This window comes from Electrophorus electricus, chromosome 16 (assembly GCF_013358815.1).
Source record: "Electrophorus electricus isolate fEleEle1 chromosome 16, fEleEle1.pri, whole genome shotgun sequence".
Classification (NCBI taxonomy): domain Eukaryota; kingdom Metazoa; phylum Chordata; class Actinopteri; order Gymnotiformes; family Gymnotidae; genus Electrophorus; species Electrophorus electricus.
Window position 1 is genome coordinate 17,415,566 of NC_049550.1, and position 71,101 is coordinate 17,486,666.

Consider the following 71,101-nt stretch of genomic DNA (forward strand, 5'->3'; position numbering starts at 1 on the left):
TACCCTATCTACTGGGGGTGGGTTTTGTAACTGTATTTCTATACTTTGGGAATTAGGGAAGCAGTCTTGGAAGTAGTCCTGGAAGCTTCAAGGTTGAGAAGAATGGTAGCTTATTGCACTTATCTAATGATTGCTGTTGGTTTTTGACAAGTCCCAACAAAAGGAAATTCCATCCTTTAATAAGAGAGCCAAACACTTTCCTAAAGACATAGCCAGCCATATATATATATATATATATATATATATATATATATATATATATATATATATATATATATAATCAGACAAGTGCCGGTTACACCAATATTATTAAACATCATACATGCCATGGTGAGCATCGCTTAGTGTTTACAGCCTTTCACAAACCATATGGAAGTGTACTTGGCATTTTCCTCCACCTTACTGTACTCTTTTGTGGTGTGACCACATCAGTTGTCATGGCTACCTCAGTCATAGCTACCTCAGTCATAGCTGGTAAGAAGGATGGTAGATGCAAATTTTTGCAGTCAATATCAGGGACAGATGCTAAATAAAATTATTACCTATTAATAAATTAATAGGTAAAGACAATTTTAAAGAAAGAAATTCAATGGTAATTAAGCTTTAAGAGATTAGAAAAGAGCTTTGTTTTGCACATTCCCTTGGTGTGACGTTTCTTCAATGGATTCCTTAGTTTTATTTTTTTGAATAAACCATTACCTGTTGCAAGCTAGAGAGAAGTTGAACAATAAAAACAGCACCACCAGCTGATGCACCACAACTCTGCATTCCCTGGTCTCCTTCTTTCAATCCATCAACGCAGAGCCTCGCCAGGGGGCGGCAGACAGAGAGAAGGGGTTACATAATATTTATGGGGACAAGGATGTTTCACGCGTTACAGTGAGCAGAGGAACGATGCAGCATTTTGTTGCTGCTGTTCCTTATATGTATGCAAGTTGCACCGTGAAGAAGCTGTGCAGGGCTAGTTGCATTACGATGGATTTAACAGAAGCCACACCAAATCCAGTTGCAGGAAGTATGCACAATGCAAAGCTCTCCTCATCACCCGCGCCGTTGAACGTCGGTGCATCAGATTTGTGCACTGAATTCATGCTGTAGATGGAATCACAGGTTTTTCAAAATAGCCAGTGGAACAGTACATGCTCGGGATGTAGGACAAAGAGCTACAGTATTGCACTGTATTGTCGCACCTGTTGAGGATTTTTTTCGAACCTACCGGGAGAGAAAGGTACTTATGCGTAAACAGTGTCCGTACTAAAGGCATATTTTACACCTCCAAAGAACGTGGTGTTGGAAAGAGAAATTCACAGAGAATGCAACCGCCAGACGATGCTTATGTAAACGCGCTAAGTTAGCTAAATCATGTGTTGGAACGCTTGAATTGGACGTGTTGAGGGACCAGCTTGTGGAAAAGTGTATGCACAAAAGACTATGTGACAGATTTTTTCAAGAAGAGGGACTAACATTAGACAGGGCTTTCAATTGCTAAAATCTTCCAGTCAGCTCAGATGAAATCAAAATTGCTGCCCGATAATTGTAAGACCAAAGATATATGTGAATTACATGAGAAGTGCAAGAAACTGAAATCCAACTTGCAAGACAAAGTGCGAACCGGAGTCTACGACTCTGTAAAGGAAGAGTGTAATGGCGACACCAAGTCATAGGTGTGGACTTGCCACAAATACAGCAATTTAATGTGGAGCAAAAACAGCTAAATGTCTTTTTTGTAAGAAAAAGTGGACATTATGCGTGTGTATGCCCACCCACCCAAAAAAAAAAAAAAAAACAACCAACCACGCCCCACAATGCACAAGGGAAGATGTACAAAGGCAGTCGACTGAAAGTAAAAAAGTAAAAAAAGAGAAACCAGTAAGGGCATTGAACGAGTCATCATCAGACTCAGAGGAATTTGTCTATTCTATAGATCCAGAGGGCAAAGAAACGATTAAAGTGAATGGGCAGAAACTGAAAATGGTCCTACATACTGGAAGTGAATGAAAATTCATGGGAGAAAAAAAAAAAAAGCATCACAATGTTCCTAGACCAACAAACTGAAACCAACCAAAAGGAAATTCTATGCATATGCCCAAGACAAACCCCTTCAGTGCATAGGTTACTTTGAGGCACATTTGTGGCAAAAGTGAGTCAAAAGATGAAATCTATGTGATCAAAGGAAATGTTGAATCAGAAGGTTGCCAGTTCAAGGCCCACCATGATCAGGTTACCACTGGTGCATTCCCAAGCAAGGCCCTTAACCCTGAATTGCTCAAGTTGTGTTCAGTCATAACTGTAAGTCACCATAGATAAAAGCATCAGTTAAAAGGTCATGAATGTAAAATGGAACTATAACAATTATTAAAGTTAATTCTAAATATTTATGGATGTTTTTCAGGCACCATGTAGTGAATATTAAAAAAATAATTAAAAGCATTGGCAAGAAAGAGTGAAATGAGCAAAAAGGAAAAAAGGGGGAGAAAAACAAACACTTACTTGACAAAATAATTCTTGTGACTACCATCATGTCTACCACTCCTGCAGTCCACCGATCTCACTCAACAAGTCTTCACAAGAGACAGATCGGGTACCTTCTGCAGCTCGTTTTATGTATTGGTGCCCAGTGTTACAGTCAGTATCTTGTGACTCTACAGGGTTGGTTCAGTTTTACACAAAGGAGACTGACTGGGTACTTGCTCACACTTTAAGGGGTGACATTTTTGGATCAGCATACGAGGAACCTTCCTTGGGCTTTCTTCTTGTTGCCTCCTCCTCACTGCTCAATTTTTTACGGAGAAAACCACGAGAAAACCGAGAGAGAGAGAGAGACACACACACACACACACACACACACACACACACACACAACACACACACACACAACACATCAAAGGTAGAACTGCTGCTAATATTTGAGTTCTATATTGTCTTTACTTGTTTCCTCTTCTTACACTCATCTGGAAAAAGATGCAGCGTGGATTTTCTTTTCTGCTTCCTTTTTCCTGACTGTTCAGCCACTGATTCTTCCTCTGGCACCCCCTCTACAAGACTTTCAAATAAGTCTCTGTGTTCTGCCTCTTGACTATTCAAATTTAGCCCAAAGACTTTGTTGGTGGTGGCGATGTCATGGCACACTGAATGTGCATAAGATGCAGACTGAAGGACAAATAAGGAAACATAACATTAGACACAGGATGGGAATAGTCAAATGACTGACATTCTGTGCCATCTCTGAAATGTTAAGGGTTCAAAGCTAAATGTCATGCCATCTTACATCAGGCTCATCCTCCTTGTCCAGACGAATCCTTGGGACATCATAGATGTTAATTAATTTCTTTTTTTGAAGCTGCCGTCGCAGAAGTCCGTTTTGTCGCCTGAGGAGGTGGACTGGTGTTGAGAGGCTGTCGAGCTCCACGGACATGTCCTTACATTTCTTTTCTAATTTTTTCATTGTTATTACTTTTCTTTGGCATGCAGCATTTTCGCATGGCTCAGGGCATGGGGCATCTTCAGCTGCAGGGCCTATTTCAACATCTTTTAATTTTTCCCACCACAATTCCTCCACGATGTCCAAAATGGAGACCATTGCAACAGCCGGCTGTGATGCCCGAAGCTCAGCCAACTTTGCAATAATGCATTTTCTTTTGAGCTCATCCAGGACTTCCTTCTGCTTATCTTTAGAAAGCTCCGTGTGTGATTTTAGGTGCCGGTCCATCCGGGTTGTATGCTGATTGCAGCTTGGCATGGGGCAGATGCCCACTCTGACATCCACCCTCCCTGACACCAGCTTTAAAAGAAGGGCCTTTTCTTCTTTATTTGCCACACCGTGGCTAATCCTAAGGTGCTGTCTTACTGATGAAATGTTTTTTCTGCATATAGGGCACCCGTCCATTGCCATTGTTGAATCTGGATGAGAAATGAAACAAGAATTAATTGGAGATGCAGTTCCATACGATATAAATCTGGGCACCCATTTAAGGTCTGCTAGCCCTGGAACCACCTTGCCTGCATGCTGCTGTAGTGGACCCAGGGAGGCTGAATACTTACCCACTGCCCAAATGACTTTGTTAACGCTAGGTTACCGAGGTCGTCCGAGCATATCCTGAAGAGAGGTCGTGTGTCTCTTAGTGCTTAGCACTAAAGGTGGGGGCCTACCCTGGTAGAAACCAGAGCCAGTCCCCAGAGCCCAGGGCCAGCTGTGAACAGATCACTGCCTCCCAGAGGTCCCAGGACTGGGGTCTGTACCCTAAACATGCCTTCTAATATCACCACAAGGTTTCCTGGCAGCTTATTTCACTATGTGTGGAGCCTACTCCAGTATATGCTGGAGCCAGATCATAAAAGCCCAAAGTGGGCCTACAGAGCCTGCGCTCCTCCCACCTAACTTTTGGTGGCTTGGGGACACTGGGTCTATTCTGTCAATACATTTTCTATTCATGGTGAGGCATATAATAGAGGAGATTGAACTTTATATGATGCAAAAAAGCCTCTTTCTAGGTGCTTGCATTTGAGATATTGTCCTTCAAAATCTTTTAGCTAGATTTCCCACGATGCACTGGGCTCCTCAAAATTAATTTTAGTAATCTCCTAGTGTTTTCAGTGGAAAGGGTTAGAGCTTGGTTTTAAAGATAGTGTGCATGTGTGTGCGTGTCCGTGTGTATGTGAGCAAGTGTATATATGCACATGAGTGTGCCTGAATTTGGAGGTCATCCCAATTGTAATATTTGACAACTAGAATATACTGGGAGTTGTGATCCCACTTGTAGTATATTTGACATAAAAGTACGCCAAATGGGACACATGTGAGACTCTGACCTTTTGACCTATTGTCTTCAAGTATATGACTTATGAATGGAAATATACTTCAAGGGGGATGTTTACAAACTGTTTGCAGAAGTGCCCAGACTTCGCAGCTTTGACTCTTGGCTCATCTGGGTGCCCTGAACATACCAGAAAGCAGGGTTTCTACCCCCTTCCCCTTACATCTAAGGGTCTGGCACTCCAATATGTTGTCTGTGTAGCCTCCCATATGCCACCAGTGCAATTTTGTGAAAATGCAAGTTGGGTAAAGCCTACTTTCTGTTCCTTAACCCCCGTTTTCTCTGGGTGCTCCCTCACTGAGCGACTGGATGTGATTGGTCAGGGAAAACCTGACTGAGCCCCAAAACAACCATTTGTAGTATTTGAAGTGCAATTCAAATATACTGAGTGGCATCCAAGAACCACCCCCTTGACATGGGATGGGCTTGAGTGAACCAACGAACAACCATCCAACCACATGTATATATGCCACACAATGTATAAGAAAAAGATGCTACATTAGTGCTACGGCTAGCAATGAACCATCAGGCTGCAGCACAATGGCCAACCTTGACATCAGCAATATATCGAGATCACACATCAGTACTGCTATTCAAACTTGCATGCATGACCCAGCACCCAACGTGAACAGAACAGGATACAGAAATGGCTTCTGTAAAAGTCAGGGGAAGATCCATCTACTTGGTATTTTTGTAAGTTTGTGAGCTCATCCATTTAGCAAACCTTACCAAAAAAATAAATAAAAAATTTAGTTTATACGTAATGATTTCTCTACTGCTGCAAAGCAATTCTTCTCTGTAACAGATATCGGCAGGTTCAGTGCTTTTAAGCTGTGTGACAGTTTTGCCATCAGAGCACATGATTTTAACCCAAAGTAATCCAGAGGCTTCTCTTCAGAGATTTACTGACATTTCCCTTGTCAGATATAAATGAGCAAAATACAAAATCAGCTACCACATTATGTTTGTTACCTCTTTTTTTTAGCTATAAACTGTACCTACAAGAGCTACACTACTGCCAAAGGTATTTGCTCACCAATCCAAATCAGTGAATTCAGGTGTTCCAATCGCTTCCATGACTACAGGTGTATAAAATAATGCACCTAGGCATACAGACTGCTACAAACATTTGTAAAAGAATGAGTTGTTCTCAGGAGCTCAGTGAATTCCAGTGTGGTACCGTGATTGGACTTGTTGCACAGCTGGCATCGTGTCAGTTTCCTCACTACTAAATATTCCACAGTCAACTGTCAATTTTAACAAATTGGAAGCGATTGGGAATGACAGCAATTCTGCCACAAAGCAGTAGGTCACGTAAAATGACAACGCGGGGTCAGCGGCTGCTGGGGTGCATAGTGCGCAGTGGTCACCAACTTTCCACAGAGTCAATTGCTAGAGACCTCCAAACTTCATGTGGCCTTCAGATTAGCTCAAGAATAGTGTGTCGAGAGCTTCATGGAATGGGTTTCCATGGCCGAGCAGCTGCATCCAAGGCTTACATAATCAAGTGCAATGCAAAGCGTCAGATGCAGTGGTGTAAGACACGCCCCCACTGGACTCTAGAGCAGTGGAGACGTGTTCTCGGGAGTGACAAATCAGGTTTCTCTGATCTTTCAATCCGATGGATGAGTCTGGGTTTAATGGTTGCAAGGAGAATGCTACTTGTCTGACTGCATTGTGCCAAGTGTAAAGTTTGGTGAAGGATTATGGTATGGGGTTGTTTTTCAAGAGTTGGAGCTCAGCACCTTAGCTCCAGTGAAAGGAACTCTTAATGCTTCAGCATACCAAAAGATTTTGGACAATTTCATGCTCCTAACTTTGTGGGGATGGCCCCTTCCTGTTCCAGCATGACTGCACACCAGTGCACAAAGCAAGGTCCATAAAGACATGGATGAGCAAATTTGGTGTGGAAGAACTTGACTGACCAGCAGAGTCCTGACCACAACCTAAAAGAACACCTTTGGGATGAATTAGAGCGGAGACCGTGAGCAACGCCTTCTTATCCAACATCAGTGTCTGACCTCACAAATGCGCTTCTGGAAGAACAATCAAATTCCCATAGCCACACTCCTAAATATTGTGGAAAGCCCTGCCAGAAGAACTGAAGCTATTATAGCTGCAGTGTGAGCCATCATCATATTAAACCCTATGGATTAAGATTGGGATGTCTCAAGTTCATATGCATGGAAAGGTAGCTGAGCGAATACTTTTGGCAATGTAGTGTATTTGCCTAATTAAGTAACCAGTGAAAGAAGGAACAAAGGAACTGTGAAAGGAGAAATTGTCACGGTGTGCCAGGAACCCAATACAAGGGACACACCCACCCCACCTCCCTAGTTCCCAAAGTCCTGATTATTGATTGCAATCACCTGTCCCTTGCATGCCCATTTGTTTTCCGTTCTATGTAAGCCCACAGAACCACTTTTCCAGTGCTGCACACTGTTCCTCACTACTCCTGCCCACCAACAATACTTTGAGTTTATTTGCCAGTGCTGGTTCCTTTGTTTCTGGCCAGTTCTCTACTGTGCTCGTTTCCCCTTTCTGCTATGGAGAATGAAGAAACACCAAATGTGCCCCCCCCCCTCCTCACAGGAGCAAGGTGATGGTCATTAGAAAAAAATGTCAACTTACTCAGCATCACAAACTGGTCAGTGGTGCAATATGTTAATGACACTATTTGGTCCTGTATTTTGTATTTAGTTTTGCATGTGTTAAACATGGTCCTGGAGAAATTTAGTTTCAATGTATACTTGAGTACAGCCGCAACTTTGTCTAGAGCCTCTTAATTTAAGCTGTGTTAGTGAGAGTAAAATAGTGTTCAACTTCAAAATGGCTGACAACACCAAGGTTGTGCCAGTGGTGATAGAGGCACTTGGGGCTGTGATCCCTAAGCTGGACGAGCGGCTCAAACAGATCCTAGGAATGACACAGTTTAGAAGAACGTAAACCTAGGAACAGCAAAAATAGTGGACCCTCAAACTACCAGACCTCTGGTAGAAGGCCAAAGTGTGTGGAAAAATATATGACCATCCTCAGGAAGGGTGAGAGGCATGATTTACTGGAAATAAACACTCAGTACTGTGCTGAGCATGGTCTACCAGTTCAGTATAATCTACTTCTGGTGAGCAGTGGTCTTGTGATCAAAAACTAACCAGTGATTGGTATAGCAGATGGTTGCCAATGTGTGTATTGTATCAGCTTGGCTACAGTCTGTAAATGTAGCCAAGCAGATACAATGCACACACTGGCAGCCATCTGCACCAACAAGATCAGTGAAGTAACCTAATGAAGTAACCAGTGAGAGATGGAACAAGGTGGGTGTTTGTCAAAGTTTGAGTATATACTTTTAAAATATTTGAAAATTGTAAGTCACCATGGATAAAAGGCAGTTAAAAGGTCGTGAATGTAAGGCCGTATGATGTTTATTTTCAGGCACTATGTAATAAATGTTTAAATAAATGAATTAAAAATGCATTGGCAAGAAAGACAATGAAATTAGCAAAAAGGACACAGATCAAATGTAGAAGGGAAAAAAAACAAAACACTTACTTGAGCGAATAAAACAATTCTTCTGACTACCATGTCCACCACTCCTGCTGTCCACCAGTCTCACTGAACATGTATTTAATGGAGTCTGCAGTGTGTGCTGGTCTCCACCATCAAAGACAGAGCCCAGGGACTCTGTGGGGTTTGGGTCAATTTTATCCACAAGAGACAGACTGGGTACCTCCTGCAGCTCCTGCTTTAAACATTGGTGCCCAGTGTTACAGTCAGTATCTCGTGTCTCTAGAGGGTTTGGCTCAGTTTTACACACTGGAGACTGACTGAGTACCTCCTGCTGCTCTTGCTTTATGTATTGGTACCCAGTATTACAGTCTGGTTCCAGAGTCTCTGTGGGGTTTGGTTCAGATTTACACACTGGAGACAGACTGGCTACATTCTCCATGTCCTGCGGTGTGTGCTGCTCTCCACCATGGTGACCAGTGTCTTGTGTTTCTGTGTGGTTTAGTTCTGCTTTACAGACAGAACACAAAGTGGAAACATCTTTCTGTGAAAAAGATCACAAGAAATCAAACATAAAAAATACAAATATGGTACAAGTACTGTCATTTTAAGTAGTATTCACACCGTCATTTAAGTATTGTAATTCTATAGTCAGTTAAATAACCGAATCAGTACACATAAAACAGCTAGCATACACGAGAATATAAAATGATTACCAGCCACTTAAATGCATTTGATCACAGTAATTTACAGTATTTTACATATACATACATGTAAATAAATAAAAACAAATAGCAAAACAACTTTCTTGTGTGCATTTCATTTCTTCAATCCAAATGCCACAAACCTGTTTAGAAAGATTTTCTGTTTGCTGGTTCAACTTTCTCTCCAGCAGTGCAATCATTTTTCTCAGTTCACAGACTTCTGTTTGTATGTTTCCAATATCTTCCATGGAGAGGTCAGTCTCTACTGCCTTTGTGCAGGATGTTTCGGAGTCACATGGTTGTTGTAACTCCAGTAGAACCTCCTCACTGCATTCCTCAGACATCTCCAGTGGTGGAATAAGAGACATTAACTGAAAGAAAAAGTTTTAAAAATGTTTTACATTTAAAAGTGTGTTTCTGGACTAATTCTTAATACAGTTCTACCATCAACACAAACGACGCAGCTCAGCAAATGTTCATATTTACGAAGAAAAAACAGCTTGAAATCAGATCGCACGGAGGTGAACGAACGACTGCACTGCACGCGCAGGGAATTGCCTACAAGCACGAGCGTTTGAATGAGCCATGACAGACGATCAATAACCCACCGCGTGTAAAACGTTCTCAAGCCACTCCGCCAAACAGCACGACTGAGAAAACAAGCTAATAACGTCATAAACTACCCAGCTGGTGCAGGACCTTACCTTGATGCGCTACAGACTTCACGGTGCTTTTTTAAAATAGCACTTTTAGTTTATTCAACCCCAAAGGGTGGCTTCCTTAGCCAAACCCTTGACAGTAGGAAAGTGCGTAAAACACGAAAACTACATACAAAACAATTTATATCTGAGGCACACCTACAATTGATTCCCTTTTAGTTTTTGTTAAAGTTCGCTCTGGTCAGTGTGCGTCCAAGGATTGGAAGAGAGGAGAATTTCTGCTAATGTCTTCCGGGTTTGGGGGTGGAGCTTTGAGGCGCCCGCAAGAGTCCAAAAAGAATGGGAGCCAACGTAGCTAAACTACTAAAACGAAAAAGTAAAGTATATTACATTAAAATATAAAACAAAACCCTTCCGTACATTTCCTTTTTTTCTAGGGAAACTGTCGCTGGAATAGCAGAAATTCTATCGTTTTACTGCCCGACACCCCTTTTGTGTGGTACGTTTGTTTTTCCCGTCTTATGCCAGAGAATTTCCGGGTAGTGACCATAGATTGTTTATACAGGTGACCTAGACAACGGCGGGCGAAAAGCCACAATGTGTCTACTTCCCTCTAGTGGCTGACTGCAATACAACTTTTAACCCCGCGATGCAAGTGAACGGGTTAGACGACAGTTACTCTTAATGGCTGATAAAACTCCAACTCCTTCCAGTTCGGTTCCTCCATTAGATAGGAGCATGACCGGTTTAAAAAGCATGTAGGAAATAGCCATCAAAATAATATAATAATGGACCTTGATTCAAGAAAGACCAAAAAACAAAAATTGTTAATTTTTTGTCTACCAGATATATGCATATTTCCATAACATGGAAGGTATATAGCTACCCCATCCTTCTTACCAACTATAGCCATGACAATTAATGTGGTCAAACCATGAAAGAGCAGAGTCAGCTGGAGGAAAGATGCCAAGTTTACATTTAGTTGATGCTTTTTTCAAAAGAGACTTAGTTATGACTGGACACATGAGCAACTGAGGGTTAAGGGTCTTCAGGGACGCAACAGTGGCAACCTAGTAGTGGTGGGGCTTGAACTGGCAACCTGCTGATTATTAGACCACCACCACCTTAAACACTGAGCCACTACTGCCTCATTTATATATATATATATATATATATATATATATATATATATATATATATATATATATATATATATATATATATATATTAAAAAAAAAAAAAACCGGCATAGGTCAGAGGCAGGAATCTTAAGTCAGACACGTGAGGGTCAAAAAGACAAGGATAAAAGAACAGCTTGGTATTCGAACAGAAACTGAAGGCAATACTTCATGATGGCTTCATAGTCCTGGAAGCTTTATATAGCACTATACAGCCACTTATACAGCCACTTTATTCAGTACACCTTGCTAGTACTGGGTTTGGCCCTGTTTGCCTTCAGAGCTGCTTTAATTCTTCTTGGCATAAATGTAACAAGGTGCTGGAAACTTTCCTCAGAGATTTGCCAGCTGCAAATCGATGATGCGAGTCTCCTGTTCCACCCCATCCCAAAAGTACTACTCTATTAGCTTGAGATCTAATCTGTGGAGGCCATTTGAGTACAGTGAGCTATGAGTTGAGCTTTGTGGCATGGCATGTTATCCTTCTGGAAGTAGCCAGAAGATGGGTACACTGGTCATAAAGGGATGCTACATGGTCCACAGCAATAATCAGGTAGGCTGTGGCATTTAAATAATGCTCAATTGGTATTAAGGGGCCCAAAGTGTGCCAAATTATCCCTTACACCATTACAAAACCAATAGCCTGAACCATTAACACAAAGCAGGATGGATGCATGCCTTCATTTTGTTTGTCAATTTCTGACCCCAACATCTGAATGTCGCAGCCAATTTCAGGACTAAGCAATGTTTTTCCAAATTTTTTTGCCCAATTTTGGTAAGTCTGTGTGAATCGTAGCCTCAATTGCCTGTCCTTAGCTGACAGTTGTGGTCTGCCGCAGCTGTAGCCCATCTGCTTCAACATTTGACACCTTGTGCATTCAGAAATGCTCTTCATACCTTGGTTGTAATGATTGATCTGAAAAAAGAGAACATATCCAGTAAGTGGCAGTTCTCTGGGCTAAAATCCCTTGCTGATGTCAGAGGTAAGAGAAGAATAGCCAGACTGGTTATTTGAGAGAGAAAGGCAAGAGTATCAGCTAAAACCATTCTCTGTAAACCCTAGAGATGGTTGTGTGTGAAAATCTGAGTAGATGAGTAGTTTTTGAAATAATGATCAGAACAATTAACAGCCATGCAACATTCAGTCACTTCAATCATATTTCTTCCCCATTCTGATGCTTGGCTTGAAATTCAGGAGGTCATCTTGACCATGTTTATATGCACTGGGTTGGTGCCATCTCATTAGCTGATATTTTCATTAATGAGGGCAGTGATAGTTCAGTGATTAAGGTACTTGCCTTGTAATTGTAAGGTTGCCACTGTTGGGTCCCTGAGCAAGGCCTTACCACTTGAGTTGTGTTCAGATTTGAAAGTTGCTTTGGATAAAAGGATCAGCTAAATGCTAAATTTAAGTGAGCATTAACAGATACCTGATAAAGTGGCTTATGAGTATGTTTGTAAGAAATGTGTCCTCCTTTGGATGCAAGAGCACAAAGCTTTTATTTACATATACCAGGAACATGCATGAAAAATGCACACTAGGGACAATCAATATACAGCTATTATGTTCATAAAAGCTAAACACAGCTAAGAACTTAAGAACCGGATCGTTCGAGTGTAACATCCGCCACAAGAGTTACCTGACTACACACACGACGGAAATTAAACCGAAATTTGATAACTAGCTAGCGAGGTTTTCTCCTGTTCCATGTTTTCACCATTTGTGGATAATGGCTCTCCCTGTGGTTTGCTGGAGTCCCGAAGCTTTAGAAATGGCTATATAACCTTTTACAGACTGAGATCTTAATTACTTTGTATGTCATTCGTTCCTGAATTTCTTTGGATTACAGCATAATGTCTATCTTTTGAGGATCTTTTGGCCTACTTAACGTTGTCAGGCAGGCCCTGTTTAAGTGATTTTGATTGAGAACAGGTGTGGCAGTAATTAAGACTGGGTGTTGCTAGAGAAATTAAACTCAGCTTTCCATAGATGTGATAAACCAGTTAATTTGTTTTAACAGGGAGAGGGGCAATCACTTTTCCACACAGGGCCATGTAGGTTTTGTTTTTCCCCTTAATAAAAACCTTCATTTAAAAACTGCATTTTGTATTTACTTGTGTTATCTTTGCCTAATAATTAAATTTGTTTGTTTGAGTGCTTCACTAGCACTGATGGCCAACAAGCTACCAAGACAGTTTCTTCCTGATATTACCTAAGACGCTGGCTAGCTAACCTTACTTGCTGGACAGTCTCATCTGGAGTATGGGTTATGTTGGTTCATTCATTTGCAGGTTTTTTTTCTAAAATGCTGGTTTGTTATCAGTGTCTTAGAGTGATATTTATCCAAATTAGAATTGTCTGGAATTTTGGATTCAATACGGTTCGCTATGACATTCAACTTCCTCTGGAACAAAAATGTTCTGCAAAAGGTTAGGTTCAGACACTGTATTTTGGTGCTTATTTTAATTTAAAAACTAACTTTAGTTTTGAAACTAAAATGTATATAATTTTACGGCAAGTGTCGTACTCACACCTAATTTGGCCTAATTCGTTATCATTCTAATAAGAGGCTCAAGATGTGAGTTTAGGTGTTTGACACAGGAATGCAGTGTAGTTCCTTAAATTCCCCAGATAAACAGGATTGAAAATCTACTGATCTAAGACATTTAAAAGCCAAATTTAGTTTTTTGTTTATTTCTTTTTCAACATATTTGATGTTAAACAGTAAGAATGTTGTTTATATCTTATATTTTATACATGGTTCCTAACAGTTCTGTGTCATTTTGTTGCATTCCACTTTGAACTTGAATTGTCTTTTTTCCCCCAGAAGTGATTGAGAATCTGGCACCCAAAAAACATTGGTAATACACAAACATTCTCTGTTACAATCCACACTAAAACTTCACAGGCGATCACAGAAGGACTTGGAAAAGGAGAGAACTTATTCTGTTCCTGTTCCTCATTAATTCGCACTATTCATCCTGATCAAATATGTATGTTGCTTGTCACATCGACCAAACTCCAAGCTCACTACAATGCCCAACATGCCGTTCGTCGCAAGTCCAAGAACTCATTCAATCATACACATTCATTCAGATCCTCATCATCACAATATTGACAGCACCTGTGTTCCACTCCACACCTGTATTTAAACCTGTTGAGACCTCACTTACATTGTGAAGTATTGCCACTAGTTTTGACTGTGCAGACTGAGTGTTCTCATTAATTGCTTTCCTGTATTTTGACTGTGTGTTTTGCTCTCTGGACTTCTAATTTTTGCCTACCTCTTTTGTATTGTTTGCCTGGTTTGTTATTGCTCTTTGCATTTTGGACTCAGACTGTTTACCCTCATGATTTGGATTATCCCTGTCTTGGCTTGCTTGGTTTTGACCCTATCTTATTCACCTATCACGAAGCTAGAACAAAATAAACCTATCTACATCCGCAAACGTCTGGCCTTACTTGTCCTGTCACAGAGCTTACTTAAAGCTTATTGTGAACAAATTGTTAAACACTCCTAGATTTGTTTACTGAAATTCTTATAGGAATTAATCAAAACAAAATATATTAAAGTCTGTAGTTTGTAACTTGAAAGGAATCAAGTTGATTATCCAGTTGCTCCACCCATCCTAAGGTTTGTTTTACAAACTTCATTCCATGACCAAGAAGTAGAAATTGATAGTAAATGTATAGATTTCTTTGTTTAAGTGATTCATGGTGGATTATATGTATTCCTGTATGTCCTACAGGAATTCTTTTCCCCATCGTAAAAACAAAGGCTATTGAATATGCATGAACCAGGCATGCCCTGTCCCCCAACATATACCTGGAAAGTTCGACCCCTTCTCAGTCTGGTACAAGATGTGAACAGAAACAGACCTATGGAAGGGGGTCTGAACCCCCCAGAACTTCTGTAAGGGGAAATGAAGACTCAAATATTTATTTTGAACTAAATCAATAGCCTTTTGCTAAGCAGTTAGAAAGGCTTGACTCTCATGTTATGGTTTTTTTTTCTTTTTTTGCTTGCTGGTTTGCTAATTTCTTATTGTTAACTCGTGTTCATCTGAATTTGCTCATCAGAACTTGTATCAAGCAAACCTGTATCAAGCAAGGTTGTTTTAATACTGGAGTTCCATTGTGTGGCTGATACACATCCAGCACTCCTGCCCATGAAGGCCTATTTCCTCTCATCTGTGATACAGCTTCATCAGTCCCATAATTAGTTTTCCCTCTGACTGTTTTGCAATGCTTTATCATCTCTCTAAGTCTTCCTGTTATGCTTAGTCATGCTCAGACTAATACCATCCTCTTTGTTGCTTGTAGTTTGGTTTGATAAGTAGACGGCCAAGTTGATCATTCTTGCAGATTAATTAAAGTTTTCAGAGATTTTGTTTGTTACATTTGGTATTTTATAGCAACTGTTAGAAGACTCAGTAACTCTGGTGATTTAGTATAATTTTAATGATATTTATGCATGTTCTCCTATCTCTCTTTACTCAATAAACATACCTGTGAGTCAAGAGTGATTTTAATTTTTCGTAGATGCAAACTAATCCCGTTATTGAACTGGTGCCTGTCATGAGACTATTATTAGTCATGAATAAATTTGTTAAAATGAATAATTTCCCTGTTAATCAGAGTGGTGCCCCAATTAACCTCACCAACTGTAATTGACAATGTATTAAATTGTTAGTGTAAACTTGCATATTCAGGCATACTATGTTTTACATATGATATCTTGTGTTTCTGAAGCACCACAGATTTACATCTGTGAAACAGATAACTACATATCTCATGTCTGTGAAGCACCACAGATTAACAACTGTTTGAATAGCTCTAGGCTTCTTGGCTTGGTCTGAGTTAGGATCAGTGCAGACACGCAAATGCAGGTGAATTATTTTTCTTCCTGCTATCCTGTTTAGGTTAAGAGAAGAGAACTGAAGAGAACAGATAAAGAGAACTGCAGACAACACTGAAGTGAATGACGGCACACCTGCACCAAGCGTAAATGCAAAAGACAGTTTGGGGGACGATAGCCATTGCACATCCTTGTGTAAGTGAATCTGCCACATATTTTACATTCAGTGAGACAGCAGGGGCTACAGAGTATGCTAAGCTACCATTAATTGCTTTTTGTGAGTTTTTCCCAGTGTTTAGAAAAAAAAATTATTTTGACTGATATGCTTTGTTTTTACTTCTCTTCATACAGTATAGAATCTCAAGCATATATATATATATATATATATATATATATATATATATATATATATATATATATATATATATATATATATATGTATGTATGCATGTATGTATGTATAAGTGTGTGTGCAACCATTTAGATATTGCAACCATTTAGATATTCAAACACCTGGAGACCTGTATCAAGATAGTATCTTTCAGATACCTTCAGGATATATGAGGAGTTTGAGAAGGCTGAACCCAAATGGTTTGACAGATATCTTATGCTAGGTGGCAGGACTACTCAAATCATATTGGCTATCCAAGTTGGTTGGCTAATTATTGTATTATAATACTCCATCCACTGTGAATGGGAACAAGAATCAGGACTACAGATTCAGGAATTACTTTGTGATGATTCAGGAGTCACTTTGGGATGATGCCCTGAGCTCTGCTAACTCAATGCACCACCTTAAACAATTCAGTACTTTGCTACTTGTGAAAAGAAGTGTAATACAACAAACTCTGAGATAAAGACAACCACAAACATGCCTCATATTAAATACATAACAATGTCAAAGATCTGAGTTATATTTTCCTGTTCTGCCCATTTAAGCCATTTCTGTGTAATTGAACATCCTTTTACTACTGCACTCTGAAGTGTATGTACTTCTCTGTATATACTTCCCTTAGTTCGTACCCAGAGCAAAGGGGAGCACTGCCTTAAGAAAAATCATACAATACAAATTTAGAAAATGTTTAAAATACAATCTTAATTTCCTTTGAAAAAAGGCTTGGTTGGATAATTAAGGAATATAGAATCAAATCAAATAAAATGTATTTATACAGTGCTTTTTACAACAGATGTTTTCACAAAGCAGCTTTACAAATGTACAAGTCCAAGGCCCCAGTGTGCAAGCCAAGGGTGACTGTGGCAAGGAAAAACTCCCTAGAGCATGAGGAAGAAACAAGACTCAAAGACTCCTATGGCCGACAACGGTCACCACAATAGTAAAAATTTAAAGAGAAAAATAAATAAATAATAAAATGAAAAACTAAGCAATTAATGTCTAGTCCGATTTTCTAGAAGTCCTAGTCATATCCTGATTGTGTGCATGTGTCTGAAACCCATCCCAAGAGAACATCCAGTAAAGGCACTGGAGAAGTAGTTGGCTGGGGTGGAGGTGTGGTGGGCTACAACAGGGGACATCAGGGGGTGGTGGGAGGAACCATGAGACGGGTTGAGGCTAAGAAATATCATGACATCAGGGATAGGTGAACTTCAGCAGAAAGAGAAAACAGATTAAGTTAATAAAATGCCTGACTGTACAATTAGGTTTTCAGCCTAGCCCCCTGTGGTAGATTCTTATTCTTGCTCCTAATAGAGCCTGCACCTTTTGATCTAAGCAGACGTGGTAGATCATATTACACTAAGAGTCCTCTAAGGTACTGTAGGGCAAGACCATTCAGTGCTTTGTAGGTCATTAGAAGTATTTTTAGTCAATACAAAATTTTTTCTGGGAGCCAGCATAAAGTAGCTAAGTTAGGAGTTATGTGATCAAATTTTTTTAATTATAGTAAGAACTTTGGCTGCTGCATTTTGAACTATCTTAAGTTTGTACTATCTGGTGCAGCCAGATAGTAAGGCATTACAGTAGTCCAATCTTGAAGTAATAAATGCATGGACTAGGTTTTCTAGATCATGTGAGGAGAGTATGTGGGGTGGGGCAGTGGTAGCTCCGTTGATAAGGTACTTGACTTGTAATTGAATGGTTGCTGGTTTAAGTTGCCACTGTTGTGCCCCTGAGCAAGGCCCTTAACCCTCACTTACTCATATTGTACTCAGTCATAATTGTAAGTTGCTTTGGATAAAAGCATCAGCTAAATGCCATAAATGTATGTTTCTAATTGCTGAAATGGTGGACAAAGGCAATCCTAGAAATATTATTTACATGAGCTTCGAAGAAGAGACTGGAATCCATAATCCATAATAATTCCAGATCTTTAAATGTTAGAGATGATGTGATTTGGAGACCGTTGAGGTTCATTGAGTAATTAGTGAGTGAGGACCTAGCTGTCTGTGGGCCTAATAGAATCACCCCTGTTTTGTCAGGATTATGTGAGAAAAAGTTACTCAACATGCAGTGTCTGATGTCCTTTATACATCAGTCACTAATACTAAGATGATATGTCCTCTGGTTTGGCTGAAAATGATCAGTGTAGCACTGGAAACTAGCAGACTGTTTAAGTATAATGTCACAGAGGTAGCATATATAAAGAAAAAAAGCAAAGGCCCTAGAACAAATACTTGTGGAACACCCTAGCTAACTACTTTAATGAGTGCCATTTCCTTACTGTGATTGGGCCTAAACCCTGACTGAGACTTCAAGTATCTGGTTTCGATTCAGATATGATCTTAGCTGCTGAGCTACAGCTTTTTCTAGGATCTTGAAAATAAATGGAAGGTTTGAGATTGGCCTGTAGTTTAACAGTTGACATGGGTCAAGGTTAGATTTTTTTGATAAGTGGTCTGACTACTGCCATTTTGAATGATTAAGGAACATCACCAATATTCAAGGAGGAGTTTATTAAATTTAGTAAAGGTTCAATTACTTCAGGTAGGATTTCCTTAAGAAAGTGTGTGGGCAGTGAATCTAGTAAGCAAGTGGAGGATTTTGAGTGCAAGATCAGATATGTAAATTCTTGCTCTTGGATAGGTGTAAAGGATTTTAGAGTCCTTTTTGGCTTGGTTTTTCCTGATCTCTAAGTAGTTGCCCATTGTCACATTAATAATCTTAATGTTATCTCCAATGTGCTTAATTTTCTCATTAAAGAAATGTATGAACTCATTACTACTATGATTTTACAGTTTGAGCATTGGTGTCAGTTTTATTCCTAGTTAGATGTGCAACTGGACTAAACAGAAATCTAGGATTATTTTTGTTATTTTCTATTAGGGATGAGAGAAGCTGTTCACGTGGTAAAAAGTGCTTTTCTATACTTGAGAAGGCTCTTCTTCATGCAAGCTGGAAGACTACAAGCTTAGGGTGGTGCCATTTACATTCTATTTTTTGAGTGTTTTGTTTTAAATTGCAAATGGGATCATTATACCAAGGTACTAATTTTTTGTCCCCAATTTTTGTCCCTACTTTTAATTGGAGCAACATCATTGAGTGTGCAGCGAAATACTGGTTCTATGCATTCAATTATTTGGTAAAGTTCCATGGGGTTTGAGGGTATCCTAGTCACAAATGATAAATCTGGGAGATTCGCAATGAGTTTAGGTGCAGTGGCTGACGTGACCTTGGTTGACGTCACATAGTGACCAGCAGATGGTTTGTTTAGCCTGTTTGTCTGCTGACTGGCCTCTGGTATTTTTATAGATTAACTAGGTCTGTTTTAAGACTATGGCTTATGTTACAGGACGTTGAGCGGTAAGGAGGCAGATGCAAGTGCGGAGAAGAGCAAACTGACTGGCAAATCCAGTCAGTACAATGATCCAGGGTCATTGAGCCAATACTTAAGAGTACAGGGATACATGATAAACAAAAAACACATGAAGGCAAACAAGGGAAGAAGGCTATAACAGAGACTAGGAAACATGAAGGCTAGGATAAACAAAGAGTACAAACTTACGGATACGGGAACAGGATCAAGCTGGGTGGCGTCTCTCACTCTGGGATCAGGAACTGGATCAGGATGGGTATAAATACATGAACTTAACAAGACTAGATATGATGAACAGGTGTGGAAAACCAAACGAGGGTCAGAGAAAATGAAACTATGGAATGGAACCAAAACACACAAGACATAGAAACCATGGAACATGGAAGCTAGGAAGGACTAACCATGACAGCCCTCCCTGGTAAAATGGGTAGAATCCTGCCCTAAAAATCCAGGCTTGCCCTCAAATGTGTTCCTTCACTAATTGACAGACCTCTTCAATATTATTTTCAGCAATCTCTGACTGGCAAAGGTATATATCGTTAGCTCCAGATCTTGTACTTCTAGGTCCTTAATAGGTCTAACACTTTGTAAGGTCTGGATATGCACCTCTAACGCTAAAATCTTCTCCATCAAACTAGCAATTAATCTGCACTTCTCACAGATAAAATTATCACTAACCACGGATAATACTTGAATTGGGATCCCATCCCACTTGCAGTATATTTGACACAATATAAATATATACAATATATGCAAGTGGGCATGATAAATATATAATATACACTTCTGTATATATTCTCCAATTTACTCATTTTACAGGCATTTAGCTGATGTGTTTATCCAAAGCATCTTACTATTATGACTGCATATAACTTGAGCAATTGAGGGTAAAGGGCCTTGCTCAGGGGTCTGACAGTGGTGGGGCTTGAACCAGCAACCTTCCAATTACAAGATTACCCGCAAAGCACTGGGCTGCATGTGTTTGTCAGCATGTATATGTATAAGTGCATATGTTAGGGCTCGGCACACATACCTTTTAACCTAGAGGCTTCATCTCACTTAGGTCTAGAATCTAGCTACCAAGTTTGGGGCTTCTACATTGTACGGCTTGTATTTAGCACCCTGAAATGTTAGTTTGACCTCTCCTATTCAAATGCATTGCCTTTAAGTGTATATATTAGGGGTTGGTGTATGCCGACCTTTTAACCTAGAGACTTCAAACCTGGGACATTTCTTCTGAATTAGGTCTAGTATCTAGCGATTGAGCATGGGGATCCTACATTGTACGGCTTGTGTTTAGGGCTCTAAAATGGACACATCTTGGGTTAGGGTTAAATTTAGGGTTATCATTTCAGGAACAGGACCACATAGGGTCATGAAATTTAATGTGTGTGATGTAGGAGGTCTCATGAATGACATATTGGAGCAGTGGCCCCCTAGGTGATCAGAAACAACAAAAATCAACTGTTCTAAAGGGTGCCCAAAACTAGTATATGACTTATGAATGGAATTATACTTGGAGTGGGATCTTTGGGGAGGTACCCAGACTTCACAGCTTCGACTGGTGGCTCATCTGGGTGCCCTGAATAACATATCAGAATGCAGGTTGCTATGCCCTTCCCCAACATAGAAAAAAATAAACAAATTTATTCTAGAAAAATGTTCTCTAACTGCTCCTAAGTGTCTGTGTGCTTTCAAGTCTATACGCAATGCAAAGAGAAATCTTCAGGGCTTTAAAATTTATTTATTTTTTTACAGAAAGCAACACACTAGGGTGTCCTCATTTCACACACTGTCTCATGGGTTGTCCATAACAAACATAATGGAATGGAAGATTGCCTCTATCATGTTGGGTCGGCTGTTTTTGTCAGTAAACTTGACCGCTTGATAGGTTACTGGCAGGTGCCACTTACCCCCATGCATCAGAATATAATTTTTTGAACTAATTTCTCTGTAAGTTATAAAATCACAAAAAATACTCGCAAAGATACACATTGTTTTTCTGCATTTTTTGTTCTGAAATAGGTCTTCTGAACATTCATATCACACTCTTCTAACACAGCTGGCTCTGATACAGTGAAAAGTTACGGATGTCTTTGATTAACTGCATCATGTGTGTTAGATTAGAGTGGGAACTAAAATCTGCAGGGTTGTAGATCTCCAGGACTGCAACTGGACACTCCTGGTTTAGAACATACACAGTGTTTAAGAACTATACAGATGGTGCAGCTGTTTTCATTAGACAGGAAATGAGACTAATTGCAGGGGCTTATTAGAGCACCATGCAGAAAACTAACATTTGTAGTAGTTGCTCTGCAAACCTTTCTGAAAGAGTTGAAAAGACCAGAATCAAACATCTACAGACCACACAGGTGATCACACATATTAGCAGTAAACGGTCAAACCACTTGATGGTTTAGGATTATCAGGAGCTTCTTCATGAGACACAGATTATGGTGTCATTATTTGCACTTTATTTGCATTTTAAGTGATTCATAAGATTGTAGGTGAAATGATAGAATGTCCATTGTCTCTAGACGATGATAAGGGCAGATTATAACAAAAAAGTTCTATAGTAACTTTTTTACTCAAAATGACTCAAAATGCACAGAAGTCAATGAAGACATTTTCTTAAACTGGCCTATTGTGTCTGAGAAGTCCCTCCATGTGTCAAAGTCAAAACCAGGGAATGTGTCTTAGATTTATAGCAGAGGTTTAAAGATGCTCTGGTTTATCCTGATTTATTCCCTTGAGGTCCCTTGATGTCGTATGCTGTTTTCCTTCATATATATTCCCTGCACAGTGGCCAAAAACAATAACTATTCTTTATTTTCATTATCTGATTCTCTGTTAAGAATAGTTGTTACTATCATGTGAAATGTAAAGTGATAGTTTCCTATTGCACACATTCCACTTGCACTAAACATTTACCACCATCATCATGCACAAGGAACAATAGCCATGTTTTTCTGTTACACATTGCACACATACAATAGTAATAAATCTATTCTTATGTTTTTATTATATTGAATTACATATCTGTATATGATGAAACCTTTTTATTCTTATTTCATTTTATCTTTCTTACTTTTATTCTATTGCTGTGTTTTATCTGTCTTGCTGCTCTAGCATCCAAATTTCTTTCGTTATGAATAAATTATTTCTTATTCTTACCAGGGGGCACCGTTAACATGCCATATCAGTTCTTCACATGACTGTGAACTGTCCAACACAGATATGCTGAAGCAGGCCTTATGGCCAGGGCTTCAGCACCATGGACAATGACTCTGATTTACCTGTTGTCATAAGAGAGTGCACTATACTGTTTGACTAGCTCTGAACCAACCAATTATCTCCAGCAATCCAAGCAAGGGAATCCTTTTCAATGCAATGTGTAGGAATGAATAGCAGTGAAAGGAAAGTTCACAATCATGTAGCATGTTGTGGACCATATCTATGGTCACAATTCCAGACCAAATTCTACCTGGAGGCTGAAGCTAAAACTATGACTGCAAGGAACTGAAGGGATGTTTGATACTGTGTTTTCTTACCCCTCCCTCACCTACAATCAATGACAGAAATAGAAGATTAATGCAAAGGTATCTTAAGACCTGTCTAACAACACAGGAGAGAGAAGGAGAATGTTGTTCTTAAGCAATGTTCCATGTGCTTCTTTGTTTTGGTTCTCTTTGGTTCTGCCCTCTATCCTGTGTTTTCCCATTGTTTGTTGGGTCCAGCTGTATCTTGTTTTGGTTTATGTCCCTGCGTATATATACCCCATTCTTTGAGTTCTTGGTTAGTTTTGTGCATATACTGTTGTGTTGGAGACTTGCCTTTATGTGTGCTTATGTTTCTCGCCTTGCCTGTTTGTTTCCCTGTGGTTTTGCTGTTCCTGTGTTTGTTGTTTCTGTTTTTTCCCCCCTTTGTGCTTGCCTTTCTGGTTTTCACCCAGGTTTGGTTTCCTTATGTTCTTCATGTTTCCCAATAGCCTGCTGTGGATTACATCTCTTCCACAGGCCATAATAAAAACATTTGACTATACTCTTGCATCCTGTCATTTCTGCTGCTTCATTACAGAGGGTGGGGGGATGATGATAATGGAATGGGTGAATTAGACCTAGAGCTCAGGGAACGTTTTCACTTCTTAACCTTGGTGTGTTCAGCTGGTGTATTCAGAGTTTTTTGTCTACTACATATGCACTTGTCCACAACAAGAACAAAAAAAAAATAATTGAAGATAACATCCTTAACTGTGACTGAGGTAGCCATGACATCACACCATGAAAGAGCATAGATAGCTGGAGAAAAATGCAACGTTCAAGTGCATATGGTTTGTGAAAGACTGTAAACACTACGATATGCTCTACATGGCATGCATGATTAATATTGTTAGTGTCACTGTCACTTGTGTTCAATTATGATAGGCCTGGCTACAATAGCAGTGTTTAACACTTTGCGTGGTTTGTCATGTGGGTCTGGTTTATTCACCTTTATTCTCGATTTTATGACTGCTGAGTTCTACCAAATTATTTTCTTGTTTATTCACCTTAGCTTCAAGTTTCCTACTAGTGGATTCTACTGAGTGGTTCTATTTACAGCAGTGCAAGTGTTGGAGCAGGTAATATTGTCAGTGAAGGTAATGTGGCGGAGCAGCTAATATTGTCAGTGAAGGTAATGTGGCGGAGCAGCTAATATTGTCAGTGAAGGTAATGTTGCGGAGCAGCTAATATTGTCAGTGAAGGTAATGTGGTGGAGCAGGTAATATTGTCAGTGAAGGTAATGTGGTGGAGCAGGTAATATTGTCAGTGAAGGTAAGGTGGTGGAGCAGCTAATATTGTCAGTGAAGGTAATGGTGGCGGTGCAGGTATCGGTGGTGATGAAGGTAACAGTGTAAGTGATGGTGGTGGCAGTGAGGTTGCGATCAGTTGTTGGTGCTATTGTTCTATCTTGTAAACCAAACAATAAACTATTTTTTTGTGTATTTAGTTTTTTGTCCAGATTGCTAATGCTGATTGCATATACTCATCCCACTCAGGATTTCCCTGTCCATCCAGAATACACACTATGGCCAACCGTAGGTGTGTGTCCTGGAATAAACCCTCATGCAGATGTGTGTGGCCAAAATAAAAGATGCTGGAATTATTCACCCATGGAGAAATTTATGTCCCCTAACCACTTCTATCCATCCATCCCAGAGCAGGGTGTGTCACCCAGTTGAGTATTTACACCCATTTGAGAGAGAAAAGGGGACAGTGGGGTTGTGCACAAAATTATGGAAGAAACTTCTGATCTAACACTTTTTGGCAATATTTCTTCCTACCCAATTATATTCTCCCACCCATTGGTGCAAAGAAACGGCCACCACAGAGAAGCAGTGTTAAATCAGATTAGAGGAAACATGGACAGTCCATGTCTAAAGTACATGATCTTTTTCAAACTAGACCAACATACATAATTTTATTCTAAGGACAAGAATTTGATCCTTAACCCGTCTTTAGGAAAAGGTTCCTTTATTCGGACTTGAAGGTAATGATAATTAGACAAGCATGATAAGCTACCTTTTATTTGTCAACTTTGGAGCTTGCAAGGCTACTAAAAACAATAATAGTAGTGCTAGTAATGAAATGACAATATTTTGAAACTGCATGGATTTATTAGTCACTAACCATCACTTTTTCTTATATGTTTGAAAGGAATTTGTCCTTCACTGTACAGTCGTGGCCAAACGTTTTGAGGCTGACACAAATTTTGGTTTTCACAAAGGGCACTGCTTCAGTGTTTTTGTCAGATTTTTATATGGTATAGTGGAAGTAGGTTTTGCCCAGAAACTGATATCCACCATGCTAAGGCGAATTGCAGAAGCCTTAAAAAAGAAGGGTCAACCCTGTATATATTGGATGTATTTGTCAATAAAAAGTAAAAAAAAAAAAACTTATGAAATGCTTATAATTGTACTTCACTATACCATATAAACATTTGACAAAAGGACCTAAAATACTTATGCAGTAAACATGCATAACAACAAAGTTAAACAAAAGTCAATATACATAAAAGCTAAGGAACATCAAAACACAGTCAAAACAGAACCAAGAAATTGAAAAACCCCAAAACATACCAAGTTGTGTGAGCTTAAATAACTACAGGTATTGTCTGACCAGACGGTGACTCTGAGAGCTGATAGGCTGACGTGACTGGAAGCGGGACTTTTCTCCATCAGTGTGCCTACTCCTCATGTTGTAATCGACAGACTGTGCACACATTTCTGGTGTGCTTTTAGATTTCCTGAACATGTAAAGCATTTTCCACATTCAGTGCAGCTGAAAGGCTTTTCTCCTGTGTGAATCCTCATGTGAATTTTAAGGTAACTTGATGTTGTGAATCTCTTTCCACACTGAGAACAGCTAAAAGGCTTTTCCCCAGTGTGATTCCACATGTGCTGTGCAAGACGCTCAGATCTCAAAAACATTTTTCCACACTGAGGGCAATTAAAAGGATTAACCCCTCCATGAACTCCTTGATGTGCTTTTAAATCTGAGATGCTTCTGAAACTCTTGTCACACTCAGAGCACTGATGAGGTTTCTTTCCTGTGTGTATGTACCTGTGGTTTCTTAGAGTACTTCTATCACCAAAACTCATTCCACACTGTGAGCATGTAAAAGGCTTTTTACCAGTGTGTGTCATCATGTGGATCTTAAGGGTGCCTGACCGTGAAAAACTCTTTCCACACTCAGAACAAGTAAATGGCTTTTCCCCATTATGAACCTTTATGTGCCGTTTATAGTGGGCTTTTCTCATAAAACCCTTTCCACACTGGGAGCAGGTAAAAGGCTTTTCTCCAGTGTGAACTCTTTGATGTACTTTTAATTGTGACTTATATTTAAAACTCTTCTCACAATGACAGCACTGATGAAGTTTCTCTTCTGCATGTGTGAGCATGTGGGATTTTAGATGGCTGACAAAAAGGAAACCGTTTCCACACTGGGAGCAGGAAAACAGCTTTTCCCCAGTGTGGGTTCTTTGGTGTAGTTTCAATTCCGAGGGCCATGTGAATCTCTTCTCACACAGAGAGCAGTGATGATGTTTCCTTTCTGAAAGCATCAAAAACAAAACAATAAAGCAATATGTTATATTCATAAATGCAAGATGTTATATTCTACATAATTGCATCAGTTAAAAAAAGGTAATGTTGCAGCTGATTTCTGTAAGTGTTCAATAAGCTCGAGTTCATTCAAAACTCAGCAGCGAGTCCTCATTGTTACCAAGCACTTAGCACACGTCACCCTCTTCCTTCTTTCTCTATTTACTGTACACTTTTCCTCTGCCTCAGTCCAACTGTTTTTTCCTTCTCATTCTTGTTTTCCTCATAATGCATTCTATGATCTGACATGTCGATCAATGCTTCCATGGTGAGCAAATTCAAATCCACACAGCTGCTATTCAGGAATTCTTTGAGTAATTTTCATGAAGCTTGACAGGACCATTCAAGTAAGAAGTTTGAGGTAGCCTGCAAATTTGGTGTATTTTTGTCCACGGGGCACTATAACAAAAATGTATTAGAAAACCAAGAAATCAGACAACCCCACTGTGCTTGAACTGGGTCATCTATATTAGATTTGTGTCAATAAACAACATGAAGCACTTCCTTTTTCTAAATATTAAAAATATGTTGACCCTAAAATGTGCAATGGCTGGCACATATCGGTGAGTTTCCTAGAGCAGGCCGCAAGTCATCAATTGTCTAAACTGCATAAATGAGAACGGTATGTACAAAAACACTTCCTTTGAGTCAGTGTTTGGGCAGTGCTATAGACCTCTTGTCTGAAATATGAATGGTGAACTTGTATCGATGTTGCATCAGCCGAAGTGTTATGTACTACCACCACTACTACTACTAATACTACTATTACTACTTAAATAGCAGCAGTTCAAAAATACAGCAATATATAAACAAATATAAGCTAATTTAAATCTTTTTTATGATCTATATTAAGAGTGAATCATTTTTCTGTAGTGAAGTTTTATTAAATAAACAGTCCAGCCCTTGGAATTCTACACTCCCTTAAAAAGTGCAGTCTGCAAAGAAATGCTGCTTGTTTTGTGTACTTGGTTAGTTTTTATTTATTTGTTTATTCTACCTTCCCTTTCTGTGGTGATTGGTTTATTTGCTTGGTTTTTTATTTTTGGACCTGGGCTCAATTTTAGCAAAAGATTCCCCCTTCCCACACTGGCACCCAGCCTGAGGGACACACAAACACACGCAACCTTGCATCTTCCACACACCCAGTCTCCCGATTAATGACCACCTTGACCTTGTTTTGCCTTTTTTCTCCCTTTTATTTGAGCCCACAGGAACACTGCCAGCTACAATGGTGCTTGAAAGTTTGTGAACCCTTAAAAAGTTTCTATATTTCTGCATAAATTTGACCTAAAGCTTTGGATTGTCATACAAATCTTAAAAGTAGACAAAGAAAACCAAATCAAACAAATTAGACAAAAAAAATTGATCATTTTCCTCATTAAATAAATGACAATGTTGCATATCTGTGAGGGGCAAAAATATGTGAACCTTGAGGATTATCAGATGAAATTTGAGTCAGTTGTCAATCAATGGATTGTCAATCAGGTGTGAGTGAGCAACCTGTTTTATTTAAGGCACAGGGACCTAGCAAAGTCTGATCTTCACAACACTTTTGTGGAAGTGTACCATGGCATGAAAAAAGGAGATTTCTAATGACCACTGAGTTGTTGATGCTCATAAGGCTGAAAAAGGTTAATAAAAACATCTCTAAAGAGTTTCTAAAGACTCCACCAATCCACAGTCAGACAGATTGTGTACAAATGGGTGAATGTTTAAGAATTTCAATTCATTACCTTCCTCGAGTGGTCGACCAATGAAGATCATGCCAAAAGCAAGGCTTTTAATAGTCCACGATGTCATAAAGGAACCCAAGGTAACTTTTTAACCACTAAATGAACTTCCAGTTTTAAGGTCACTTTTGGTTTTTGGGCACTTTGGAGATGTCTAGAACACCTAGTGAATAATACTGTGTAGCTCCTCAACAATTTCATGTATATGCTCAAAACTGGTCACTTTATATGCCAAGACTCTAGTGAATGAGGAAATGTAGAGAATGACTGAAAATTAATCTCCAGCATCCAAATACTTTATTTATTCTAAAAAAAAAACTTTTCTTCTGTAGTAAATGAGCTCAAATGGAACATAAATGATGGAAAAATAAGCTTGAATATGAATAGATGTCTTTGCCTAAGTGTCTCTTTCAATATGAATCCTGAATGATCATTGTGCTATGTGTACAATTTCAGATAACTAGTGTTAAAGTACAAAGCATTCAAAAATAAGCTTAAAACTAGAAGTTCACTTAGGGGTTAAATGGAAAGATAAGTCCTTACCTATGTTTAATCACTGGGTTAAATATCTGATGTACTATTTCACTTTGGAAACAATCCTTTACACTATAAGAGGTGATATTGCAGGATGTCATTACTTATGTAGAAAAAGTGAACTCTATGTATTTCGATTATAAGATCCACTAGAACTATAACCATTATAACTACTGACATTACTATCACTATTCTTATTGCCACAGAGCTCAGCTAATTTTTTTCATGAATTTGATTATATATTATTGATCTGTATCAGTGGGGTTTGTGGCTCTGTTTTGTTCCTTTTATTTATTTTTCTTCTTTTATGTTCTTTTTTCACTTCCCTATGCATCAAACTGATGAAAAATAATGAAAAGATGTTTGAACAAAAAAGAAAAAAAGAAAAGGTAATCCCAAGCCTATTTAAATGTATACATTTAACTAGGTTAAACAAACTGTCTAGTGATGTATTTGACTGTTTAAAATTGAGAAAGCACATTAACAAATTCACTGATCTAAGGTCAGTTAAATCAGCAGTTAAAACAGATGAAGTGCAGTGGTCCATGAACTGGATTGTCAGTTCTCTCATGTATTGTATTCTCTGGTCTGCTATTCATATCAGTCACCAACTAAATCTGAGATTTAGTTTCCTCCTACAGTTTAACATTATGGACAATAAAGTTATTAAAAGACAACAATTTTTTTTCCTATTCAGGTATGGCGTGAATATTTAAATAAATGCAACAGCAAGAAAAGAAGAAAGAATCAGCAAAAAAAGACGCGGATCAAATGTAGAAAGAAAAAAATTACTTACCGGATGGGATCAAATCATTCTTGTTACTGCCATCATCACCATCATGTCCACCACGCCGGCAGTCCACCAGTCTCACTGAACACGTCTTTAATGGAGTCTGCAGTGTGTGCTGGTTTGCACCATCACAGTCAGAGCCCAGGGACTCTGTGGGGTTTGGGTCACTATAACAGTGTATAGAGAGGCTGGGTACACCCTCCTCCAACTCCGGAAGTGTGGACTGATTCTCACGGTCACATACAGAATCCAGTGTGGCTGTAGAGGTCTGTTCAGGTCCACAAATAGGAGACAGACTGGGTCCATCCTGCATTTCCTGCTTTATGTATTGGTCCCCGGTGTTACAGTAAGTATCTCGTGTCTTCACAAAGTTTGATTCAGTCTTACAGAGCCTTACCAGAGATAGACATGGTACCTCCTGCAGCTCCTGCTTTATTTGTTGGTATCCAGTGTTACAGTCAGTTCCCAGTGTTTCTGTGGGTTTCATTTCTGTTTCACACACTTGAGACATACTGGGTACATCCTCCATGTCCTGGAGTGTGTGCTGGTCCCCAGCACTGTGATCAGAGTCTTGTGTTTCTGTGTGTTTTAGATGAAGTTTATAGACAGAATTCAAAGTGGAAACATCCTCCTGAGAAAACAATCACAAAAATAATAAACATAACAGAATCAGCGCACATAAAACAGCAAGCATGCATTTCAGAATTAAAAACATCATGATCAAACATGATTCCTAGCCACTTGAAGGCATCTGATTATCACCACAATTTACTTTACTTATTTACACACACACACACAAACAGAAATTACCTTGATTGCATTTTTTTGAGCTGCATTCAATTTCCTTAATTACAAAACTAACAGCCACAAACCTGTTTAGACAGAGTTTCTGTTTGCTGGTTCAACTTTCTCTCCAGCAGTGCGACCACTTTTCTCAGTTCACAAACTTCTGTTTGTAAGTTTCCAATATCCTCCATGGAGAGGTCAGTCGCTACTGACTTTGTGCAGGATGTTTCAGAGTCACATGACATGTGTAACTCCAGTAGAACCTCTCCTCTCTCCTCACTGCAGTTTTCCATGCTGAAGTGCCCAGATATCTCCAGGGCTAGAGTAAGAGAATCTGTAGCTTTGCTTGATTAACTGAAAAGGAAACCATGTTCACAGGAGTTTTGAATAAACTGTTTTTGTCTATTTTACTGGTTCTTTATTTCTCGTGTTAAACAATAAGCACACACTATGTGGTCATCACCAGGAACAAGTCTGCAAATACCAACAGAAGTGTATTCCACAAAGTTGGTTAGCCACTAACCTGGATCTGCTAACCTGTAGTTCCTGGAGATTTAGGGTTTTCCATTCCAAAAAGAATATTTGTAGGCTATTTGCTATGACAACATATCTTATGAAGCAATCCTGTTATCAAGAGATAAACCAGAGTTTATCAGAACATCGGACGAACGTACAATGCGGAAGTTCCTAAAACGGGGGCTAGAGTATTTAATTAATGTTGCGATTCAAATTATTATTAAAATGTGTAATTATATGAAATGATGAAGAGTGATTAGACATCATTTAAACATTTTATTACTTTTATTCACTAACGTACTGTTTCAGCCCAATCAATCTTTTGAACATTCATCACCATCGGATTTTACATGAGAGACTACATGATCATGGATTGGCCCTCAGTTTAACTACAAACTGTATTCATAATTGTTTTTGTTTTTTTTTTACAACTTTAAACTTTCTTTTAACAGAATGCAATGAACACTGTAGGGCATGTCCTTTTACCATTGGTTGTTGGTCTATTACAAAAAGCAGGCCCTGATATTTTCCTGGGCATACATTTATGAAAGTCAACAAGATCTCCATATAATTTTAATTACATTAACTAGAATTAATAAATATATGAGGCTTGGCCAGTTTAACACTATGCATCTTACCATGAATCCTTTATTGCTTATAGCCTGCATAGACTTATATCCTAGTGCTACTTCAGTATGCAAACAAATTTTTCCAACCAATTAATATGCAAGCAATTACATGTTTTCTTGCAATTCAAGGTTTTATTTTACAATATATTTGCTTTCTCCACCATCAGTAACAATTAATAATAACCATAACTTATAAATAATAACAGCTGTCAGTAGCCTAATAATTATTGGCTAAGTGATGTAGGCTGCAACAAATTTGCATAAGGCAAATGTCATGTCATTGTCTTATAATCACATGTTCATTCCCCATGTGATTAAGACAGATGGTACATCTGCCTGCTGCCTCTTATAACACAACAGAACTACACGGTTGGAGAGCCGTGTAGTTCTGAATGCAGGGGGGAAAAAACCGTCATCGGGGAAGATACTGCAATTTATGAGGTAGGCCGTCATCTCTGCAAAGGTCAAAGGACCCACATGATGACATAAGATCACATAACAGCCTATCACAGGTGTCCAGTCCGATCCACCCGCTCCACTACAAATTACGATTAGTCAACATAACGTTGCCTTAATTTGAACAAACTCATAGCGTACCCACGCGGGGCCCTCCAAAACACTAGGCCTAACTTACCTTAATGTGCACGTAGTTTTCGAGGTGCTTTTAAACTTCATTGCACTATTATTTGGGATTTTATTTTTGCGAAATGGTACAAGTGTTTTAAAAATGTTTCATGAGGTTAGAACCATGAAAATATTCAAATAAAATCATAATGATATAAATAAAATCATAATGATACACGACTCCTCTTTCGTCTCCTCTTCGCGTTAACTGAACCACGGTCGGAGCGAAACTCTAGTCACTAGGACCCACGGTAGATGTCTTTGGTCTGCCTGCTTTAAATATCGCTGTTCGTTAATTCATGCACTAACAATATATTTTTCCAATTTTTTAATTTAAAAGACGGATAAATACAACTATTCAGATAGAACGCATGTGTCTGTTAAAATATTTTTGCTTAGTAGATGGTTGTTGAAATGAATAGATGGATAGACCTTACATGAAGATTATTGAAAAAGTAATGATGGGCCAAGCAACTAATACTGATCATAATACGATAAAGAAAATAACATATCAGGGTGCACGATGGACACTATCAAAAATTAAAACTGTGAAAGCAACTAACATGCACATAGTACTAGGTTTGCATAATATTGACCCTAATATATTAATATAGCACTAATATTATCACAATTATAACTAATTTAATATTATAAAAATGTTGAATATTTGTTCATCCGATGAAAGGCTGTTTGGCCAGGGGTCTGAGTAATAATGCTCAAATCATAATGAACCAATCATAAAGCAGTACTCGGTTCTATTTTTCCACAAGATATTGAAGTTGTGGTAGTGCAACTTTTGTATGTCGTTCATATTTTATTTTACTCCTGCATTACACCTTTTTATTTGTGTTCATAATTCTTGTTTTTCTGTGTTAAGTATTGTGGAAAGTCCATGCTCTGGACTTTGCAAGAGAGCACATCCTGGTATACTAGGCCTGACCTTTACCACACTGAATCAGAGATAATGTAAGGTCCTGAAGATAGCAGCAACAGCCTGTTTGTAACTGGGCAGAAAGGTAAATGAAGCAGAAATGTAATGAAGTGACTAACAATTATGACTGAGTACAACTTGGAAGGTTAAGGGCCTTGATCAGGGGCCCAACAGTGGCAACTTGGCAGTGGTGGGGCTTGCATACTCCAGACGAGACTGTCCAGCAAGTAAGACGAGCAAGCAAGGTTAGCTAGCCAACGTCTTAGGTAATATCAGGAAGAAAGTGTCTTGGTAACTAGTTGGTGATAGCTTAGTTATATTTGTCAGTTGGCCATCAGTGCCAATGAAGGATCATGCAGACGCACAGCTCATACACTTCTATATGTAACCCTCTGTGTGGACTGATTGGTGTTACTCTGCCTCTCTCTGAAGTTGGCAGCACTGAGTATAACCATGCTTATTTGTATTTTTTTTATTTTTTTTTTGCAATATATGTATGATTTATTTTGCTATTTCAACTTCATCTTATTTTTTTTTACAGATACCCAAGAGCAGTGAGTGTGATGAGGTGAAAAATACGGTACTTTTACTCTGCAGCTCATTACCTGTTGGCCATCTGTTATGAATAATGAATTTTATTGTTTTTTGTTTGTTTAAAAAATATCGCTGTTCGCTCACCCAGGGTCATCCGCTCCCTCTTCTTATGTACTTTACCCCTCCCTTTCTCCTTCTCTCTCTCTCTACGCACAGGAGCAGTCCATGGCTCAGTCATGCAGAGAACATCCTTTACTAACCTTGCTTCTCTCTTTTCTTCGAAGACTCTTGGATTAGACAGTAGAACATGCCTCACTTTTCCCCATCATCCTGTACATTTAGATAGTATATATAGGACACATATATACTCTGTGCTGTCTTCAGGTAAGTGGAACTCTCTTGATTCACTACCCTGGTGTCAGTGTCTCTTGACTTCCCCGGATTGATCTGGTTACAGAGGAGATCGAACCTGAAGTTCTGGTCACTTTGGACCAGTTTCTAACAAGTATTAGTCATTCAGTTAAACCATCCATCAACACTTTCCATTATGGTTGACAGTTAACAAAACTTTTTTTTTAGTCTGATTACAAGATAGTGTTAGCAGGGTTTTTTTTTCCATTTGCAGAGTGAAAGACCAGATGGACTTCCCGGTAATATTACAGAGGTTAGAGACCGGAGTGCCAAAGTTTGTTGTTTTTTTTTATATAAATATACTCTGTTTTTCAGTTCCCAATTTTCTTCCCCAATTTAGTCATATCCAACTCCCACCTGTTAGGTGAGTCTCCCATGTCACACAACAGCTGCCAACTCAAACCATAGACCCTACTGCTGAGAGGCAAACATGCTAATCACTAAGCCACCATGCTGTCTGTACATGTCCAGTGTTTATCAGCTGCATGACTGTGATCAGGCTTTTTTGACTTAATGCACTGCTGCACAGACCAATCACAGGCTGGCTCAGGCTTTTCCTTTAAATTTAGAAGGTAGAAGCATGTGTTGCACTAAAATTAGCAATGAAAACCAACCTGTATAATTCCTTTGTTTTACAGTAAACCAGTTTTTGGCACTTCCTTCTCTGAGTGCTGATGTCTGCTGATCATGCCTGGCTTCTACTCAGGACCCTATAAATATCCTACTTCATTTCATCTTCCTATCTGTCTTTTTTCATCTTCGTCCCTCCTTCCTGGTGTCACAGTTCCCATGGTGCCCACTTTGTGGGTTTGACCCACCCCTAGTTACCCTCCTGTGTCTGATTATCCCTCATTAGCCTGAATATTTTAACCCTGCCCCTTGTTATCCTCACTTGTGTCTCATTATTCCTCATTAACCTGAGTATCGTCACCCCGCCCTTACTTAATCTCACTTGTCTGACTATCCCTCATTAGCCTGCCCATTTTAATTTATTTATTCTTGTCTGTGTCTGATTATGCTGCATTAGCCTTAATATTTTAATCCTGTCCCCAGTTATTCTCACATGTTTCTGTTTATCCCTTATTAACCTGAGTATTTTAATCCTGCTCAACTACCTGGTGTAGTTTAGATAGTATGTTATGGCGTCTCGTTTTGTCTTGCATGGTTTCATCATGTGTTTGCCACTTGTTTGACCACTGGTTATCTGACTTTGGACCATTCATATGACTGATGTTTGAATGACCCTGATGTTTGAATCACTCAGCATTACAGAAGACTGGCCCAACTAAGAGCACAGAGCCCATCTGCCCCCATTCATAATTATACACTTATACAATTTTAAATGATCTTACAATGCTGACCTAGTGTAAAAGAAAACAGAAATGTGTGCAGGAGAGATTAGTAAATTATTAGTAATGAGTAATATTAAAAGTAAATCTAATAATAGGGAAATATTTAAAAATAATTATAATATGGATATCAGTACAATATCATTAAGCACTTTAAAAAACAAGGAATGGGAGCCAGTGCAATTTTTTCAAAATAAGTTTTTTTTTGTTTGTTTTGTTTTTTATATTGTAAAATATTTTTGTTAAGGTCCATGCTGCTGAATTTGATAAAAGTTTTAAGAGGTGTAATGATTTCCTGGGCAGTCCACTTAATGAAGCATTACAGTAATTAAATCTCCTTATAGCAAACGCATGGCCAAGTTTTTCTGTCACACTGAGGTATACATAAAACCTTTTGTAACATTATCCTGAGATTATTTTGTATACACTGCCTTTTCAAAGTAGCCAGTAGAACGTAACTGTGATCAGCATGAATTTCTCCAGCACACCAGCGACACCCGGAAGAAGTATTCCTTCAGCCTGTTTCAGTACTAGAGGCGTCTTTGTCCTGTATCGGGAAGGGTCCAAAATACATGCAATACACTTTGGTAAACTACTCGAACGGCAAACACATTCTGTTCAGGTTATTGGCAGTTCCACTTTCCGTCACTAGGTGGCGGTTGCTCATGAGTGAGCCCGGTCCCTCACCCTCACTTTGGTAATCTCCTGTAGGCTAGCTAGCTAAGGTAACTACTGCAATGTTGATAATACACTGTATAGCTAGTTACGTGGCTGTTTATTTCGGTTTGCAGGTGAGTTGCACATATAAACAGCATTTCTTTATCATTTTATCGGTTGTGTTGGTGAACCTCTCGTGTTATATGCTAGCTACCTAGTTCATTTGAGATAACCCAGCACTGGTAGCGTGAGCTTCTATTACCGAGCAGAGCATATGCGTATCGGGTTTGATTTATATTAATGGGGAACGTTTGTGCTAATATGCAAGTGAAATTTGTGTTAATATGCAGACGTAATTACACTGTTACCTCTGTTTAATGTCGGTTTGCAGCCTTTCAGTAATAAAAGGAAAATTGTGTTTGCATATGTTAAGACCTCTTTTCCATGTTTGCGTTAGACAGACTAGCATCTGTTAGATACCTTGGCCTTAGCTCGCTACAGTTATCAGCGTCAACTGAAAAGAGGTCAGCGCTGTCTATGGACCAATTCACTGATTAAGATTAGACTAGATTAGGCAACAGTGTCCCAGTACAAGCACCAAAGTTTCATGCAACGCAAAAGTGTGTCGCTTCTCTTCGGGAAATCGCTGTTTCTCCAAGGTACAGGATTCTTATAACGAGTATACTGAGTTCGGAGTGACTTCCATCTGTTCTTGAGCTCCAGGTACTTCCATAAAATTGCATACAGTAACATCAGGGTAATAAGAGATGATCTACTTGTTCTCCAGACACTGCGCATAAAAAATATTTTCCGTGTAGTAAAATATGCCTAGCTAGATGAAGACACAATACCCTATTCAGATTAGTATATAGTATCTCGTTTCGAGTCAAATTTAGACTAAGCAGGCTATCAGAAATCTCCCTCACATTTACCTGACACCTTTTCATTATGACTGAATGCAATTTGAACAATTGAAGGTTAAAGGCCTTGCTCAGGGACCCAACAGTGGCAACCTGGTTGTGGTGGGATTTGACCTGGCAGCCTTCTGTTTACAAGTTGAGTACCTTAATCACTGAGCTACCACTGCCTGCTGTCAACACCGTCACCAATTCAATATGCACAATCGACCAAAACAGCGCTGATGAGGACCAACTAAAGCCAGTGTTGTGGAAAAGTCGCCTGTACTAGTTGGCTCTAGTTGGTCCTTGTCAGCGCTGTGGAACAGCTGTCATTACCTTGACATTACTGATTGCAGTTTTGTGAAGAAGACGCTCAAGAAGAAGGGGTAGCCCTCAGAACTCAGTAATACGAACTATTCTTTATATTCCTTACTCCTCCTTAGAGATTAGGGGTTAAGAATTGTGCTAAAAATCTGTTCATATCATTATGTGAAATGTAATATGATAACAGTGTTTCCTATTGTACACATAAGAATTGCACTTGCGCTAAACAGTTACCATAATTGTCATGTTCAGTAAGGAACAATAACCATGTTGTTCTATTGCACATTGCATACAACAACTTTTATGTTACTGTATGCAGTTTCATGGATGGAAGGTGCTGAAGATGATGGAGTCACTCAGATCTCAGTGTAGTCATTATAAGAGGTCTGTACCTTAAGCAGTGGGTTTGAGTTGTTTTCTTCCGTGTAGGTGCAAAACATAGGCCTGTGTCGTTCGTCAGCAGTAGTCTGTTTGAGGTGTTTGAATGTAAATGCACACAGACAATGAGGGGTGACAGTGAGCTGATGGAAGGCTATCATCAGTCGTTTATTTATTGATTTAGCTGTTAAAGAAATTGTTTCACCACTCTGGATGTCTTCCATTACCATAGTGTGCGTCTTTCTGGTGATGTTGCTCATGAAACCATTTGTATACATCTGGAGAAAAACTGAAAACCTTTGTGAATAACACGCATGCTTCAAAGGCAACAAAATATCTAATTCATAATATATGATTCATGCTACTTTTTAATTGCATTTTACTGTCTTACAGGTTATTCTGTGATAAACATAAGCTTAGTGTCAAATAACCCAGCACTGTATGAGTTCAAGTAGAACATATTGAACAGTAATGTCACCAAAACACTCAGTATGGAATTAGCTTCAGTGCTTTACTAAACCAAATTACCAAAATGAATATATTTAAGATGGCATGTTGGGTCACAGATGAATATAAATATCGAATACTGAATAGTTTTGCGCCATGAGATGTGCCACAGTTCAAACATAGCGAACATTTTTAAACCCTTCTGTACAGTTCATTAAAAAATAACAAAGGTAAATGAATAAACAGCCAAATCTAAGGCTTTATGTCAGGATGACAGGATGTATGAAAGCACCATGAAGTTTGATATCAACTGGAAAGAAATTGCACACTTAGGTGTTACACAGGTGTTACACAGGGCTTTTCTCCCAGTAATGATCAAACACATCATTTATGTGACAGGAAATAAAACCCACCAAAATAAAACAAAAAACAAGGTTATTTAAAGTGGATCACATTGTATACATGTTTGTTTCCTTTTCAGTTAATCAAGCAAAGCTGCAGTTTCTCTTGCTACACCCCCTGAGATGTCTGGACACTTCAGCATGGAGGACTGCAGTGAGGATGGGGCAGAGGTTCTACTGGAGTTACACTTGTTATGTGACTCTGAAACTTCCTGCACAAAGTCAGTTGGAACTGACCTCTCTATGGAGCATATTGGAAAATTACAAACAGAAGTCTGTGAACTAAGAAAAGTGATTGCACTGTTGGAGAGAAAATTGAACCAGCAAACAGAAAAACAATCTAAAGAGGTTTTTATTGTTTTTATTATTATTATTATTAGTTTCATGTGCTGATGTAGCTATTTAGTTTGCTGCAAGCAGTAAAATTAATATGCATTTAGGTAAACTTAGTGAATATTTTTGTGATCTTTTTTCTCCTTATTCCTCAGGAGTTAAATGTTGTCACTTCGTGTTCCATATGTGAAAATGAACCAAACATCACAGAAACACAGGACTGTTATGACAGTTACGAGTATGACACACTACAGGACCTGAGGGAGGAACCCAGTGTACCTGTGTTGTGTAAAACTGAACCAAACCCCACAGAGACACGAAAACATTACTACAACACTGGGGACCAACACATAAAGCAGGAATTGGAGGATGAACCCCATCTGTCTTCAGTGTGTAAAAGTCAACCAAACCCTGCAGACAGACTGGAATCTGACTGTAACACTGAGGACCAGCACACACTCCAGGACGTGGAGGATGAACCCAGTCTGTCTCAAGTGTGTAAAACAAAACCCACAGAAACACTAGAACCTGACTGTAACACTAGATACCAACACATAAAGCAGGAGCTGCAGGAGGTACCTTGTCTGTCTCTGGTAAGGCTCTGTAAGACTGAATCAAACTTTTTGAAGACACGGGACACTGACTGTAACACTGGGGACCAATACATAAAGCAGGAATTGGAGGATGAACCAATTCTGTCTCCTTTTTTTGCACCTGAACAGACCTCTATAGCCACACTGGATTCTGTATGTGACCGTGAGAATCAGTCCACACTTCCGAAGTTGGAAGAGGATGTACCCAGTCTCTCTCTACACTGTTATAGTGACCCAAACCCAGCAGAGTCCCTGGCCTCAGACTGTGATGGAGGAGACCAGCACACGCTGCAGACTCCATTAAAGATGTGTTCAGTTAGACTGGTGGACTGCAGGAAAATGCTGGAGCTGAATGAAAACATCACAGCACAGGGAGACCAGAGTGGTGATGACATTGATCATGAAGATGATGATTTCCATCCCCCAAGTAATCCTCACTTACTTTCTATTTATGCAAATATTCCTGTAGTCATAATATAAGAATATGACCATAGTCATTATGTAAATATGTCCCAAATTCACTCACATTGATTTTTCCACATGGTGTGGCAACATGCCTTTAATTAATGATATCTTAGAACGAATGAAAATGCATGCCCAAGCATATTTTTTTACTTCAGATACTTTGCGTAAGCCATTTGATTTTAGCATGTAGGTGGAAATGAAAAAAAGATTTTTCAAGAATAACAAAACTTACATTCAATAATTACTTACAGAAAGTACATAATCACTAGAAAACTAATTCCAAGTTTGTGTAATTCATTTAATCTATGATTAAATTATTATTCTTTGTTTAAAATACTGAATTAAAAGAAATTAAAATGCCTAGTTGAATGATGCTTTGTTTAGCTGAAGGTTTTAAACATTTTTATTTGATTTGTAAGTCTAATTTAAAAGAAACCACAAATGTGTGACTGTTGTAAAAAAAATGTTTTATTAATCTATCGATTTACTTTGTTCTTACTATATAAAATTAGAAGAGGTTGAAGGTGAAGGACGGGAAGTGAAGAAGCTTCATGGAGAAACTCTGAGATGTCACCAAAACACTCAACTTGGAAAAAGCTTCATTGATGCCTCACACCTGAAAGATCCCCTAAGAACTCACACTGAAGAACAGCCTTTCACCTGCTCTGATTGTGGAAAGAGTTTTCTGAAATTAGCCAACTTGAAGACACATACATTTATTCATACCAGGAAAAAGCTATTTTTGTGCTCTGAGTGTGGAAAACGTTTTTTAAAACCATGCCACCTTAAAAGTCACATGAGGATTCACACTGGGGAAAAGCCTTTTATCTGCCCTCAGTGTGGAAAGAGATTTTCACAAGTGTGCAACCTTAGACGCCATATGAGGAGTCACACCGGGGAAAAGCCTTTTACTTGCCCTCAGTGTGGAAGGGGATTTTCACATGTAAGCAGTGTTATAACCCACACAAGGATTCACACTGGGGAAAAGCCATTTATCTGCACTGAGTGTGGAAAGAGGTTTTCAAGAGGAAACAACCTTAGAACACACATAAGAATTCACACTGGTATAAAACCATTTGCATGTCCTGAGTGTGGAAAGGGTTTAAGTTCTTCTCAAAGTCTTGTAAAACACATGCGCAAACATGCAGGAGAAAAAACCTAGTCAGTTCACTCAACCTCTATCATAGCTGAGCCCAGAAGTACTGGTGAATGTAATAATGAAGATTGCAACATGCATTGGGCCTGAAAGCCCATGAGAGGGCAGTAGAGACAAATGTGACAAGAAGTGCAGCAATTTGGACACAAGACAATTAAGAGGAGGGGCTGTACTGGTGAAAAGCAACAACCCACTTACAGGTTAGGAGTGGGTGGGGCCTTCTTCAGTCACCAAACTCTGTTGAAAACAGAAGGCACATAAAACACATTTTACTTAGCAACTGTTATGTATATTACCAAAATACAGGAGTTGTCTGCCTGCTCTGTTGTATCCATCCCCACCAGCATTGTCACTAGCCCCCAACTCTGTTCTTTCGCTGAGTGCTGTCGTCTGCCGATCATTCCCTGCTCCTGGTCAGGACTCTTAAATACCCCTCATTCCATGTCTGTTTGTGGAACTTTGCATGGTTGACGTGCAGTCTTTCTGGTCCCTTGCTATTGGTGTTTTTTTTAATTTTGTTTCTTTGTCCGCCCCGGTCCCTCTACCTGTGGCATCAGAGTTTCCATGATGCCCACTTTGTGGCTTGGACTTAGTACCTGTCTTGTGTTCTGTGCTCACCACCCTTAGTTATCCTCACCTGCATCTGATTATCCCTCATTATCTTGAGTATTTTAACCCTGTTCTAAGTTATTCTCACCTGAGACTAATTATCTCTCATTAGCCTGAGTTTTTAATGCCGCCCCAGTTATCCTTTTAAGCCCGCCTTTAGCTCAATAAATATAAGGTTATTAATCAGATGTGGAATTAGTTACATTCCGTAAATTAAAAATTAATCAGCATTTTTTTTCATATAAATTTCAGGAGTGAGTTGGTGAGGCAATCGTACTGACAGACAGATTGAGTGAGTGTGTGTGTGTGCGTGCATGTGCTGAGGGACAGTATTGTATTAATTTATTATTTTATTTATATATCTGTCATATCCATATGTTTGTAAAATAACATGTATAATGCATCCCTCACCAAATCAATTTCCCAAAAGTACTGAACCATAGCTCTATAGTGGTTTTTGTTTTAAAAAATGTTGGCTCGGTATTGATATCAGATGACATTGAAATGTAAGATATCGGTATCAGATCTGTACAGAAAAACTGGTATTGTGCTATCTCTAGGAGGAAGTAGGCTTTTACATAGCGTTTAGATAGGTCAGGGAAACTGTAGGTTTAGTCTGTCATTAATTTTAAAGCCATGAATCTGTTTAATTAAGGTGTCTTTCTGTTATATTATACTTTTATGTTCTGTTTGTATTTTAGAGGATAAAATCCTGTATTCCCTGACACCTGTATCCAATGTAATTCATAACAGACACAAAACCTTTTAACATATTAGATCATTTTTTACAGCACAATAAAAATAATTTTCATAATTCTTCATTATATTGATCAGTGCTGTGCAGTTACATGCTCAAGGACCATTAACACAACATACCAACATTAATACATTATTAGTATATAAACTGTTACTTGGAGGTGATTTAAGTTTTCCAGTAAAGAGAGTCAGGTGTCTTAGTTCTATAAATAAAACAGAAAAACAGTTATCAGACAGCATAATGTTCTCCTGTAACAAAGTCTGTTATATCATTTTCCATCTCATTATAGCACCAAGAATTACACATCTTTTCCAAATATGACCATGAAAATTAGCAAAGATGCTCTAACAATGGACCTAGAGTTGAACCATTCCAGTGTATGTTTAGTGGTAACTGAGTTGAAGCTGTTTTGTATGGCGGAATGGGCTAAAATTCCTCCAAGCCGATGTGCAGGACTAAACAATTATGAGAAACAATTATGAGAAACATTGCTGCACAAGGGTGTCACACCAGATACTGAAAGCCAAGGTTCACATACGCTTGATACATATACGTAATATTGGATTGTTTTCCTCAATAAATAAATGACAGAAGCTAATATTTTTGTGTCATTTGTTTGATTTGGTTCTCATTATGAATGTTTAGGTCTTGTGTGATGACCTATTGAAGTTTTAGATTGAATTTATGCAGAAATACAGAAACTTCTAAAGGGTCCACAAACTTTCAAGCACCACTGTATGTATGAATAAGGAGCAGGAAAAAAAAAAAAAAAAAAAAAAAAAAAAATATATATATATATATATATATATATATATATATATACACACACACACACACACACACACACACACACACACACACACACACACACACACACACTAACATTTCGAACATAAAAGCAGAAACGTGGTTGGAATGTCTCTTTGCCCTATCTGCCTGCCTGTAAAACTAATGTGTGTTTACCTTCCATTTCACAACTGTGCAGAACTACACAGAAAAACTTTCTAATTTCCATCACCCTTTAATTTTAATCAAACATCCCAAGGACAAAAGACACTTCCACACTACCTTATTTGCTTTGCAGGAGCTATTAATATTTATAATAAATATCTATATGTATACAGCTCCAGAAAAAAATGAGACCACTCCAATTTTTTCTTAAATCAGCATCTCAACATGTACAGCAGCCATTCCATTCAAGTGTTTGTTGAATTCCTTCACAGACACACCTCATTCTACTTAATGAGATGCTGAACAGGTGATCACCTTAAAAAAATCCTATTCGAACGAGCAACTGTATAAAAACCACTGCTGCTGTCATCACTATTCTCTTGTTATAGAATCAGTTGGATGGGAAAAGCAGTGCTAGGACTACCCAAAAAGTAAGTGTAGTCAAAATACAACTACAGACCGTGCCAAGAGTTGAAAAGAAAGGTTCTTAATGAGGAAAAGAAGGGTTCAATTGTAGCTTTATTGGCAGAGGGATACAGTGAGTGTCAGGTTGCTTCTGTCTTGAAAATTTCAAAAACTACAGCTCATAAGAACAAGGTCAAGCAGCAAACACATGTGACAACAACAGCTACAGACTGGCAGAGGTCAAAAATGACTCTACCGAGCATGATGCACAGCGAGGATGATTCAAAACACGCTTCTGGAGGCAGGGCTGAAGTCGTGCAAAGATAGAAAAAAGCCCGTCATCAATGAGAAGCAAAGAAGAGCCAGACTGAAGTTTGCAAAAGACCATAAGGATTCGACCGTAGAGGACTGGAGTAAGGTCATCTCTGATGAGTGCAATTTTCAGCTTTGCCCAACACCTGGTAATGGTTAGATGTCGACCTGGAGAGGCCTGCAAGCCAGAGTGTCTCGCACCCACTGTGAAATTTGGTGCAGGATCGGTGAAGCTCTGGGGGTGTTTCAGCAAGGCTGGAATCGGGCAGCTTTGTCTTTGTGAAGGACACATGAATCAAGCCACTTACAAATCTGTGCTGGAAGAAAACTTGCTTCTTTCTGCTCTGACGATGTTCCCCAATGCTGATGACTGGTTTTTTCAACAGGACAATGCTCCATGTCACACAGCCAGGTCAAACAAATTGTGGATGAGGGACCACTAGATCAAGACCCTATCATAGCCAGCCTAATCTCCAGATCTGAACCGCAGTGAAAACCTCTGGAATGTGATCAAGAGGAAGATGGATGGTCACAAGCCATCAAACAAAGCTGAGTTCCTGGAATTTCTGTGCCAGGAGTGGCATAAAGTTACCCAACAGCAATGTGAAAGACTGGTGGAAAGCATGCCAAGACGCATGAAAGCTGTGATTAAAAATCAGGGTTATTTCACCAAATATTGATTTCTTGACTCAGCCCAAGTTGAAATATTAGTAGTGTTGTTTATAAATGAATATGTGCTTGTTTTCTTTGCATTATTTCTGTAACTGTTTGTTATTTTGACCATTAGTCATTTTCATTTAAAACATGCTCTAAAATACAAAATTTTTATCTGGAATTTGGAAGAAATGTTGCCAGTAGTTTATAGAATAAAACAAAGCTGCTCAGCCTGGTCAAACACATACCCATCAATTGTAAAACTAGAGAAATTTTGTAAAACTGATAATTTTGTAGTGGTCTTTCATTTTTTTCCAGATCTGTATATCCATATCTATATATTTATATATATAATAAATCTATTCTTGTCATAGTGCCATATAGCCCGGAGAAATTATGAATCTATGGTCTACCAGAATATTATTTCCCCCAAAATATTTCAAAATACTTACTTTGCTGCCAAGGCAGGTCATACTAAATACTGACTTTTGCCTGTAGAAGCCATTTTATTCAGAATTTCTTTAAAATTGTGTGTATATTTCCTGTACTTTCTGTTTGTATCTTAATAAAGTGACAGCTAAACAATTATACCATTGCTAAAAAAAGAAGTCTAATGATGACCTAAGACTTTTATACAGTACTGTATACTTATTTTCCCAAAGATATAAGCTCTACAAAGTAATGACCATTTAACATGGTGTTCACTATGACCTTAAATAGTGTAATAAGATCATGTAATGACTGGTTGTCTTAGTGTAATCTTCAAAATGTGTTTGCTTCTGTTATTTTGATCATTATTTATCATAATTATCTTTATTACATGTTGCTTACCTTATGCACATCAAACACAATTGATAACTATTTACTGGTAATCTTGCAATAATCTTGTAATAATAATAATAGTAATAGTAATAATAATAATAATAATAATAATAATACATTGTATTGTGATTTTGAAGGTCCCAAAGATGCTTACAATAGTCAGTACAAAAGAAGAGACACTGATAGGACAACATATCCAGTATCCATTACATTTACAGATGGCACTTACAGGACATGGACAAGAGCTGATGAAAGAGGTTAGGATTGAGAAATATTATAGGCAAGGGAAGAGAGATTTTTAAGGTTAGACTTGAATAGAGAGAGTGGCAGCCTGCTGGACCAGAAGGGGAAGAGAGTTCCAGAGTGGATGAGCACATCTGCAAATGGCACAATCACCATCGCCGTGTAGGCTGGAGGAAGGAACAGTCTGCAGCCTGGATGAGGAAGATCTGAGTGTGAATGGGTTTGTAAGGAAGGAGAAGATCAGACTGCTATGAACAGGTTATTTCGAGCTTTTTAGGTGAATAGGAGTATTCTGAATTGAATACGTTATTTTACAGGAAGCCAGTGAAGATGCTGGAAAATGGGTGTGATGTGATGGTGAGAGCCAGTATGGGTGAGAAGGCAGGGAGAAGATTTCTGAACCATCTGAAGCCTGTGAACAGAGGAAAAGCTAATGTTGAATAGAACAGCTGCAGTAGTCCAAGAGGCTAGAGATGGAAGCATGAATGAATTTCTACAGCAGATTGAGAGAGGGATGACCTAATTTTAGCAATGTTACACAGATGGAAAAAAGACATTTTAACTACAGAGTTGGTGTGGGCACTGAATGAAAGATTGGAATCAAGGATGACACCCAGATTTCAAACTAGAGGGCAGGAGATACAACTGTATTGTCAATAGAGAGTGAGAGAGAGAGAATCAGCTTTTTTGAGAATTGATTTAGAACCGATTCGCATGAGTTCAGTCTTATCACTATTTAGCATGAGAAAATTGCTCTTCATCCATTTCCTGATTTCTGACAGACAGGTTTGTAATTGAGGTGGATTTTTAATTGAGTTAGTGCACCGCATAGCGGTGGAAGTCGAGGTTAAAGTGTCCTAAAGGAAGCATGTACACAATGAATAGGTCACCTTTTTAAATTTTGAAAGGGGCTAGTGAATTGAGGGACTCAGTGGCATGTTCCTCAGAGGAAAGCAGATTCAACTGGCAAGGCAGCATAAATAGAATGGTTAAATATAAGAAGATCAATAGAACGAGTCTTACAGAAGAAGATTCATCTTTTGATTAGAGTGATGAGGAATAGCCAGAGGAGCTGTGAACATAGTAATCCTGTGATCAGAGTGGAAATAGTAGAGGACAGAGATCCAAAACAGGCAAAGAGGAAGAACAGGCTAAGTCAAGAGTGTGATCTTTGAGTGGGAAAATCTACATGTTGTATGAGCTGGAAACTCATTTATATGAATATTAAATTCAACTTCAAACAACCTTGAGAACATAAGGAATGATGCATTAGGTTCTGTAGATGATAGAGTAGCAGAGTAGTTATAGAACTAGGTCATTTTGGATTAAAAGATGTAATGGATATAGGCCTGACTTCTGTAATATTGATCTAATGATTGAAAATTACAGCCACACCACCTCCACCCTCAGTCGAGTGAGGATTGCAGATGAACTTGAAGTTGGTTGGGGTTGCCTGATAAAGGGCATAAAAAATCACCCACTTGTTGCCATATTTTAGCAAAGAAACACATATCAATATTATTTACCAGTATAAATTCTTGAAGTGCAGATGATTTGCTAGAAAGAGAGTGAACATTCAACAATGCAAAAGAGGTGCCAGGAAACGAGGGAGCAAGAGAATGCAAATTATACAGATTAGCAGTACGACATACAGAATGTGAGGTATGTAGAGCTGGAAGAGTTCTGGTCCAGAACGAAAACGTTCTATTGCCTTGAGCCCCAACACGGCATCGGCACTGTATGCCAGCTCTACTGGCAGCTGCAGCAGCAGCAGCAGCTTCAGGGAGGTGGTATAAATTAAATTTCCTTAGTTCAGCAGCAGTGTAGGTCAAGTAGTGTGGATTAAACAAGAGGCTTTGGACAGTACTGAGAATGGACGGGGTCCGGAAAAGACAGCTAATGGCAAGGCCAAAGAGATTAAGAGCTGCGTCATTCAAAAAGTAGAAGAGAGAGGTCAGAGTCAGTCAAAACACAGAGCAGCAGTGGTGATACAGCGATCCAGTCACGATTAGTGTGCAGGGTAAAGTAGCAGTGGCGAGAGCAACTGCACCTGCAAGGGCAGTGGAACGGCAGTAACAACAGGCAGGTCCAACCAGAAATTGTTCCAAGAAATGTATGATTATTTTGTTTTAATTAACTTATGGTCACCCTCCTTAGAATGCCTTTAAAAAAATTCACCCTTGTTTTTTCAGAGAAACCAAACCAATAGCCTTTCACGAAGCACGTCTTAAAAAAAGTGTTTTAATCTTCTTGTGCATGTTTATCAGAATTCACTCAACAACCTTTTCATTACCTACATTTTTTTTATCAAGCAAACTAGTTATGTTTTGTGGTGATAGATACGTTTTGCCACATGACCAGCAATTAATCATTTCTAGAGTCTTCAACAAAAAATAAGGACAGCCTACAAGAACCTACTAGTACAAAGACTCCTGCTATGTCATCATCTTGAAAGGCTGTCGCTAATGTATGAAGCCCTGAATGTGCCAGCTTCAGGAATCAATTCCAGTGGATCATGAACAGCTGTGTCATTTCTTTCACCACTGACCGTGAGTCATGGGCACAGGCTTGTGAACCAGTAACACAATAGAAAGGGGAGCCTTTATTGCTCGACCAATATCATTTAGCAATGAAACAAGGAAAGGATCTTAAAACACATATACGATGATTACGAATTTACTAAAATTGTCACATTGTGTTGTGCATACACCTAGCGATTAGGGCTAGGCACCTCAGGTGTGTGTGGGGGGGGAATAAATTGGTTTAAGAGAGTGGAAAAAACAAAGACTGCATCAAAATGCAGATAGGATGATGAAAGGTAAATAAAATATGGATTTACATGCATCATACTAAATGAAGAACAATACCCAATGTGTTATGATCAGAGGTACTTGCAAAGGTTTCAAACCTGTGAAATTAGTAAGGCACAAACACCAAGCATCTGACATTCAAAGACAAGCTAGCGGACAGAGTAGCCATTGCTGGCTACTCAGAAATGGACAACTGGCTAAACCACAGTGACATTTCAATTCCTATGATCTGCTTGCAGAAACAGGCTCAGCTGTCACACAGAATAAGGTACAATTATCTTTTTATAGTATATATTTAAATCAGCAAAAGTGAATCATATGTACGACATGCAGAACGTTATATTATTTTTAGCTTATCAAGAGTTTTCTCAGTTTTGCATGAGGGTGAATGTAGTTGGGGGTTCAAAGTACACAACGGAAGGGGTTGCCTGTCCAGAAAGGTTGAAACCCCTTAAACTAGGCTACAAGGACTTCAAGGAGACACACTTTGGCTTGCACAGGAAAAAGGCAGAATGATAAGTTTTGTACAGGACTAGAACAAATATTTTAATTTGGTTCTAAGCCTACCTGTGGGTTATGAATATTAATCTGCATTTGGAACTTATTCATCAGTGACATGTTTTCTTCCTGTGAAGTCTCTGTGTTCCATCAAGGGATGAAATCTCTTGTTAGTCAGGTTAATGAGAATACACATTTCTTTTTAGCAGGATGCTGATGATGCGCAACCATGTACATCTACAGCTACTGGACCTCGATGGCCGATCATCTCCTTTATTTACTAGAGGAAATCAAATTATCCTCTACTAGTGCATTGAGAAATGTTACACTGTCACGTGTAGAGACCATATCATTGAATGCTAAAAACTCAAAAATCAGCAGTTACTTTCGACAATGTCATTATCTTTACGAACCTAAGGGCATGAAGTAATGTTTGCAAAATGGCATTCTACCCCTTTAGAAATACGTCCAAGTTCTGTGACATCCTCCCAACAGCATGGTGTCTCAACATCACAATAAACTGATTCTTAGGTTCCAATCAAGGTTTGGCTTTATAAGAGAAATATGCCAGTCATACCACCTACCTGCCTACAGAGAGTAGGGGAAGTATTTTCTTACAATTGCCCTACTCTGTGCAGTTTCCTTCCTAATCACATGAGGGCTGCTATAAGTGCATTTAAGAGGACAGTAAAGATCTCTCTCTGCTATGATTAGTGTTTTAATTAGCCTGTAATTAACCTGTAACTGCTGCACTTTTATCCTTTGCTTTACATTTTGTTTTTACTTATTCAGATCGATTTGTATTCTATTTCCATTACATGTTTTCTGCAAGGCAGCTTGTAAACCTATTTTTTAAAATGCCTTATAAATGAAGTGGATGAGTAAATTTTAAAAAAAAAATTTTCATTATTATAAATCACTACATGGTAATTTTGTTTACCAACAAAAAGCCTTAATGGCCCCAGTGTATGAGAGGACCAGAAACACAAATGGCTCAGGCGCCATGAAGAAGCATGGCCAGCCAAGTCCTTCAGGATCTGAGAGAAAGAAAACAAAGCTCGTTTTGCCTTTTAAACAGACAAGCAGGGAAGTTGCACAAGTCAAGCCAGAGTTGTGCAAGAAACTGAAAACAAAACCCACTATTTCACCAATCCATGCCCACCCAGAGAACACTGCCACCTAGCCTTAGCTGAGGGCAGTGCACCTCATGTGTTTTTTCTTGTGAGAGTGAAAACTGCCCAGGTAGGCAAAGGTCTCTGAACACACTGTACAGCGGTAAGGCTTCTCCCCAGAATGCTTCCTCTGGTGGGTTTTTAAAGTGTCCAGCCTAGCAAAGGTTTTCTCACACTGAGAGCATTTGTAAGGCCTATCTCCAGTATGAACTCTTTTATGCACACTAAGACTGTAAGGTTTATTGAACCTTTTTCCACATGTAGCGCACATGTACGGCCTTTCGCCAGTGTGTATTCTCTGATGCGTTAAGCAGTCCTTCAACCACGTGAATGTTTTCCCACACTGAGCACAGAGGTAAGGCTTCTCCCCTGTGTGTATTCTCTGGTGACACAGTAAATACCTCATTACTTTAAAACTCTTCCCACAGTGAGAGCACTTGTGAGGCTTTTCTGCAGTGTGTAATTCTTCATGTGCTTTTAAACCATGGGATCTGCAAAACGTTTTCTCACAGAACGAGCACTGGTATGGCCTCTCGTTTGTGTGTGAGCGTACATGGTTCATACAGTGGGTTTTGTAACTGAAGCTCCTGTCACAATAGGAACACTGGTAAGGTTTTTCCCCTGTGTGAACTCTCAGATGTGCCTTAAGATTCCCTTTACAGCTGAAACGTTTCCCGCACACGCTGCAGTCGAAGGGCTTTTCACCATGCCTCGCCTGGTGTGCTTTAAAGACAGTGAGCTTAGTGAAGACCTTCGCACAGGGGGAGCACCTGTATGTCTCTCTTCTTGCATGTAAACTTTGGTGAACTTTGAGATTGCCTTTAGTACTGTAATTCTTCCCACACTCGTTACAGTGGAAGGTCTTCTCTCCGGTGTGTTTCATCATGTGTGTTTTCAGATAACTCTGTGTGGAAAATCTTTTCTCACACTCTGTGCAGGTGAAGGGTTTTAATCCATATTTAGTGTACTTCCTTTTCACATGATTTAGCTCCTTGGACGGAAAGGACCCACTGCATTTAGAAGACGTTCTGTTTACACCTGAAAGAAAAGGAAAATAAATAAAATGTTACATACATTTCTAAACACAAATACTATATTTAACAATAGGTATTGTATAACCTATTATATTATTGTATTATTATAAAATTGTATAAGTTATGTGGAAAAAAGTCAAACTTTTAAAATTAAAGGCTATAATCAAATTCATAGTACACATTTACATTATTTTTAATAATAATATTTTCAAGACCAATGCAAATTCATTCCTATTCAAAACAATGCCTACAATAATCAAGAAGAAGTGTTTAAATATAAGGTGTTTAAAAGCGTATCTGTTATCCAATAATAAAGTAGTAAGGGCACAATAAACAAAGACAAGCTCTAACTAGATCTGACAGCCAGATTTTTGGCAAAAATTATTCATACTTGTGTGAAAAGACCTGCAAGAACAAATGTATAGTTGAACTTCAATTAGAATTATTATTATTATTCATCAGTGATCCTGCCTGAAAGCTACCAGGATGTAAACTAAACGTAAAGCTGATTAGCCATATAGTTAATATAAACAAACCAATGTAAAGCTGATTGTCCATACAGCACCAGATGAGCTGAAATCAGTTTTGTTTTGCCACGTGACTTATGTGCATGTGTAGGTCAGTGCAGGGTCTAGCAGGGCTGTTTGATCAAACAAAAAGTCTTACTCCTTCAAGGCCCAATATCTGACTCCTACCCCATGGCACTCTGCTACGTAAAACAAATAAAATACATTAAAAAAAAAGTTGCAGTTTTTGCTTCTGTACCAGTAATGCAAGAACAAAGGGCAATGTACTTTTTTGAAGCAAAAGGTCAGAATTAAAAATGTCAGAGAAGACAATAGGATGACAAGAAAATCTGCAGTACATCTCATATTTCTAAGACAGGCTTACCTGAAGGAACAAAATCATCACCATCATCATCACCATCACCACAGTCACCCTCATCATCATCATCATCATCCCCAGCACATTCAGCATCATCACCACCACTCTGGTCTCTCTGTGCTATGATGTTTCCATTCAGCTCCAGAATTTTCCTGCAGTCCACAAGTCTAACCGAACATGTCTTTAATGGAGACTGCATTGTGTGCTGGTCTCCTCCATCACAGTCAGAGTCCAGGGACTCTGTAGGGTTTGGGTCACTATAACAGTGTAGAGAGAGACTAGGTACATCCTCCTGCAGTGTGGACTGATTCTCATGGTCACATACAGACTCCAGTGCGGCAACAGAGGCCTGTTCAGGTCCACAAACAGAAGACTGACTGGGTTCATCCTCCATGTTCTGCAGTGTGTGCAGGTTAAGAGTGTTACAGTCAGGTTCCAGTGTGACTGTGGGGTTTGGTTCAGTTTTACACACCGGAGACTGATTGGGTACATTCTCCATGTCCTGTGGTATATGCTGGTCTTCACCACTGTGATCAGAGTCTTGTGTTTCTGTGCAGTTTAGTTCAGTTTTATAGACAGAACTCCAAGTGGGAACATCCTCCTATGAAAAAAAAATCACAAAAACAGAATCACAAAAAGAGCAACTAGGACTAATATAATTTTAAGTACTGGAGTCAGTTAAGTAACTGAATCCACACACAAACAACTGCACTTGAAAATTTTAAAAACACATCTCAATCAAACATGATTCCTAACCATCTGAAGGATTTCAACAATACTTCGGTTTTTTTTGCATACTTTGTTATATACGTTATACACTGCCTAGCCAAAAAAAAAAGGTCACAGACTAATATTTCCTTGGACTGCCTTTAGCTTTGAATATGGCATGCATTCAGTGTGGCATCCTTTCCACAATCTTCTGCAATGTCACATTTATTTCTGTCCAGTTGCATTAATCCCCCCCCCCCCCAGATCTTGTATTGATGATGGGAGATTTGGAGCACTGCGTAAAGTCTTCTCCAGCACATCACAAAGATTCTCAATGGGGTTCAGGTCTGGACTTTGTGGTGGCCAATCCATGTATGAAAATGATGCTCCCTGAACCACTCTTTCACAAAGCATGATGAATCCTGGCATTGTCATCTTGGAATATGCCTGTGCCATCAGGGAAGAAAAAAAATCCATTGATGGAATAAGGTGGTCATTCAGTATATTCAGGTAGTCAGCTGACCTCATTCTTTGGGCACATAACTTTGCTGAACCTAGACCTGACCAACTGCAGCAACCCCAGATCATAGCACTGCCCCCAGAGGCTTGTACGGTAGGCACTAGGCATGATGGGTGCATCACTTCAGCTACCTCTCTTCTTACCCTGAGGCACCCATCACTCTGGAACAGGGTAAATCTGGACTCATCAGACGACATTATCTTCTTCCATTGCTCCAGAGTCCAATCTTTATGCTCCCTAGCAAATTGAAGCCGTTTTTGCCGGTTAGCCTCACTGACAAGTGATTTTCTTAAGGCTACAAAGCTGTTTAGTCCCAATTCCTTGAGTTCCCTTTGCATTGTGCATGTGGAAATGCTCTTACTTTCACTATTAAACATACCCGAGTCCTACTGTTGGTTTTTCTACGATTTGATTTCACCACACGTTTAAGTGATCACTGATCATGATCAATCAAGATTTTTTTCCGACCACATTCCTTCCTCGAAGATGCAGTGTGTGTAATTTTATATATATATATATATATATATATATATATAATGTGTGTGTGTATATATATATATATAATGTGTGTGTGTGTATATATATATACACACACACACACACACACACACACACACACACACACACACACACACACATATATATATATATATATATATATATATATATATATATATATATATATATATATATATATGGAACACACAAACAAGAAAAAAATATCCTCGATTTTATTTTCCTTCTTTATGTTGAATTACTTCAGTTAAAAAAATGCCACAAAAAAGCCACAAACCTTAGAAAGTTTTTCTGGATTCTGATTTAACTTTCTCTCCAGCACTGCAATCACTTTTCTCAGTTCACAGACTTCTGTTTGTAGGTTACCAATATCCTCCATGGAGAGGTCCGTCCCTACTGACTTTGTGCAGGATGCGTCAGAGTCACATAACAGGTGTAACTCCAGTAGAAATTCTCCTCTTTGCTCACTGCAGCCCTCCATGCTGTAGTGCCCAGAAATTTCCAGTGGTAGAGTCAGTTTTGCCTTTCAGTTGCTTTGCTTGACTAACTGAAAAGAAACCCACATGTTCACAAGGAGTTTTGAATACATTGCTTTTGCCCATTTTGCTAGATCTTTATTTTTTGTGTTACACAATGAGCAAACACTAAACACTATTTAGTCATCACCAGCTCTTATCATAAGTCTGGAAATACCAACAGTTCAGTGTGTCCATCTCTGATCCTTGTCACCAATAAAAAGTAAGATGCAAGACCATGTATGTGTCCCAACTATGAACATGACAAATTCAGCAACAGTACACATAAATGCATCAACTCAGGTTTGTTTTAATAACCACAGACCACAAATCACTGAATGTGCCATGTTCTCATTTATTTTGAGGTATAAAACCACCAAGAGTCAGACTAATAGATTCTCTTTACAGTAGAAATGCAGCCCAAAAACATTCTTTAAATCTTTTCATATTACAATGATATTAATTTATATATTTCATATTTACAGCATTTAGCAGGCAGCCTTATCCAGAGCAACTTACAAAGGTGATGTCATTTACTCATAGAATATATCCTAGCTAGTACAGCAGGTGAACTAGAATACTGTAGAAATACAGGGATCAATGCAGATGCCTAGAAGTACAAAATACATAAGCTTTATCTTAGACAATGATAAGTGCAATAAACAATAAGCATAGAGACTGTTAAGTCAACATCAGTGTAAACAATAACCTACGTATTAAATCTTAGTTGAATTTATAGCCTATATTTTAGAAAATGCGTATTTTAGATTTTAATCAATCAGTTTTTAAATCATCAATGTTAGGATGAAAAGAAGAATAAGTTCTTAACTAATTTATGATCATATGTTCATTAGTACTTCATCCATGTCTGTAAAAGCAAACAAAGTGCGCAACAAATTCACCACAGGAATTCACGAGTCCCTTCACAAATAAGAATTTCCGCCGTCGAATAAAAAGCAGCGAGTAAGTCACTAATTTCAGTGCTGTATAATGGTGAGTCACTATTTTCTGTGCTGTACAATGGTGAGTCACTATTTTCTATCACAGACAACGCTAGCTACAACAGTCGAAATCCTTTATGAGCAGAACGAGCCGAAACCTGAAATTTCTGTATATTCAACAACATATACATGTACGAGAGAGTGGGTAATAAACCGGAGACGCTATCAGTTCGTCATTGCAGAATATGATGGGAAAAGATAATAACATTGCATTAATTTGAACAAACCCATAGCGTAGCTACGCGGGGCCCTCCCAAACACTAGGCCTAACTTACCTTAATGTGCACGTAGTTTTCGAGGTGCCTTTAAACTTCATTGCACTATTATCTGGGAGTTTATTTAACGCATATGGTACGAGCGTTTCTAAAAATCACTGTCAGGAGGGTAGAAACATGAATGATAAACGTAGCTAACTAAACTTCTGCCGCGACACAATATTCCCCTTGTGTGTCTTTGGAAGTTTTGTTCCGTCCCGTAGTCTTCGCAGTAGAGCGAAGTTCGGAGCGTACGTCGCTGTGGTCACTAGGACCCCAGGTAGATGTCTTTTGCCTGCCTGGTTTAAATATTGGTGTTCTGGCATTCATCCACTAAGAACATTTTTCCCTCTTTCTGTGTAGTCTGTATAAGTCAACAAATATAACCTTGCATACATGCATGGGGGCACCTACAACTTTTCAAATAAAAATATTAGATTATATGATTTTAAGACACAGTTTTTACATTATTTCCAAAAGTAATGAAATGTTTGTTCTTACTAAAACAAGATTAATTTAATAAGACAGATTGATCTCTTAAATATAGATAAATATAAACAGTTTTACATCTTTATCTCAAACCAAGCTGAACACTAGAATGATGGGACTTAATTTAAAGATGCCGTATGTAAGTGCACTTCTTGAAAGTAAGTAATACATGTGGTGTGCATGTAAGATGTCTGATCACAGTACAAGTAGCTTGTAAGATTTCAGGCAGCTTCTTCAGGATGCAGTTGTGGCCTTATGTAAGGATTCCCATCGGCGGATGGTATGATCCACTGGAATTCCAGGATTTAAGCATGGTTTTGCAGCAAGGACGGCATACAGGGTTCACCACACCAAAAGTACAGGACACCTCCAGAGTGTGCTCAATCTATTGGTAAAATGGTGAAATTAAAGGGAAAAAAGAAAATAAATGGTTTGAAAAGTAAACAGCAGTTCAATAGGACTCTAATGCTCCTCAGGCATTAATCAACAGTCCTATTAATAAACACTGGACGAGGTTCTAGGACCAGGCAAAGCTAGACTTAGATCCTGTCTTACCAAACTTCCGTTCTTCATCATCTTCACCCCCCACCCCCCCACCCAGGGCTAAACCAATATGCAGGGGATTCTACAGAAGAACAATAAAATCTATTTCAATATAATACAATGTGTCCATGTCAATCCTGTGCACAGTTCGATGGCCATTATATCAATATATTTACCGTTAAACGTGAACATTTATTGACTTAGTCATTTTCTCTCCGCAGGTGTTCTTCTTTGGCAGCTCCCCCCTACCCTTGTATGGTCATGGGCCCATCTGACTTGTACAGGGGTTGGAGCTGCTCTTGCTTTCACTCTTTTGGAACACGGATCGTAGGTAATTCCACTTGTTGCTTCGCTACCTGTTGCAGCAGGTATCGCTACTGTCTGGCAGGTGACATGGTGATGGAACAGCTTTCTGGCTTCATCACACCTAAACATCATTATCTTGAGCACTGCCCTGAACTCATCAGTCATAAACATTAAAACAAGAATATTCCCTTCTCCTCTGCTCTTTCACTACTGTATGTTTTATCTGGTGTATTTATATTTTTTTGTGGAGACTATCAGAGAACATTTGTGGAATCTTTTGGGTGCCATATTCTCATATTTCATCTCTCCTGATTTCAGCAGGTTGACATACTTCTCATGGTGGCATCCAAGGTGGTTGTGTTTGTGGAGGTCAATTTGAGCTGTATAGAAAAGTAGACACAGAGCATGAAGGAATAAAAGACAAACTCAGTGTGAGATCCATAACAATAATGACAATAACTGTTTGATACTATTTATACTGTGTAAGGTCAAATAAAAATATGTTGAAACAGAAGTAATTAAAAAAAAACTAACAGCGCTTTTTTTTACAACAGATGTTTTCACAAAACAGCTTTACAAATGTCTAAATCCAAGCCTCCAGTAAGCAAGCCAAGGGTGACAGTGGCAAGGAAAAACTCCCTAGAGCATGAGGAAGAAACCTTGAGAGGAATCAAGACTCAAAGGTGGGGAGCATCCTCCTCTGGCTGACAACGGTCACCTCATTAGTAACAATTTTAAGAGAAAAATAGTTAAATAATAATAAAATGAAAAGAAAAAAAAAGCAATTAATGTCTAGTTCAGTTTTCTAGAAGTCCTAATCTGGTCCCAATGATGTGTGCGTGTCCGAAACCCATCCCACACAAGAAAGTCCATCAAGGGCAATGGAGATGTAGTTGGCTGGGGTGGAGGTGTGGTGCGCTACAGCAGGGGACATCAGGGGCTGGTGGGAGTAGCTTGTTATTTGAATGATGACAAACATAAAAATGAAGAAGCTGTACTTGTGAAAAGTGGTCACTGTCTCTTCTTTCTATGAGTGTTCAGTCAGAGGCTTCTTCAGCTCTGCTACAGTAAGGTCCACTACAAGAATCATTCCTGCCCACTGCAGTAGTTATATACAATGACTTACTTCTGTGCAGCTAGAGAAGAGACTCCTTCTCTGAATTTCTAATACACATGGTACATCAATTAGCACATAGTGCATGTTTACATTATCGCACTATATCTATTTTTGTACATTTTTACAATATTTGCAGTATATGTATGTTTTTTATTCCATTTGTGTCATCTATCTATCGATCTATCTATCTATCTATCTATCTATCTATCTATCTATCTACAAAGATGTGGTAAAGCATCGGTTTTCACTAGTTAGATTTCTTAGGAGTTCAGATATAATCTTAAAAAAATGCACCATATCCACTCATTTGAATAAACTAACTGATCAGATAGATTAGATGTGTTCATTCGGGCTGGACATGCAGAATAAATATTTATAAGGTAATTACTCTCTGTCTCTCATTCCTGAGAAGAACTGTTCAGATATTAGGCTATTAATCCATGCAGCCAGTTCTGGTACCAACTGAATCCTCCTCAGAATGTTCTTGTCATCCTTACCACTCACACTGCCCTCAAAAACACCCATACTACCCTCATACACCCCAAACTGCCCTCATACGCCCATACTGCCCCCATGTTACCGCATTACCTCATAAACCCCCATAATACTGCATACTCCCTCAAAAACAACAACAACAATAATAATAATAGTTTTAATTTATATTGTACATTTCTCCAACTCAAGGTCACTTTACAATAACAATTCAGTGGGAAAAGAACTCGCAGCCCCATACCCCCTTTAGACCCCCCAATACTTCCCCATACCCCCACATTGACCTCCTAAACCACCATACACCCCCAACTGCCATCATAAACCCCCAGGTTACCCTCATACTGCCTCATACCCCATACTGCCCTAATACACCATACATACACCCCCACACTGCCATCATAAACCCTTATTCTACCACACACTACACTCATAAAGCCCCATACCCCCAGCTAGCCAGCTCTTTTACAAACTAAATCCTACTCAGAATGTCTTTGTCATCCTTTGCAATGCTGTGGTTAAAAGTGTAACAGAGTGCATAATGGTAAGATTAACCTGTGATGAGGTGCTCACTGGGATTTTACTGCAGGCATTGACTCTTCAACTAGGGCATGTGACTGAAGAGATTCCCTTTCTGAGCCAACGGAAGGGTCCATCATTTTAGTATTGTTTCCCAAACCATATATTTTTTGTAAATAGCATAATCTCTGGGACTTTCTGCCCTCATGCTAAATTTAAGTAAAAAAGTCCAAAAGCTGAAATTTCATAATTTTATAATATAAGATTAGTGCCAGATACTGGAACAATACAATTCCTGTTAGATACCAAAAGAAACATCATAAAATGGCTCCAGGTTTCTGAACATATCTGCTGTCAGAATTGCTACAATATGCTTGTAACGCAGAGTGACAGTGAGATGGATGCTAACGAGATTTATTAAGATTTATTAAGATTTATTAAGGGCAATTCAAATGTCAGGTTTGTTGTAACAGTCCAGTGTCACAAAGCCAACAAGAACAAATCCGGGGAAACATGATAATGCGCAAAAAAATTAAACACAAAAATCCGGAAAATAAATGAACATGCCACATAGAAACAAACAACCACATAGAAGATGTAATACAAGGCAGGACAGCGAACATAACAGAGGCTAGAAGACAGGGAGCAAGAACACAAGGGCTTGTACAATGTTTATATCCTTTGAGTATTTTACGCAGTTCTGACAGGGAGGCCAAAAATATTACTAGTAATGGTCTATACGCTTTCAAAGTACAATGGAGATTTTATTGATGCATTTACAGATATGATGAAGCTATTATTAAAAAATAAAAACTTGGATGCAACTATGTTAAGTAATTACTGACCTAAGTCAGATCTACTGTTTATTGGGAAAATCACTGAGAATTTTTTCAAACAACTTACTGAGTTCCTATCTGCAAATGGCTGTTCACACAAATTTCAGTCAGGATTTCAGTCTACTCACAGTACTCAGACTACTCTAATCAAGTTAATTAATGATATTCGTTGAACACAGAATCAAGGAAGCTGTCAGTTCTAATAGTGTTTGATCTATGTGCAGCTTCATGCTGTAGACTTCTTATAGGTAGGTTCAGTTCATATGTGCAAAGCAGGTTAATTATTTTGTTGAATTAGAAAATAAGGTTTCTGAAAGCTTCAGCTTGGACAAATCCTAAAACTCTCTGGGCTGTTGTAGCACAGCTATGCAGATGACACTCAGATTCACGTAGCCCTTTCCCCAGACAACTATGGTCGCTGTAACTCTCTGTCAGTGCAATGAGCACGTCATGAATGGGATGGGCCAAGACTTTCTGCAACTGAATAAAGGTAAAACATAGATTATTATATTTGGTGAAATTAATGAAAGTCACAGACTAGCTGTCTACTTGGACTCTAAACTCTATTTCATAACCTATATGTACTAATAGACTCTGACCTCAGTTTATCAATCACATAAATTCAGTAACTAAGTCAGCATTTTATCTTAAGAACATGAACAAGATCAGATTTCTTGACTAAACCATATATAGAAAAACCTTTCCATGTTTTTCTCTAGAGCAGACTTGACTACTGTAATAACTTCTTAATAGGACACCCAAAAAAGACAAACAGCTTCAACTGACTCAAAATGCAGCTGCTAGAGTTCTCACCAGGAGAAAAAGAAGAGAACAAATCACCCCCATTTTTACGTTCTCACACTGCCTACCAGTACACTACTTCAATTTCTACAGTGCACTACAGAATTTACTTCAGTACTGGTCTTTAAATTGCTTAATGTTGTAGGACCAGCATAATTATATGCTGCAGAGTTATGAGCCGAGTAGAACTCTCAGGTCCTCAGGAACTAATCAGCTAGTCTTGCCCGAGGTAAACACAGCACGAAGAGGCAGCAATTAGCTACTATGCTATTTCTGCCAGCTATCAGAGGATATTAGAAGAGCTCTAACACTAGATGGTTTTAAATCAAAGTTAAAAACATCCGTATTTGGCTTTACGCTCAGATTAGATACTGTTATTTCAGTTCATGTGGCATTCTCTGGTACTGCATTTAAGCAGCATCATTTTATTTCTAGTTTCTTTCTTTATTTTTATTATTTTATTTAATTCTTGATTTTTTATATACTCCTTATTTTAGGCATTTTTATTTTAATTTCTCTCAACCTTTCAGTTTAATTCCTTAAACTGTTTAATTTCTCTTAATCTTTGTTTTGTTTATTTCAATTCTTGTTTTTAATATTTCAATTTTAATAAATCATGTAACATTTTACTATATTTCTTGGCAAAGACCTTCTTTAGGTGATAGATCTCAGGTTGTAATAAGCTTTTTTGTATTGTTAAGCACTTTGAATTGCTGCTGTGCATGAAAGGTGCTATAGAAATAAACTTGCCTTGTCTCGGCTTTTATGCAATATACTGAGAATAAAAGGTATATGACATATGCTGTCCTTTTAGGGTTTCTGTTCCATTCGTGAACCTTTACTGGCATGACAATATTATGCTATTGTATTGCTAAAGTATTAAACCTGTTTATCATACATGTTTCTAATACACACATACATAAACATCTATATACAAGCAAACCAAGAGAATCCTGTATAAAACATTTCTAAAGCTATATAACTAAGATATATAACTATATAAACAAAGTGTTTTGTATGTATCTTTGACAGTAAAGGAGAAAGTGCATGTTGCTCTCCACCTTCTGTGTCACAATGATTCTATAGTGGGCAACCATCTTTTCCCATCATCTCCTCGTATGGCTCAGTTGGGGTCATTTAGATCTGTACTTGTTCTGGATAAGCAAGAAGTGATAGAATTTTGCCTCGGTGTCTGATAGATTAATTGGCCTTGGAGTTGTGTTTGTTTCATAATTTGGGGAATTGGAGTTTGTGATATAGATGTACACCCACACCACTATACTGTTCAATTCCATCACTCTGCCCCCATACTGAGAGTTGAATGATGTGTTGTCTATAACAAAAACAAATACAGAGAAACGAAATACATCCAACTTAAATGGCTTATTACTGGGTATACAATAAATCTCCCTTATCTGGTTGCTATTGCACATGTACTTAACAGATAAACCATAAAATGATAACACAACAGTTCTACACAAGGAAGATATGACTTACTGACTGCTCCTTTAATTTACAGCATATACAACCTTTCATACTATATAGAATCCACTCTGACAGGAAGATAAACTAGTATTAACATAACTAAGCCACATGGCAAGCAGATTGTTAAAGGGGCATGTTATTGTAAACCTCTGTACAACATATGCCCCTACCCTATTAAATGTTTTATGAAAATTTAGATGGTCTCATAAAGTCTCAGCTTTCACTCATTCTGTATTTGATTTAAAATCTTATGGTTTATGTTTACAGATTTGATGTGTGTACTGTACACTATAGTTCTACCATATGTCTAACCTCCATATTATGTGAATTGTTAGCATTAATTATAAACAAGAAGCACACATGAAACAAGTCATCTATGCCTGTTAGTGTAACAGACTGTCATCTTCTGCGCAGGCTTGACTACTGCCTTCTCCACCTTTATTTGTTTTTTGGAGGGGCAGCTCGATTCACCACAGCTGATCATTTCTTTCGGTCTTTTGCGTATTCTTCCATGACGTCTATCGCCTGCATGTCCTACCTCACCACATCCAGCCTCAACTGCCTCTCCACAAATGACTTTTCAGACGTTAACAACATTTAACATTATTTCAAGATTTCAACATTTCAGAATTACATTTTACATTTAAACAGCATTTAATATAATTTAACAGTATTTGTCGGGTTATCAACATTAAATCAGCCCCTTATTCATTTTTAGCTGCTTTGACAAGCCAATAAAGTTCATGAACTTTCTAGTGCAGTGCATTTGTGTTTCTTAAAAATATTAAAATAAGTGAAGTTCTGCCCATATTTCTGAGCAGTAATATGGCTTCTCTCCTGTGTAAATGCGCTGATGATTGTGGAGATGGCTCTGTTGAGAAAAACTCTTCCCACACTCTGAGCAGTAAAATGGCCTCTCTCCTGTGTGAATGCGCTGGTGTCCGTGGAGATGACTCTGTCGAGTAAAACATTATCCACATTCTGAGCAGTAATATGGCTTCACTCCTGTGTGAATGCACTGGTGTCAGCGGAGATGACTCCGCTGAATAAAACTCTTTCCACATTCTGAGCAGTAATATGGCTTCACTCCTGTATGAATGTGCTGGTGTGATCTGAGACCACTCTGTCAAGTAAAACTCTTTCCACACTCTGAGCAGTGATACGACTTCTCACCTATGTGAATGCGCTGGTGTGATTGGAGACTACACTGTTGAGTAAAACACTTTCCACACTCCAAGCAATAATACGGCTTCTCTCCAGTGTGAATGCACTGGTGTTTTCTGTTGAGTAAAACTCTTCCCACACTCTGAGCAGTGGTGAGTTCTCTCCATTTCCATGTTTTTCTGTGATTGTCTGTGAGGTGTGTAGTGTGGTGATTATCAGAGGATGGTTGTAGACGTTTTTGGTGATTCTCCAGATTCTTGTTATTAATTTCTTCTGATTTCAGCAGAGTGGCGTACTCCTCATAGCGGCATCTACTGGTTGTTTGTGGAGGTACATTTGATGTTTAGGAAAGTGGACACACAGGGCAGGAGAAGACTTGCAATAGATATCACTCACTTCTGGTAGAAAAATAGATATTACAAACTCCTTGTGAGATGCATGACAATAATGACAAAAACGTTTAGGAGCTATATATAATCTAAACAATATTCATACTGTTTAAGGGGAAAATATGTTGAAACAGCAATAATTTAAAAATGTGATTTGTAAATGTCTTCTGGATAATGTCTAGAGCTAATAAGTAGGGATAAAATAATCACACTGAAATGCATTCAGTATCTCGCTGGTATAGCTGAAAGTAACGTTACTGCTAATAAATAAGACAACATTTTAGTAAAAATGGCATTAAACCTAATGCTACAGAACCCATAACCCATAACCCAGACGACACTGCCATCTAATAGCGATCCAACGTCTTAGGTAATATCAGGAAAAAAGTGTCTTGGTAGCTAGTTGAAGATAACTTAGTTATTCATCAGTTGGCCATCAGTGCTAGTGAAGCAAGTAAAAAGAGGCTAGCTAGCTCGTTAGCAAACTTCCGTTTAATTCATTTCGTTTAAAACACTGTACCCGTCGGTATATATAAAATCTAAAAAATATATAAAAAACAAGGTTCCCATTTTGAATACAAAAAAGCTGGGTTTGTGTTAGACAGTGAGATATACAGGTGGTTTGTTTGCTAACCCTAGCTAACGCTAGATACGATAAACAGCATACTTTAGTCAGAGAGCGCTTGCGGCAGTAGTGATGTTACATTCTGGCGATCTTTTAAAAGGCTCTTTGGTAAGAACGACGAGACCGGAATCGTACTTCAGATTAGTAATTTTCATCACTGTGGCCAAATTTCACTGCCTGTCCTAAATACACTACCCTCCCCAAGTGAACAGTGAGAATCAGACAGTCACAGACTGTCGTCTGTTAAGGGCAGAAGCAATCGGATTTATCGTTTGCTGTTGAAACAAACAACGAAGTTGGCTCCCCAACGCAATATATATGGCGAGAGAATTAGAGACTTTCTCTCAGTACTTGACAGTACATGGCTTGAGCTTTCCTTTTACCCTTGAGTGATTAAAACGCTCATACTACGCTCATACTACATGGCAAGGAATTGCAAAATTTAAGTCCATGTAGAAAATTTTATGTTTTTAGTAAAAGATTTAAGGAAAGAATATTTAAGGAAACTAAACATGCTTTTATGTATTATGTGTGTCACAGTTGAATAAATAACTACATATACTAATTAGAGCTTTTGTATTTTATGAAACGTCCCATAATGTCACCCCACTTGGCATTTTAACCTTAAATTTATATTATCTGTTATCCTATGATTCAGCCACTCTCTTCACTGTACAAATAACAGATGAATGATAACAAATAATAAATTTTGTGATTCGTGGCCAGTTGCCTAGACTCACATTAAGCTTAATCCTAGACTAAAAGACTTTTCAACTGTGAATCACCACTGCGGATACAATTTATCCCTAGAATTATCTAAACCTGTAACTTTAAACCAATCCCATATATTTACTGACTATCCTAAAAAAGCACAATGCCGGTTTCGCTTGGGACCTTTTTGGCAATTTTAATGTGAAATACTGGGTTTTCATTTGAAATACTGGGTTTACTCTCCTTTTCTTCTGTAGTTCATGGTGTGTTAGGTTGCAATGGCTTTCAAGACAACAATAGGATCAATTACTGCATGTCACTTTAAATACAATTAGAAATTTCAGATATAATTTTGATAAAGAATAGTTAGGCTATTTGGACATTACTTAAAAAGCTTTAATTATTTAGCAATGATATCAAGCATTGATAACATTAATTCAAAATACATTCCAAGAGAGAAGTTCTCCAAAAGTATAAGGCACAATAATTTCTGAATGCATAGCATGTCAAGCTAAAGGCAGGATACAAAACACTGCACTTTAGTGGATCATCGGTGAATATTTAGAAAATGTTACATCACACACATATATAAGAAACAGACATACCACAGAGAAACCACAGAGAAGTTTCCATCCATTGCAAGGTAAAATGCATACTGTGAGCAAATATGCAAATATGATCAGAGTGAATCCCAAATCACTCATGTAAACTTTGTTCTTTCACCCACAAGCCCTCAAATTGAAAACAGTCAGCATTTGTAACAGCACTTACCATAAGAATTAACATGCCATGATCAGTATGATGGGATTACCTATAAGACAGGAACCAAGTTAATTCACTACCAGTGTAGTTAATAATAATAATAATAATAATAATAATAATAATAATAATAATAATAATAATAATAATAATAATAATAATAATACATGGGTAATAAAATGTAATAATAAAAACAAACTGTTTGCAGCAGAAACAAAACCAAAAAGTACAGCATTGTAAAATCAGGTTTAGCCTCTTTACAAAACAGCTTTATTATGTTTGATTGGTGACAAGCAAATTAATTGACCTAAGGAAGAGTTAATAGTTAACGTTCTGTTGGAAGACAAAGCATACATGCATCACAAAAACAAAAAAGACACAGGTATAAAGCAGTTATAAAGCATGAAGACAGAACCACAGAACATCTGGTAATTTTGGAACATGTCAAACATGTCATTTGAACGTTGGTATCTTGTTCTTTAAATCCTGAATATTTCCATGTACTGCTGGCTATCAAAGTATAATATAAAATAGCACTAATAAAAGTATTAATATAAATAGTTGTATTAATATTTTTAGCTGGATGAATAGTAGTGTCTTAAAACCTAATGAATAGTAGACAGAAATACTTGTAACTGGAAGTAAAGCAAAGTGAAAAAAGTGTAAATCTAATTTGCAATTCTAGTCCTACAGACTTTGATATAACATTCAAAGCACATATTAATAACATACTAAAACTGCCTGCAGGCATCTAAGAAACAGCATGAATTAGATTCTACGTCTGCTTTCAGGATACGTAGAAACTGACACATACTTTTTATCAACAACAAAGATCTGGAAAACATCTAAAACATGTTGTACTATTAATTTATTTTTACTTTTATATTAGTTTAATTATGTTTCTTCAAGTTTATTATTATTTTTGTTGTTTATGCCAGTCTCTCTCTCACACACACACGTTTAGATTTAGATTTATGGCATTTAGCTAACGTGTTCATCCAAAGCGACTTACAATTATGACTGAGTACAATTTGAGCAATTGAGGGTTACGGGCCTTGCTCAGGGGCCCAACAGTGGCAACAATTTATGTTACTTAAGGGATATCGTTGTGCGAAGTTTAGCATTAGAGTATACAATATAGCAACTTAGATTTCCAGATGAAAAAAATATTTTACTGCTTCCCGCTCCCCAATTCGGTTAGTAAAAGATTTTTTTCATCTGGAAATTCCATGCCAGTCTCTGGAAATGCCATGCCAGTCTCAAACACACACACACACACACACACACACACACACACTGGTAGACACACACACACACACACACACACACACTGGTAGATGTTTTTACAGTAAAGGTCCAGAGACCCAGTACTGCCGCTTGCCTCGTTATTTTAACACCGCCAGAACACAACGCAGGATCACAAGCAGTAGACAGAATTGTCGGGGTACAAAAGCTGGCTTGCTATTCTGAAACAGTGCGATTGTGCACAGCTGGGTCTCTTGAGTTGTCGCCTATTTGTTCACTGAACGTATGGATGAAGAGGTTGATAGCTGACGTTAGTTGTAGGAAGTAGTGTCCAATACAACGACACACTGTGATAATTATGCCAGAAAATGAGCTTCATATAATTGTAAGCAACGGATCATCGTGCATATTGCAGAGAGGAACAGCACGTTAAAGCAATGAAAAATGGCAAGCAAAAACACCAAAAGAATTGTGTAAGGCATTGTTTTATCCCTTCGAGAAGGGCTTTCCATCGCTTACGGCCATACCACCCTGAACACGTCCGATCTCGGAAACTAAGCAGGGTCGGGCCTGGTTAGTACTTGGATGGGAGACCGCCTGGGAATACCAGGTGCTGTAAGCTTTTCTTCTTAGCTGTGTTTCTTTTCAGGTTTTCCCCCTTTCACGTATTACGTAACTTCGTTCTTTATGTTTTATTTCATGCTTTCTTTCTTCATTTTATGTTTAGAACAGTAGCATTTTGGAATTTAGCAAGTGCGCCAGCTTCGCATAAACTTATGAATGTTTGTTTTATGCATTTCACCAAAACAATTCCATATTCATTTACTTTTACAACTCTTTCTCTTAACTCTATGTATTATGCGGTTTGTGTGTGCGAGCACTTTCGGACCAATTATGTAGGTGCGTTCGACCGCACGCGACTCAAAGCTTTTATTTACGGAAATGGAGGTAGGTTGCTTCGAGTTAAACTGCGTCCAGTAATTTTGGGATTAGAGCTTAGTTTTATTCTTGCATCCCATCCTACATTATATGTGCTATCTACATTTTAACGGGTTTTATTTTGGGAAGGGATAAACTAATTTTAGTTCCTGCGGCCGATGTTCCTGCGGCCAAGTCTCTCTCAAACACCCCCCCCCCCCCCACACACACACACACACTGGAAATGCCATGTCAGTTTCTCACACACTCACACGCGCGCGAGCACACACACGCACGCACACGCGCACACACACACACACTCACACACACACACTGGAAATTCCAAGCCAGTCTCTCACACAGACACACACACACACTGGTAGACACACACACACACACACACACACACACACACTGGTAGATGTTTTTACAGTAAAGGTCCAGAGACCCAGTACTGCCGCTTGCCTCGTTATTTTAACACCGCCAGAACACAACGCAGGATCACAAGCAGTAGACAGAATTGTCGGGGTACAAAAGCTGGCTTGCTATTCTGAAACAGTGCGATTGTGCACAGCTGGGTCTCTTGAGTTGTCGCCTATTTGTTCACTGAACGTATGGATGAAGAGGTTGATAGCTGACGTTAGTTGTAGGAAGTAGTGTCCAATACAACGACACACTGTGATAATTATGCCAGAAAATGAGCTTCATATAATTGTAAGCAACGGATCATCGTGCATATTGCAGAGAGGAACAGCACGTTAAAGCAATGAAAAATGGCAAGCAAAAACACCAAAAGAATTGTGTAAGGCATTGTTTTATCCCTTCGAGAAGGGCTTTCCATCGCTTACGGCCATACCACCCTGAACACGCCCGATCTCGTCCGATCTCGGAAGCTAAGCAAGGTCGGGCCTGGTTAGTACTTGGATGGGAGACCGCCTGGGAATACCAGGTGCTGTAAGCTTTTCTTCTTAGCTGTGTTTCTTTTCAGGTTTTCCCCCTTTCACGTATTACGTAACTTCGTTCTTTATGTTTTATTTCATGCTTTCTTTCTTCATTTTATGTTTAGAACAGTAGCATTTTGGAATTTAGCAAGTGCGCCAGCTTCGCATAAACTTATGAATCTTTGTTTTATGCATTTCACCAAAACAATTCCATATTCATTTACTTTTACAACTCTTTCTCTTAACTCTATGTATTATGCGGTTTGTGTGTGCGAGCACTTTCGGACCAATTATGTAGGTGCGTTCGACCGCACGCGACTCAAAGCTTTTATTTACGGAAATGGAGGTAGGTTGCTTCGAGTTAAACTGCGTCCAGTAATTTTGGGATTAGAGCTTAGTTTTATTCTTGCATCCCATCCTACATTATATGTGCTATCTACATTTTAACGGGTTTTATTTTGGGAAGGGATAAATTAATTTTAGTTCCTGCGGCCGATGTTCCTGCGGCCAAGTCTCTCTCAAACCCCCCCCCCCCCACACACACACACACACTGGAAATACCATGTCAGTTTCTCACACACTCACACGCGCGCGCGCACACACACGCACGCACACGCACGCACACACACACACACACACACACACACACACACACTGGAAATTCCAAGCCAGTCTCTCACACAGACACACACACACACACACACACACACACACTGGTAGATGTTTTTACAGTAAAGGTCCAGAGACCCAGTACTGCCGCTTGCCCCGTTATTTTAACACCGCCAGAACACAACGCAGGATCACAAGCAGTAGACAGAATTATCGGGGTACAAAAGCTGGCTTGCTATTCTGAAACAGTGCGATTGTGCACAGCTGGGTCTCTTGAGTTGTCGCCTATTTGTTCACTGAACGTATGGATGAAGAGGTTGATAGCTGACGTTAGTTGTAGGAAGTAGTGTCCAATACAACGACACACTGTGATAATTATGCCAGAAAATGAGCTTCATATAATTGTAAGCAACGGATCATCGTGCATATTGCAGAGAGGAACAGCACGTTAAAGCAATGAAAAATGGCAAGCAAAAACACCAAAAGAATTGTGTAAGGCATTGTTTTATCCCTTCGAGAAGGGCTTTCCACAGCTTACGGCCATACCAACCTGAACACGTCCGATCTCGGAAACTAAGCAGGGTCGGGCCTGGTTAGTACTTGGATGGTAGACAGCCTGGGAATACCAGGTGCTGTAAGCTTTTCTTCTTAGCTGTGTTTCTTTTCAGGTTTTCCCCCTTTCACGTATTACGTAACTTCGTTCTTTATGTTTTATTTCATGCTTTCTTTCTTCATTTTATGTTTAGAACAGTAGCATTTTGGAATTTAGCAAGTGCGCCAGCTTCGCATAAACTTATGAATGTTTGTTTTATGCATTTCACCAAAACAATTCCATATTCATTTACTTTTACAACTCTTTCTCTTAACTCTATGTATTATGCGGTTTGTGTGTGCGAGCACTTTCGGACCAATTATGTAGGTGCGTTCGACCGCACGCGACTCAAAGCTTTTATTTACGGAAATGGAGGTAGGTTGCTTCGAGTTAAACTGCGTCCAGTAATTTTGGGATTAGAGCTTAGTTTTATTCTTGCATCCCATCCTACATTATATGTGCTATCTACATTTTAACGGGTTTTATTTTGGGAAGGGATAAACTAATTTTAGTTCCTGCGGCCGATATTCCTGCGGCCAAGTCTCTCTCAAACACCCCCCCCCCCCCCACACACACACACACACACTGGAAATGCCATGTCAGTTTCTCACACACTCACACGCGCGCGCGCACACGCAAGCACGCACACGCACGCACACACACACACACACACACACACACTGGAAATTCCAAGCCAGTCTCTCACACAGACACACACACACACTGGTAGACACACACACACACACACACACACACACACACACTCACACTGGTAGATGTTTT

General features: G+C 38.8%; 4 protein-coding genes, 1 long non-coding RNA gene, 1 other non-coding gene and 2 pseudogenes across 16 annotated transcripts; 5 read left to right on the forward strand and 3 right to left on the reverse strand.

The window, feature by feature from the left end:
• Positions 1–1,121: 1,121 nt before the first annotated feature.
• Positions 1,122–10,184, reverse strand: LOC113591581. Its single transcript, XM_027032132.2, has 6 exons — positions 9,727–10,184; positions 9,166–9,393; positions 8,364–8,862; positions 3,269–3,900; positions 2,946–3,150; positions 1,122–2,770 (listed from the first exon to the last, which is right to left on the reverse strand). The coding sequence occupies exons 2-6, from the start codon at positions 9,388–9,390 to the stop codon at positions 2,643–2,645; spliced, it is 1,689 nt and encodes a 562-aa protein (XP_026887933.2). The 5' UTR covers positions 9,391–9,393; positions 9,727–10,184; the 3' UTR covers positions 1,122–2,642.
• Positions 10,185–24,981: 14,797 nt separating this feature from the next.
• On the reverse strand, positions 24,982–32,448 carry LOC113591574 (oocyte zinc finger protein XlCOF22-like). Of its 2 annotated transcripts, XM_027032127.2 has the most exons (5): positions 32,247–32,448; positions 30,991–31,091; positions 30,554–30,821; positions 29,688–30,312; positions 24,982–26,577 (listed from the first exon to the last, which is right to left on the reverse strand). In XM_027032127.2, exons 3-5 carry the CDS (start codon positions 30,758–30,760, stop codon positions 25,718–25,720), a joined length of 1,692 nt encoding a protein of 563 aa, XP_026887928.2. In that variant the 5' UTR covers positions 30,761–30,821; positions 30,991–31,091; positions 32,247–32,448; the 3' UTR covers positions 24,982–25,717. The 2 variants fall into 2 exon arrangements, with proteins under 2 accessions (XP_026887928.2, XP_026887929.2); XM_027032128.2 differs by lacking the exon at positions 30,991–31,091.
• Positions 32,449–36,122: 3,674 nt separating this feature from the next.
• LOC113591573 (zinc finger protein 16-like) lies at positions 36,123–43,205 on the forward strand. 5 transcript variants are annotated; one of them, XM_027032122.2, is made up of 4 exons: positions 36,123–36,252; positions 38,648–38,915; positions 39,056–39,920; positions 40,471–43,205. In XM_027032122.2, the coding sequence occupies exons 2-4, from the start codon at positions 38,691–38,693 to the stop codon at positions 41,118–41,120; spliced, it is 1,740 nt and encodes a 579-aa protein (XP_026887923.2). In that variant the 5' UTR covers positions 36,123–36,252; positions 38,648–38,690; the 3' UTR covers positions 41,121–43,205. The 5 variants fall into 5 exon arrangements, with proteins under 5 accessions (XP_026887923.2, XP_026887926.2, XP_026887924.2 ...); XM_027032125.2 differs by lacking the exon at positions 36,123–36,252 and adding an exon at positions 36,748–36,777; XM_027032123.2 differs by lacking the exon at positions 36,123–36,252 and adding an exon at positions 37,664–37,725.
• Positions 43,206–48,092: 4,887 nt separating this feature from the next.
• LOC113591575 (gastrula zinc finger protein XlCGF52.1-like) lies at positions 48,093–56,005 on the reverse strand. Of its 6 annotated transcripts, none has more exons than XM_027032129.2 (4): positions 55,802–56,005; positions 54,288–54,557; positions 52,273–52,867; positions 48,093–51,385 (listed from the first exon to the last, which is right to left on the reverse strand). In XM_027032129.2, exons 2-4 carry the CDS (start codon positions 54,489–54,491, stop codon positions 50,361–50,363), a joined length of 1,824 nt encoding a protein of 607 aa, XP_026887930.2. In that variant the 5' UTR covers positions 54,492–54,557; positions 55,802–56,005; the 3' UTR covers positions 48,093–50,360. The 6 variants fall into 6 exon arrangements, with proteins under 6 accessions (XP_026887930.2, XP_035391058.1, XP_035391060.1 ...); XM_035535169.1 differs by lacking the exon at positions 48,093–51,385 and adding an exon at positions 51,960–52,087; XM_035535168.1 differs by lacking the exon at positions 48,093–51,385 and adding an exon at positions 51,960–52,090.
• Positions 56,006–57,038: 1,033 nt separating this feature from the next.
• Positions 57,039–57,711, forward strand: LOC113591577. Its single transcript, XR_003412210.2, has 3 exons — positions 57,039–57,143; positions 57,437–57,549; positions 57,673–57,711. It is a non-coding gene; the product is annotated as an uncharacterized LOC113591577 (long non-coding RNA).
• Positions 57,712–67,771: 10,060 nt separating this feature from the next.
• LOC118242771 lies at positions 67,772–67,880 on the forward strand (annotated as a pseudogene).
• Positions 67,881–69,018: 1,138 nt separating this feature from the next.
• Positions 69,019–69,137, forward strand: LOC118242797. The gene has a single exon (XR_004777043.1). It is a non-coding gene; the product is annotated as a 5S ribosomal RNA (ribosomal RNA).
• A 1,121-nt stretch (positions 69,138–70,258) lies between these two features.
• LOC118242772 lies at positions 70,259–70,367 on the forward strand (annotated as a pseudogene).
• The last annotated feature ends 734 nt before the right edge of the window (positions 70,368–71,101 follow it).

Excerpts from the sequence above, each read along its gene's own strand:
- LOC113591581 (XM_027032132.2), bottom strand. The coding sequence starts at position 9,390 with ATGTCTCTTATTCCACCACTGGAGATGTCTGAGGAATGCAGTGAGGAG. Across the intron at positions 3,901-8,363 it reads GAATTGTTTTATTCGCTCAA|ATTCAACAATGGCAATGGAC; the intron begins GTAAGTGTTTTG and ends TTTCTCATCCAG. Across the intron at positions 3,151-3,268 it reads ACAAGGAGGATGAGCCTGAT|TCTGCATCTTATGCACATTC; the intron begins GTAAGATGGCAT and ends TTTGTCCTTCAG.
- LOC113591574 (XM_027032128.2), bottom strand. The coding sequence starts at position 30,760 with ATGGAAAACTGCAGTGAGGAGAGAGGAGAGGTTCTACTGGAGTTACAC. Across the intron at positions 30,313-30,553 it reads CAGAAACTCTGTCTAAACAG|GAGGATGTTTCCACTTTGAA; the intron begins GTTTGTGGCTGT and ends TTGTTTTCTCAG. Across the intron at positions 26,578-29,687 it reads GAATGATTTGATCCCATCCG|AAAGGAAACATCATCACTGC; the intron begins GTAAGTAATTTT and ends TGATGCTTTCAG.
- LOC113591573 (XM_027032122.2), top strand. The coding sequence starts at position 38,691 with ATGTCTGGACACTTCAGCATGGAGGACTGCAGTGAGGATGGGGCAGAG. Across the intron at positions 38,916-39,055 it reads CAGAAAAACAATCTAAAGAG|GAGTTAAATGTTGTCACTTC; the intron begins GTTTTTATTGTT and ends CTTATTCCTCAG. Across the intron at positions 39,921-40,470 it reads TGATGATTTCCATCCCCCAA|AAGAGGTTGAAGGTGAAGGA; the intron begins GTAATCCTCACT and ends ATATAAAATTAG.
- LOC113591575 (XM_027032129.2), bottom strand. The coding sequence starts at position 54,491 with ATGGAGGGCTGCAGTGAGCAAAGAGGAGAATTTCTACTGGAGTTACAC. Across the intron at positions 52,868-54,287 it reads ATCCAGAAAAACTTTCTAAG|GAGGATGTTCCCACTTGGAG; the intron begins GTTTGTGGCTTT and ends TTTTTTTCATAG. Across the intron at positions 51,386-52,272 it reads TGATGATTTTGTTCCTTCAG|GTGTAAACAGAACGTCTTCT; the intron begins GTAAGCCTGTCT and ends CTTTTCTTTCAG.